This window comes from Salvia splendens, chromosome 15 (genome assembly GCF_004379255.2).
Source record: "Salvia splendens isolate huo1 chromosome 15, SspV2, whole genome shotgun sequence".
NCBI classification, from domain to species: Eukaryota; Viridiplantae; Streptophyta; class Magnoliopsida; order Lamiales; family Lamiaceae; genus Salvia; species Salvia splendens.
The window spans coordinates 11,040,918-11,112,188 of NC_056046.1; the positions used below are offsets into that span (position 1 = coordinate 11,040,918).

A 71,271-nucleotide genomic window follows, 5' to 3' on the forward strand; every position below is an offset into this window, starting at 1 on the left:
ACAATTGAATATCTACCTCGGAAAGCCATCAAGGGACAAGCCTTGGCGGATTTTCTTGCAGAAGCGAAGTTCGATCAAGCAATTCCTGTTATTGCCGAACAGAAGAATTCTGCCAATGCCGAACTAGCACAGCCCTTGGAATCCGAAGTAGAGCCGCCGGACTGCTGGAGCGGATTCGTAGATGGAGCTTCAAACAAGATGGGAAGTGGAGCTGGTATTTTACTTGTCGCTCCCGACGGACACGAGGTAACCTACTCACTTCGTTTCCTATTCCCCACTACTAATAATGAAGCCGAGTACGAAGCCCTCCTGGCCGGACTCCAGTTAGCGCAAAGTCTGCTCGTCAAATCTCTCAAAGTCCATTGTGATTCACAAGTCATAGTAAATCACATGTTGGGTACAAGTGAAGCTCGTGACGAGAGAATGAAGAAGTATTTGGACAAAGCGCAAAGCATCAGCCGAAGTTTCTCCTATTTTCGGATAATCCGCATTCCCAGAGCGGAAAATAGCCGAGCAGATGCCTTAAGTAAGTTGGCCTCAGATCCGAGCTCAAAGGCGGAAGAATTAATGCATCGAAGCATTGATGAAGCCGAGGTACATTCAGTATCCAGCTCGCCGAACTGGATGACGCCGATCTTGCAGTATCTGGATCAAGGACAATTGCCCGAGGATAAGAGAGAAGCTCGGAAGATCACGTGCCGAGCTCTTCGGTACGAACTTCATGAAGGAGTCCTCTTTAGAAAGTCTTACCTCCAGCCGTTATTGCGGTGCGTAGGACCAGAAGAGACGGACTACATCCTCAGAGAAGTTCATGAAGGATCGTGCGGTAGCCACATCGGAGCCAGAGCTTTAGCTAAAAAAGTTCTGAGATGGGGATATTATTGGCCAACCATGGTACAAGAGGCAGTGCAGCTCGTCAAGAAGTGTACGAAGTGCCAAATTCATGCAAATGTCCCAAGGATGCCGCAGACCGATCTATACACTATGCAAAGCCCTTGGCCTTTCATGCAATGGGGCATAGACATAGTGGGACCACTTCCTCAAGCTCCTCGGCAAATGAAATTCCTTATCGTTGCCGTGGACTACTTCACGAAGTGGGTGGAGGCTGAACCATTAGCTACGATAACGAGCTCAAAGGCATTGGACTTCGTCTGGAAGAACATAGTGTGCCGATTTGGCATACCCCACATCCTCATCTCGGATAATGGGACTCAGTTCACCGACAAGACGTTCAAGAATTGGTGCCAAGAGCTGAACATTCAACAGCGGTTCACTTCGGTCTCCCATCCCCAAGCAAACGGACAAACGGAAGTAACGAACCGGATTCTGGTGAAAGGGTTAAAAGCTCGGTTAGAACAAGCCAAAGGACAATGGGTAGAAAATCTCCCTCAAGTCCTATGGTCCTACCGAACTACACCCAAAACCTCCAACGGTGAAACTCCGTATAGCCTGGTGTACGGCACTGAAGCCGTAATTCCGGTGGAGATCGGCGTACCCAGTCCCCGAACTCTAAATTTCTCCTCAGAAATGAATGACGACGGACTGAGAGCAGAACTAGATCTCGCCGAAGAAAGAAGAGAATTGGCGTGCATAAAAGCAGCCAAGTATAAGGAGCAAGTAGCCCGGTATTATAACCAAAGGGTAAAAAAGCTTCAATTTCAAGTGGGAGATCTCGTCTTGAGAAACAACGAAGTAAGCCGAGCAGAAAAGCTGGGCAAACTCGAACCCACATGGGAGGGTCCATATCGGGTGTCAGAAGTCCTCGGCAAAGGGTCTTATAAATTGACTCACATGTCAGGAGAACAAGTACCCCGAACATGGCACGTCTCCAACCTCAAGAAGTTCCACTTGTAAGAGACAAAAGTCCGGTCAGTCCGTCTCGTGTCTAGTTCGGTCATAGGGGTATGTGTTTTTATTTGTTTGTTTTTTACTTGTACCTTTTACTTGTCGTTTTTTTAAAAAAAGGGTTTAAAGTTTTTTTCCTTCGTCCTTTTCATTTTTTCTCTATGTGTTTTGTCTCTATGTGCTTGTCGTCTCTTACAAATGGTACCAAGGTATATCGTTCTTTAAAGACTGATCTCCTTTTTAGATCGATTATTAAAGACTATTGTGAGTCCAAGCTTCTACGGAGGATATAGGACCACAATTCAGCTTAACAAGCAGTCCGTCTGAAACGAACTGCGATAAGCCAACGATTGTGAGTCCAAGCTTCCAAGGAGGATACAAGACCGCGATTCAGCTTAACAAGCACTTCGTCTGAAACGAACTGCAATAAGGGAAAGTCCGATCCACGCGATAAACCTCGCCGAATTAGGACGACCAAGTTCGGTCAAAGAAGTTTACCTCATAAGACCGGGGACGACCATGTCTAGTCAAAGAGGTTTACTGCATAAGACCACTTCGGTTAACAGGGAAAGTCCGATCCACGCGATAAAACTCGCCGAATTAGGACAAGGGAAAGTTCGATCCCGGCGACAAAAGTCGCCAAATTAGAACACAAACCAAGTCCGGTCAAAGATGTTTATTTCATCAGACCAAAGACGAGTCCGGTCAAAGATGTTTATTTCATCAGATCAAAGACGAGTCCGGTCAAAGATGTTTATTTCATCAGACCAAAGACGAGTCCGGTCAAAGATGTTTATTTCATCAGACCAAAGACGAGTCCGGTCAAAGATGTTTATTTCATCAGACCAAAGACGAGTCCGGTCAAAGATGTTTATTTCATCAGACCAAGGACCAAGTCCGGTCAAAGAAGTTTACTTCATAAGACCAAGGCCCAAGTCCGGTCAAAGAAGTTTACTTCATAAGACCGAGGACGAGTACGATGAAATTTTTTCGCTAAGCTGTAAATACAGTGTTAGAAGCGAAAACAAAATTTCATTTTTCAAATCTTGTTCGGCATACAACTTAGCTACCCTACAAAATGGCGTTACGCTATTACAAAGGACTATTCTACTGTCCAGGGTTGCTGAAGTTAAGCCACCTATCTGCAAAATCCTCTGGAAGCCGAGTTCGGTTGTTCCGAGCAGATGAAGAATAAGCAGGTCGACGAGATGCTATCCTCGACCCAACGCCTCTTCCCCGAGCCCGAGAAGTCCTAACACCTCGGCGATGAAGAGTCTCTGCAATAAGCATCTGCTGATCTTGCTCGCTCATAGTCACAACTCCTCGGCGAATTTCAGTCCGTCCCTGTCTTGACGATTCCGGTTGCTCCTGAGCCCGTTCTCGTCTTGACGTTTCCGGCTGTTCCGGAGTTCGTTGTTGGCTGGGAGTAGGATTTTGAACAAGGGAACCAGAGGTTTGATCTGGAGTGCGAGCATCTGTTGGCGCGATATGCCGAAGGAATCTTTCTATGGAGGGGCGCCGAGAAAGAACAATGTTGTACCGAGAAGCCCAACGCCGCAGTGATGTCACAACTTGTTGGCAAGCCGGGCTCTCCAGCACATTGTTCATACGGAGTACATGATATTCCTCCCACAGTTCGTCAACTCGACTCTGAACATCTGATATGGTCATTCCCCCGCGCACACGGATGTAATCCTCATACGCAGTCCTCTCAGCAATGGCCGTATTCAGCTCGGCCTCCAGATCTTTCTTATCGGACTCTAAGTCCTTGATATCGGCCTCCAGCTTCACTAAACGAGCCAGAAGCTCGTCATTCTTCGTCTGATCGGCTATAGCTCTTCTCTCAGCTTCGTCCAAAGCCGAAGAGTACAGCCGTTTCCAGTGAAGTATCTCCATCTCCTTGGGTACAAAGCAGCTATATTAGTTCGGCAGCTGTACCGAGCAGATAGTAAAATACAACAGGAATAAAGGCGAGTACGAAAAGCTATACGAAGACAAGTGTAGAGAATTTTTCATTCACAAGGAAAATTTTTTACACTAGGGCTTCAAGGCCATTTTACAAGGAAGAAACTAGACTAAGAGAAGGGAGACGAAATCATACTCCGCCAGCTTCGTCTCCGGCTCCTCGGTCTGGTACAGCTTCTTTCTCCTGGGCTACCTCAGCCTCAGCCTCGCCTCCTGCCGGCCTCGCCTCCGCCTCCTGATCGGCTTCCTTCTCCGGATGCCCGGCCTGATCGACTTCGGCCTCCCGCTCCAGCGGCTCGGCCTCACCCTCTCCGTTGTAAGTCGAAGCGGGTGAAACGGGTCCCACGGAGGCAAAGATAGCCTCCAGGTTCTCGTCCCGATCAGCTCGACAACTCCGGACTCGGTCTGCAGAAAGCAGGACCGAGGATGAAGCGAGCTCCTCAAGGAGCGGCAGATTCTGAAGCCGAGCTGCTATCTCTCGGCTGTACAGAGGCAGCACGACGTCGGCCCCCTGCTCGCCCTTATCGGTAATTAGCCTTACCAGACTACCGACAAAGGCCGAGAACTGGCTGCTCAAAAAGAGTTTCTCCGTGTAAACACGGAGAGCCTCCCCCTGGGCAGCCACATCGGCTGCCTCCTTCTGAGCCTCCCGGAGCTTCGTCTGCTCTCGCAGGATGATCAGCTGGTTTTTGGCTGACCGAGCTTCCTCCTGAGCCGAGATCCTAGCAGCTCGGGCCCTCTCAAATTTGGCCTCAGCCTGTTCGGCCAGACTACGAGCAAGATGCAACTCCTTCTGCATCTCCTCGTAGTCGTGGGATGCTTTGGAGAGCTCCACGGAGACGAGCTTGGCTCTCTGAAGATGAACAAGAAAAAAAAAAAAAAAAAAAAACTCAACAGAATGGCCATCAAAAAATGTGGAAAAGAAGCCGAGTCAGAAAGCTTACCTCCACAAAATTCGTCGGCCATTGAAAAGGCTCAGGGACGTGTTCCGGGATGTCTGCAACCACCTCGGAGATGACCAGCTCTTTCCCCGGCACTTTTGGGGACTCATGAAATTTCCCCTTCCCTTTAGCCGAAGACGGCTCCGGCTCTTTCGGATCCGAAGAAGAGGTTTTTTGCCTCTTCGGATTCTTCTCGGCTTCAGACGCCGAGCGAGGGGCTCTCTGCCTCTCCGGCTCCACAAGCTCGGAGGACTTTCGGATAGCTTTGTTCAGCATATACACTGCCAAAAAGCAAGAAAGCAAGGTTAGTTTTCTTCGTTAAAGCAGTAGAGCATAAAGATAAAGAAAAATCCTCACCCTCGGCCTCTTCGTCCGAAGACGAGATGTCGAACACGACGTCGCCCTTGACGAGCTCAGACTCCGTGTATTGTTTCCTAACTATGGGAATCTTGTTGAGCTCGCCATCGAGCTCGTCCAACGGTTCAGGCCGAGGATGACGGATAACGGACTTCGGCCCCCTCCAGGGAAAACTAGGAGCCGCGGTCCTATCATAGTAGAAGAAGCGGTTTTGCCACTTCGGCCACTTCGTTTTACAAAAGGCTCTAAAGGGCTGTACAGGGATCAAGTAAAACCAAGACCCCTTCCTCTTAAATTGAAAGAATTTAAGGATCGTCTTCAAAGACAAATCCCTTCCTAACCTACGGAGTTCGGCAGCGAAGGCCGACAAGTGCCTCCAAGAGTTCGGAGTCACCTGGCCTAAAGGAAGCTGAAAAAAATCTAGTAAATCTATAAAGGCAGAAGGGAGGGGGAAACGAAGCCCGCATTCTAAGCAGGCCTCGTACACGGTGGCGTAACCCTCCGGCGGGGAGTCAGCCCTATGATCACCGTCAGGTACCACCGCCTTCCCCCCAGGAAAAGAGTATTTTTCGTAAAGGGATATCACAGTATCCTTACTCAAGATACTGTGAAAATACTCTACGGTCTTCTCCCCGGATTCTTTCCGGCTAGAAGACCCCTTACCCCCTTTTCTACCGCTACCAGACTCAGACGAAGAAGAAGCAGACATGGTTCTTACTCTTTGAAAGTTTGAAGAAATCCTGAGGAAATTTTTGAAAGCGGAAGGAAATTTTTCACGCAAAAGATAGAGAGTGCAGAAGAAGCCAATAGCAAAGGTGTTCAAATGATGAAGAAAGGCGGTATTTATCAGATTTGGAAAAGATTTCAAATCATCGCACCGTTTCATATTCCACCTTTTCAGGATTCGACGGCCGGATTTTACTGTCGCATTTAATGCCGCATTTAATGCAGTCACGCGCAGGGCACGTCCCCTGACTTCAGCCTCCCCCGTACCCTTTTCCAGAATGCCGAAGTGACTCGCTTCGCCGAAGTGATTCACTTCGCTTTTCGGGGGGGGGGTAGTGATGGGGTGCGTACTAAACAAGCCCAACAGCAATGACGGCCCATCAGCCCAAAGCCCAAGGAAGAGTATGAGTTCGGCATTACCAAAGAGTTCGGCCTCAGCCTACAGCTCGGTAAAAGCCAACCTATCAAGCTCTGCTCTCAGGTCGGCATCAAGCTCTACTCTCAGATCGGCAACCAAAGCAGGAGTATGAGTTCGGCATTACCAAAGAGTTCGGCCTCAGCCTACAGCTCGGTAAAAGCCATCCAATCAAGCTCTGCTCTCAGGTCGGCATCAAGCTCTACTCTCAGATCGGCAACCAAAGCAGTTCGGTCTCAGTATTCGACCGAACAAGGAGTTAGTGGACCCATACAGGATGTCCAACACACCCACTACCACGTGGTGTCAACTCAGGCCACGATCGTAGGCCATGACCTACGCTACATCCACGATCTTAGGCCATGACCTACACGACATCCACGACTTAGGGTGGTGATGCAAGCCACGATCTTAGTTCAAGATATAAATAGAACTTAGATCAGATAGAAGAGGTGAAGCTCTCTAGAGATAAAATCATATAGCAAGTCTGTGTTGTAAGCTGTAATCCCAGATCAAGCAATACAATCTTGCCCTCCCTTCTTCCCGTGGACGTAGATTTACTTCAGTAAATCGAACCACGTAAATTCTGTGTGTTGTAGTTTTCATTCTCTACCAGCTTTTACTAACATCAGAAATTCGCGGATCCATCAATGTGGAAGATGTTATATCGAGTGTCATGTCACTTTTACGACTTTGCCATCATCACGTGTAATAAAATTATTAAGAAAATTGAATTAATATACTAGTATGAAATGATACTCTGTATAAATATTAATTTTGAAATTATTTCAAGTTTCATATAAATTACATAATCTAGTAATAATTTATGATTATAAACTGATTATGTAAGTAATGATTTATGAAATTAAACTGATTATGTAAAATGATGAAAGGTCAGTTTCGATGGAATGAATTACGAAAGACTACTCAAGCAGTCTTATTTGAAATAGAACTTTATGGCATTTGATTTTATGCAGTGTCGTTAGTATGTTAAGTTAGAGAGAAAATAAAATAGAGATATATGTTTTTATTTTTGGAAATGTATAATTTTAAGTGAGATATAAAAAACGAAAATGTGTCAAGTGGGAGGGAAAGAATATATTGCAGAAAAGTAGAAAATAAGACATAAAAAGGGAAGAAAAATTAGAGGATTAATTTGAGGAGCAGCTATCTTTGGGTCAAGTTTTGTATTTTATATAGTGGGTCAAGTTTTGTATTTTATATAGTGGGTCAAGTTTTGTATTTTATATAGTGGGTCAAGATTTTGGAAGATGCCTAATTTCTTATAGTCTTATCAATATCTCAATAAATTCAAATGTCGAGACATAATTTCTTTATTCGTACACGACAAACGCTTACAATTTTTGCAACTCAAAGACAAAATTTTATTATCTATATAAGTGCTAAAATATTCTATTAAAATGGTTGTTAAAAATACCCCTAACACACATTCATACATTCACTGCACAAAAATAAGCTACTGGGCCGCAACCTCATACTCAGCCTTTTGAAAGTAGAAAGGATAGTTGATGCTGCTAAATATATATTCCTTTCAACTTTGCATATTTAAAAGTTCAAGAAAAAAAAAAGTAGAGATAAAAAGATCGCAATCTTAATTACTTTATTATTTGGCAGTATTTGGCTAGAATTATTCCTATTGAAATAATTTCACCTATCAAAAAAAGGAACAATAATGAAAAGAAACTAGTTTTGACTTTTGAGTTGAACTTCAGATACCTAAGAAATTATGACCAATAAACTACATTCATGTTAAGAAATCAATTTCCATGCATCATATTACTTATTAAAGAAATTCATCCCTGCAAAAATTTATAATGAAATCACGAAAACACCATTCTGTTGTAGAAAACACAAGTTGGCGAGAGTGTTTTTATTTTACTATTTGGAGGAAAGAATTTACTCTCTTGGTCCCAATTATATAGGTTTGCTTCTTTTTTTAAAGTCTCAAATGTATAGATTTATTTCCATATTATACCACTATTTAATTCTTTTATTAAATTTTTAGCATTGATAGATAATCAACCCAAAAGACAAGTACTTTTATAGAAAAAAGGTCAAGTGATGGGATATCTATAGTTGGGTCAACCCAGTCTCCCCTATCTCTATATATTCCTTTTTTAATCTTTATTGAAAGTGCATATATATTGCAGGGTGGTGAAATATTGAATATTCAGTTTCTATATGATCTAACTAAGGATTTTCAAAAGCATGCAATCAGATGCAGACTAGGCCAAAAAAATAGACAAGTCTAAAATGAATAGTTTCAAATTATGAACCTCACAATCCACTAACATTACATCAACCACATTTTCTCTTTCTCTTCTTACTTTACTAATTGCACATAAAAATTCATGTCATTTATGACTTTATCTATTTTTTTTAATGGATAAAGTATTATCTATATTCTATTAATCTATTCATCGTATTTTATTCGAGTCTGGCATGTGTCAGTATGAATATAAGTTCAAGGGACCAGCTAATGATTGTTGTGTCGTGGATATAAACTCAAAATAAAATCTCAAGATTTTGTCTACTATAAAAAAGCACTAAACATAGTAGTTTCAGGAGAAATTACACAACTACTAGAATAAAACATCTTCAATGCAGAATAGGCCAATTACAACTTCGAATTCATACAGAAACACAATATAACAAATTTTACATTCCTCACAAAATACAATTTACAAACACACAAAGTATATCTTTTAAAACAACACAAAAAAAAAACAAATAACAGATGCATCAGTTGGTGTTATATCAACATGGTGAAGAAGACATCAATGTCGAAACCCGAGGGTGAGGTGAGGTGAGATGAGATGAGAGGGAAGGTCGACGTAAGTTATCAAGGCTGATGATCTTATAAATCTTTTGTTCGTCAAACATGGATTGTGCTGCTGAAAAAGAAAAAAATGTACTTGTATAACTAAACACCTGTTCATTTACTGAATGAAATACCAAATAAAAAGAAGATTACAGTTTTAAGCTACTCATCCATGGAAATGAATATTTACTTTTTCTTCTTAGATGCTTTCTCATCAGCCATTTTCTGGAAGAGGGATCCATCATAAGCAGCTCTTATTGTGTCTTTGTGCAGCATCCCGTGTTCGTCCTTGCAAAGGTAATGCAGTATCTTCCACTCTGTGTAACCAGCCAACCTGTACACACAAACCCATTGTTATTGCACATTACTCCATTGCTTGACAAATGAGAAAAGATTTGAAAAAATGTACCATCCACCATAGTCCTTTGGCTCCCTGTTGGATTTCATGAACTTTTGCAACTCTTCTGCAGTCAAGGCTTGTCGTTGCGTAAGGGCATGCTTTGCAAATATCTCCTCAAACTTTTCAGAAACAAACCTTCCAAGTGAAATCAAGAATACCAGCATAAGACACCCATATTTCTCTGTTTTCCATACAGATATATGTTTGATTGATATAGTGCAACACATGAAAAAGTTAAGGGTTTGAATACTTTATTGAGTACTAAAAAATTACTCCTACTAAATTATCATTGGAGAAAATACATAAAGATATGGAGTATAAAAAATGAGATTCTGACTTTATAGTAGTGATGATAAGGAAATCATATCCCAAGCGGAACTCCCTATAAACTATGATCAAGAAAGTATTGCATGTCACTAGTCATTGCATGCAAAGGAATCATGGTCATCAAGCACTATAAAATTTCTTTTGTTTGCCTCCTCAATTTGTCTTAAGCTTATAATAAAATATATTCCACTTGCATTATCAAACCATCATTTGATCAATACAAAATTATACTACTACTTCTTTGCTAAAGGCAGTAAATCTTGATTAGAAAAAAAAATGCTTGTAATGATTGTTAAAACATCCAAGCTAGAATTTAGAATAATATCCCATGTGAAGACTTATGAAATCATTAAAGTGTCTTGACTTATAGTATTCATGTAAAGAATAAGAAGGAGAAGTGTACCTTCCTTCTTTGTCATAGACACCAGAATCACTAGTATGCTTTGCCAGTTTGATGTTTTTCACCTCAATTGGAAAATGAAAAGAGAAGGGTTGCCCCTGCATCCAGTAAACCAACACAATACCATAATTTCATTTTCCATTTGTGGCTTCTAGATTATTCACTACCAAAAGAAAGTAACTAGTAAAACCCTCACAATATATCTATCCTTGCACCTTGAAGATCACAAACAGTAATACTAAAAGGTCCATTCATGACAAGGTTGAGATGACAATTTTTTTAGCAACGTATGATAATATAGAACTTGTGAACTAAGTGGATTTTGTCTTTCGCAATCATAAGCAGTTTAACTCGTCACAAAAGTGAAAATTCAAATAGCTCTCATATAATGAATATAACAAGTCATGATAAATGGAAGTTATGGTTATCAACTTATGCAATCACACATGTCTTAAATTAAAACTATTTAAAAAATGGTTATACACCTAAACTGTGTTTAAAAAATGTTCTTCCTAACTTCTTTAATAGCTTCTAGTAATACATTTTTTGTTATGGACATATGCACCCACGCTATATCTTGTTGCTTTCTGTGATATTCTGATACAGATATTTTATATTATATACTATTATATTTATTAGTATTCTATGATATTCTGATACAGATATTTTATACTTAAAAGTATTATATTTGCAATTTTATGCATGAAGTGGGCTGACAATCCGAATGATGGAGTATGATTTATTTCAATGTTTTGTTGGGATTTGATTTGATTTTGAGTGTATGGGGATATTTTCCCAGATTTTTATAGTGCATAAATATTTGTCTGGTGTTCGATAAGAAATTTAGCTAGAAGATCAAAATCACTTTTCTAATTGTCGCCATCTCTCATTCTATGGGTCCCTTCTCAGTATCTCTCACTTTTTCTACAATTATGTCTCCATTTCTTCTCTACAACTCTTGAATATCTCATAGCCAACTACAAACGCATGCCTAAGATATAAATTACTACTTAAAATATTTAGGAAAATGTATTATTCATAATTGATATTATAATTTACAACGCCTCAAAAAAATTATTACTATCATTTGCTATGATGGATAAGAAAATAAGGTTTCCTAAACACCTTAATTTGATTCGACAAACTTAAATGATATTGGCTAGGATTGAAGAAATCCTTAAAATCATAATAAAAATACTCAAGAGTGAACTGCACCAAATGACCCTAACTTTTGCACTTGTTACACCAGTGACCCCTAACAAAAAAAAAATAGCACCAGAGGGGCCTAACGTTAAATATAATCACGAATCATATTTTTTCGGACCAAAACACCCTCAGGCCCTAAAAGGGCATTTTTGTCACTCCATTATATTGCTGACATGTGATTTCTGCCACATTTTTGTCAACAACTTCTTATGTAATCTTCTAATAAGTTTTTGTACTTCATACGTAATTAAAATTTTATCATTATTTACACATTCTAATTTTTTTTATATTATACATATTTATCATTATCTGCATTAATTAATATGAACATAATAAAATGAGACCATTTCTTCCTTATAAAACTCATTTTCTGGTATTTTTCAGTATTTTTATTTCCCGTAATTTATTTTATTTACATTGATTTATGGATCAATTTTATTTATTATGAAAATATCCTAATTTTGCAGTATTAATTTATAAATTTACATTGTCTTATTTCAAATACTATTGTTAATAAAAAATCTTGAAGGATTAAATAGCTAATATCACATGCTTGAATTTTTTTACAAATATTACTCACGTTTCAATTTTATCATGAATGGCAAGAAACTATGCAAATTTATATCTAAAGATTGAATGTTATATGATGTTAAAAATTTCAGTTTGAGCTAAATTAAAACATCAATAAAATATCAATCATAAAAATCGTCTTAAAGTTAGGCTTAGAGTAACAAATTAGTTCGATGATATATAATGAAATAATATTTTAAATGTCAATGTTTTCAATAAAATAATTATCGTATCATTTAATTAAATGTGAAATATTTTTATTATGTGTATTATTGATTCGGATTTTATTGCATAAATAACTTCACTTTTCCATATTTTTGTTTCTCAATGAATTTCCTACATGATAAGTACTATATTGTTACCACTAACTAGAAATAGAGGGAAAAGAATTTTTTTTTGTACAAATATTGACAAAACTTTAATCATGTATGAAGTACCAGAACTTATTAGGAAATCACTTAAGAAGATACTGACAGAAATGTGACAGAATTCATATGTCAGCAAATTTAGGGATTGTCAAAAATGCCCTTCAAGCTATTTGGGCATTTTCGTCCGAAAAGTGGCTAAAAAACATGATTCGTGATTATATTTAACGTTAAGCCCCTCTGGTGTTATTTTTTTTGTTAGGGTAAATGCAAAAGTTAGGGTCATTTGGTGCAATTCACTCATTACTCAATCGTATGTATTGTCAATCATAAGAGTATACATCTCCATATAGCATACTCCGTACATAATATCTAAAAACATATTCAGATAAAAAATAAAAGGATGAGAGAAGGGCCAAGAAATATCGGCCTCGTATCATTTCTAATTGGCATGCGATTCTACTTTTGGCCTTCGCTTTAAACTTGAAGCGAGGTGTGTCGTTTCCATTTGTGTTGGAAGGTAAAAGTGGAATTTACTATGATTACTATATTTAATGATGGGTGTAATGTACCAGACTATTAGTTCTAACTTCTACCTAAAAAACTAATTTTATGTTCTCCTTTCACTTACGTATTTTCAAATTGGGGAAGTCTTTTAAATGATTCATACTACTAACTGTATTGTTTAAATATTTATGACAAATGGTAGGAAAGATCACGAATCTGGTTGATTTCTTATTAACACCATGTCTTTTAAAAATGACCGATTATATAATAATGTTAACATTCTTATTAATTGTCTCATAATCACAAATTTAGGAAAAATTATATGTGATGTAACAGTTATAAAATACTATATGAACACAATAACATTTAAATATAGCATTCGTGTGATGGAGCCCTACAAAACACAATGTAATTATTTAGAGCAAATTTTTAGAAAAATAACTAAATTTAGTTAATTTCTAGTCAATTCCACATCTTTTGAAGATAACCGATTATATAATAATGTTGACATTATTATCAATTGTCTCATAATTTCAAAGTTGAGGGAAATTATATATGATATGGCATTCAGAAAAATATTATATAGACAAAATGTCCAACTATTTAAACGATGCCACATCATTAACACATGCCATAGGACAACATTTAAAGTCCTGATATAACTTATGTATTTTTTAAAGTTGCAAGATTAACAAAATTTCCAATTTATTCCATTATTGAAATGATTACTCCTCCCCCGTCACATACTAAAAATGGAAACTTAATACTATCAATTTATTACTCACATCTAATTTAATACGGACTATTTTATCTCTCTCTTCTATTTCATATTTTCTTCTTTCTCTTTTTACTTGACTTATTTTATTTTTTTTCTTTTATATTTTATTAATTCCATACTCTTCTGTTTATAAAAAAAGTCTCTTTGATCAACGAGTTTTAATAATTTTTGGTAAAATAAGAAATGTAAGGAAAAAAAGTTGGTAAAGGAGAAAGGGGAGTTTCTACGTAAATTTGACTATTTTTCGCGGTGAGGAGCATTAAATAAGATTATTTCGCCGAACTATGTGTATCACACATGTTGATGGGTGTGGTTCCAAAACTAGACCGGGTAGACAGTATACTAATAAAACCAAATTTCTGACAAATATTGACCCCAAACATTTATGAAATTAAAAAAAAAAGTGTATTTTGGGCATTTAGGGTGTGATTTTAGGGTCCTGCATTTTAGGAAGAATGAAAATCCCTATTTTAAAATCGGTAAAAAAATCTTAGTAGAAAGTAGAAACGGTCCAATCGGCAACAAATCTACCGTGATTTAAATATTAAAGCCTCAACAAAAACACAGATTCACCGAAATATCAGTAAGGGATTTTACCGGTCTCGTTTTCCGGCTGAGGCCGACGTTTATGAAGAAAGCGGCGACGGAGGACAACGATATCCCCGCTCCAATTGCTCGAAATCCTGAACAAATCAACAACTCATCCCCATCAACACACCACTAATTTCACCATAAAACTCACAGATAGAGAGAATTAAGAGAGAGAGAGAGAGAAACCTTCAAAAGTTTCGGAGGGGTAAATAACGCCGTCGTTATTTCGATCGAAGAACATAACATGTTTCTGTAGAGCGCTAATCTGATTGTGATCTTCCATTCCTGTATAGCATGCAGATTCTGTCTCCAATTAGTGAATATATGGAAAAAATTATTGAAGAAATAAAATGGAATTGGGAAAGGGGAAGGAATAACTTGTTGCCTTTTGTTTACTTGTTGAAACAGAGTTAGAATCTGAAGCCACAAAAAAATGCTGCTTTTACAACGGAGATATACAAATTAAAGGAGAAGGAATCACTGCGGTTGGTTCATACAGAAATGGGGGTTGGTTTGCGGTATTTATAGAAACGGAATGATAGAGAGAGGGATTTCAGTGTCAAATCTCGAACTAATTTTAGTTTAATTGCAGAAGAGAAGATGGGAGAGAGTGAGAGAGGGCGCTGGCCGAGTGTGTGGAAATCTTTAGTCTTTTTTTGGCAAAGATAAATAAATCAAAATACCTAATCATTCCAAAATTGATAAATTATAAATTTGTACATATTGTTATACAGGTGTTATTAAACACGAGAAATAAATCAAAATACCTAATCATTCCAAAATTGATAAATTATAAATTTGTACATATTGTTATACAGGTGTTATTAAACACATTAATTATAGTACACCAAATTATCTTTAAAATTTCAAATATTATGGGAATATTATCTTTTATTTGCCTTTATATTATTTATTAATTTTGATTTGGCACGGTTACTGAAATTTACTAGTATATTTTTAAAAAAATATATTATTAGAAGATAAAGTACAACAACGATTAAAAGTTAAAACAATGGATGGTTACATCATCTCATTGGTCACGCAAATCGTGCTCTTTTTCTTTATCCCTACGTTATAATAATTGTTTTTGTTATCAATTAATGTACAATTATCTTTATTCTTATCATACAAATTAACAAATATAGACACAACTTCGACCGGCAAATGCAGTTTATTCCGTAAATATATAGCTTAAATAACTGCAAATTTATTTGGTAAAATAATCAGACGCGCTATCCAAATTAAAGCCAACCATATTTCATAATTAAACCTTATAAAACGATTTATTATTATTATAATAAATAAATAAATAAATAGTAAGATCCGTACGGTTGGGCGAATTAATCTTGCTGGACAAAAATTCTTTTATTTATAGTTTGACCAACATCTGGTAGTGGTACCAAGTTGCCAACTCTTAACAATGCCATGGGAAGAATGTTTGCGACTCATAGTCTAATGAATCCACATAAATAAATATATAATGTTGCGCATGTAGCCAGAGAAATAGATTACTAGTAAAATTAAACGTGGGCCCTTACCATGGGCGGATCCAGGATTTAAAAATCGTGGGGTCGGACGAGATAATTAATATAATAATATTATATATATTATAAAAATACATTACAAATAAAATTATCTTTGTTTTATCACGATAGTTGACTTTTACGAGTTCATATTTTTAACTTTTACGAATATTCATATTTTGAAGCTGGCCGAAATTTTATTATTGGAAATAATTGCAAACATATCTTCCAGTAGTTGATTGTGTTCAACATTAGCACCAGAAGAACAGATAAAACTCATGAGAACAGATACAAACTCAAGATATTTTTAAAATAAATTTATCCATTAATTTAATATGGATGGTAATAATAAAAAAACATAAGTATATAATTATTATATTCATAAAAATTAGGTCAAATAAACAAAATAAAAGTAAAAAAATAATAAAACATGATTAAAAGAATATCAATAACGCACCAATGTTTTTTGTGCAAAGCCTATGCCCCTCAAAAATCTTAATCTTAGTCTCCTACTATAACTTTCTATTTAATCAAAATAATAATTTGGTAGAAATATAGAATTTTTATTTATAAAGAAAGTTGTAACTCTTGTAATAAAGATAAAATTATTTAAAAAGGACAGTATTGACTGATTTTTTTAACTAATAAACTTAAATAAATTAGGAATTTATGTAAATTTGTGGGAAAATTAAGGAGAAAAAAAGTTAATACTACATGGCTTAGAAAATTATTGGCAGGCGAATTAAATGAAAAAGCAGTATTAACGGCGAGTGACCAGAGGCAATCAATTAGATTTTTTACTTATAGATTTTCTAACCCAACAATCAATAGGAGTATTAACCACTTATCAGCCCAAAAATCAATATTAACCTCTCTGTTCATCTTCTTCGTTGAGAATACATCAGCTTCTTCTGCAACCCCTCCCCTTATCTATCTCTACTCTATTCTTATTAGTATTGTTCCTTTCTCCTCTTAGTTTTTGGAAAAGGCGGAAGGCTTCGGGTAGAGTTGAAGCTGGCCGTGGGGTCGGAGACGGAACTGCACCAGGTCAAAGGTCGAAGATGATGTTTTCCGGCAGTGTTCGGTGGACCGCCGGTGGGGTCGGCCGACCACGCGCGACCCCACCTGGATCCGCCAATGGCCCTTACATTAAAATTAATTAATTGCTAACCTAATAATTGTGGCATGATAAAAATGATATAGATTGTTGCGGCGAAGGAATCACGTACAAACAAGCTACGCTTTGTCAGAATTATTTCTAGTAGTATTACCTTTAAAAGGGAAAAAAATAAGTATTTTAGTAGCAATATTATTTTAAAATATCAGTGGAGTAATTCTAAATATAAATGTAAATTTGCTTATTGTGGAAACATGAGAAATTATATTATTCCTCCGGGCTGTTATTTATTTTTGGATGTTTAGCTTTGGTTTTTATATGATTCCATTTTAGTTTTAGGTCAAAATGAAGAAGAGAGATGTATTGGATCACAGGTTGATGCTCGCTCAGTTGCGTCAAGTCACCATTTACCACTCTTGAATCCCTTACCCTATTTCTTTTGTTGAAAAAAATCACAACCTTCTAATCTCTGAATTACATGGCAGAAGATTTCATGTGTTTAATTTCCACAATCGTCGAGTCGAATTCACTCAATGTTACTTGGCTATTAATTAACCGTTTGAATTATATTTCAAGCACCATATGGGAAAAGTTGGTACTGCAATACTGTTTTGCGTTGTCTCCTTAAATCTGTATCCATTTCGGAGAGAAAAATCTTGAATAATTTTTAGTTAGAGCGAAATTTGCCACGGGATCTTCTTCCTAAAAGGCTAGCCCCCATCTCCCGACCACTCGGATACATATTAATAATATATTGAGTGAACTACATAAATGGTTTCTAGTTTATGAACAAATTTGTACGTTGCACTTCACATATTTTAGATGCGGAATATTTTTGTCAATATTTTTTAATATTAACTGTCGATAACCTAGAATAACTATTTTATACAGATACCAAAAGTAGAAAGGATAGTATTGTGGACAACAGCGCATAAATGAGCTCGGCCAATCAAAGCGGCAATTGTCCGAATAAACTGGATAGCCACTCACACTTTGGCTTTAGCCTATATTAAATCATCAATTCATCACCATATTATATACGTACTACTACGTTCGTCTCTTATTTAATTCACCTCTTTCTGTCGCGGCAAATTAAAAGTTAACCAACTTCAGTTTAACTTTAGACATGATATATATTTATATTTATTACTAGTAGTAAGGTATATTAAAAAGGAACTATTCCCTCCGTCTTTCACAGGTGACTCGTATTTCCACATAATGTTCCACTTAAGTTGAGTAATTTCTTCTTTTAGCTTGTATTAAAAGAAAAAAATACTACTTTAATACGAGTCTACCGATCGAATAATTATCTCCAATTCACAATGAAATCTTATTTCGTGACTACAAAAGTTGTCCCTCGAAGAAATCTAATATCAAGAATATTCAACATATATATATTACAAGTCTTATAAATTATAGTACTACTATGTTATCTTTGTATGGGCAATCAATTTCGATTCCAGTTAAGTGTCTCGTTAACTAAATATTAAATGAAATCCATTCTTAACTTAAGACTTAAGAAATACAAACCATTTGTATTTGGGTATTCTTTTCTTAAAGTCGTGATTATCTGTAAAGCCATGACCTGCTTGTATAAGCATAACTTCGGAATATTGCACATTATTAATTTTGATCTTTACATTTTTCGATTGTTATTTGTTAATCAATAGCTAATTGCTTAACGAATTGGTGTTGGTGTATGCTGCATCACTTGTCCACGTAAAGCATGCCTTCTAGACTGAGTTCACATTAAGGGCCTCACGCGGGGTCAGACTCGGGTCAGGCCGGGCCGAGTCTTAGTTCTTTTTCTTAATATATGTAGAAATTAATCATTTTTAATCAAAGAGTTGTCAATCCATATGTTGGTATTTTAAGCTAATATATATAGTTATAGCTTGGTTGAAATGGAGTACTAGAGTGTTTGTATTAGTGTTACGAATGATAAATATATATATATACACGCATCACAAATATAAATTCTCTTGTGCTTATTTTTCTTGTATTTGGATATAATTTATTATATAGATATAATATTTGTAATTATTTTGTTTGGTTTTATAATACTTTATTAATATACAACACTTAATCTCATTAAAGTTAATCAAAATAATTTCATGTCCGTTCGAAATAAAATAACTAATTAATTCAGAATCGGACAGTTACGAAAAACTATTTCCATCCATTCCCTGAAGATCAACTGTTTAATTTTTAGAACCCAAAAAACATGCAAGTGTTCAGAAAATAGTATTCTGGTTCAAATAACAATTTAACTTATTGTGGATATGACAGGTTGGATTTTGGGTATGAAATTAAACCCAAAAATCAAATAATCGAAAGACTACATTTTGGTCTCGACAACATTTAATTCATATAAACCCAATTCAAAATGTAACTATGCGCTACATATATAGGCCCAAAACGTCATTAATCATTTTTCTTCAACTTTTTTTTTTCATTGAAATGGAATAACAGCCAACTATTTGTCCACGTGTAAAAGCTAAAATGTGCACAATGTATACAATAACACAAATTATTGGATGGATAATGGAAGTGAGTATGTTACATTTGGATAATACATATTCCACAGACTACATGGCATTTTACAGTTTTTTATGTATAATAATGATAGTAATAATTGGCTAAATTAGAGAATGCAGCATCTGATGACTATCCCTTTTTCCAACCTAGCATCCTCGTTGCCTGTTAACAAGAAATATGAATTTTACATAAAACACGAGAAAGTAAAAGATAATAGAAAACCAAACATGAAATAGAGATTCTTGTTTCATATCAATAACAAAATTCAAATAAAATTCTTCGACTAAACAGCCAGTTCCATAAAAGGCATCTCGTAATCCGCAGTTCAGATCAATGAAGGAAAGCAAGCAAGAAGCTAGAGTGATGAAATGTGATTCATAAATTTCTAGTTTGTCTACAAAGAAGCAAATTAGAAGAGACTGACCGTCAGGAGGCTGAGACAGCTTACGATTTTGGGGAGACATCATTTCTTTTTTGAGCTGTATCAAGATATCCTCCATTGTGCACTCTCTTTTCCAGTTAGAAAGCATAGGGAAGCGATTGGGTTCGACCTGGAAATTGTTCGTTAAAGCACATCTGGAATAGCGCATAACAGGCCTCCTTAAGAGGAGTACTTACCACACCAGTTTCTAGGTTTACACAGCTCATATTTATCCGTGTCTGGAACCTCACGTTTGGCGGATTATCTGGATAGTCTTTCCCACAGAATAGTTTTAACGGGTATATGCGCCCTTCGTGTACAGTCTGTTCATACAATTACAGAGGTAACAAGCAAATTTTACCAATAATTTTTTCAAGATTTCGAGTCAATGAATATCTGGGAAAGTGCACGATCAAGGGAAATGGAATTTATAGTAGTACACAACTTTCGTGAGAGTTAAATGAGAAAAATAAAAATGTAAAGGGGAACTAACATTAGGAGGACCGATGATGGTTCCTGTCCATGACTGCATGTATACATCATCGGCATCATCCATCCCATAACTTACAGTTCCATCTCCTATTCCCTTCTCTCCTCTCTCGAGCTCTTCCAATAACCTGAAGCTCCTTGGTACTGAAAAGGGAGCATTGATGTCATCATGGATCAATATGGTTACAACATAATAAGTCCTCAAAGATGACGCATGGAAGCGCGGATGCATGAGTATTGAGTAACATGAGTTACATCACTGAAGTGATCTAAGAAATGGCTATATGAAACACAGAATTCATAACAACATCCAGGCCAAAGCTATAGTTGCAACTAAATAATTTAGGGTGGAAGCCCCAGTCTACTATTATCATGTAGATAGATATATCAACTTTTGGGATGACCATTAATAGGAGTTTTAAAAAATTAAATTGGCATGCTCAAAAATTAGTTGAGTAGCTATAGTAATTTTATCATTATTGTTTATTAGTAGAACAGCATAACATCCAGAGTTACAATTGTGAGTCTGACAACAAAGTGAAACATCAACATGGCAGTATATGGCATTCTCAAAACTATCAGAGAAAGATTAATCACTAAAGTGATAATGTTGTATGAACTATGACAAAAACAGACAGCATACTACAGGAGCAGAAACAAAGATGGAACCTTTAGCACGACAGTAAAATCCAGTTTTACGACACACCTGAGGCCTGACAGACAAATAAACCTAATCTCTAGTATGTAGCCAAGTAAGAAGCATTAATATTAGCTTCAAATATCACTACTCGTGAGCTATTAACTGAAATGCCCTTCGTTAACAATGTTTGAAACCCGATGCTACATAGCATCAATATTTGTATAACCTTTTGGATGAATTTCTTTCACATGTCATTTCACATTTTTCATTAAAAATGTATTCTCAACTGTTCCAGATTTCTTACCAGTACAAAGTATTAATGTTCTTACAAAGGAGGTTGGAGAAACAAAGGGCTAAATCGATTTAGGTAAACGGATGTCTGAAGAAGCCAGATTTACGGTAGGTCAAGTGTCAACATAAGATGTCTCACACCCTTCTTTACACTGAAGATGAAGGAAGAGACAGATCAAAAGAAGCTGGGCTGACCACAAGCATAAATTTCCACCTAATTCATTCTTAAACTCTCACTTCAAAACCTTTGAGCCAATCAAATATTCCTGTGTGATTCTGACAGGTTGTATATCAGATTAAGGTCTGAACTAAGTCGTGATCATTTAGTGAAGGGGGTTTTTTGTTGTGAAACTTCAGAAACAAACTGTAAATCCAAGAAGGTTATAAGGTTGAATTACAGCCAAGGAAACAGCTGATCACAAGAAGTGATCCATCTCAAAAGATGATGAATAACAGCTAAACTACTAGTTCTGTATAAATCACAAAAACCTAATAGTTCAGTATTCACCAGCAGCAGCCACTAAATACCGACCCAACTTAATCATGCTAGCTAACATTTTCATGAAAAAGTTCATCGGTATTCAGCTACAGTGAGCCGTGCAGCATATAAACCTCTTAACTAGTCAGACATGGACACGAACTAACGCCAACGTTGTGCAGCATATAAACCTCTTAACTAATCAGACATGCACACGAACTAACGCCAACGTGCTGAATCAAGATACTGCATTTCACCCATTACAACTTAGGTTGGGTTCTGCATTATTAACTTAGTATAAATAGGCTGCTTCAAGCCATAGCAGCAGCCATGCTCCTGTGACCTCATCAAGGAAAAGAAGCTACTCCCCTGCATCATACTTTCTATAAAATCTTAATAATCTTATTCTCAATCTACTCTCTCCAAAGAATTTTCTCCTTAGGAATCCAGTGCACCATTTATCCGATTCCTAAATTTCAATTGCCGCACGCCCCATTTATGTGAATCAACCGAAGAAATTGCTAAGCTTATCAGAACTAGGTTCAAATTTTGCATAAAATATGTAACATACAGCAAACAGAAGTTTGATAGCTGAAGATATTAAAGTAGAGTTCAGTTTCTTAGCAAATTCTACAGCATTTCACATCAAAAGACAAACCAAGGAAACTTAATCAATGGCCCCATCTCCCCAAAGTCGAAGTCTGTAACCATCTAGGAGACCCCAACAAAGAGGGACAAACATAAAATAAAAGAAACGAAAATAAGATTGATCTGAATGCGAAACTAATTAGGGGTTGGAAGCTCACCAACAACCTGCGAAGATCCTTCAGAACCCATATTTCACTGCACGCTGAGAGAGGGAGAGAGATCAAAGAAGTGAAAAAGTCAGAGTTGATATCCGCAGTGTATGTTATGACATTTGAGGACAGGATGGCTTTGCAATCTTCGAGGATAAATAGCAATAAAAGAATAAAGCTCCCAATTAGCATCTCCCAAAAGCAGAGGGCAAACTTGTATTTCTCCACTACGAAAAGGTGCTCAATTTTCTATGCTATTCTATATACTACAACTATGTGTCTATATGAATAGTTTTCATTATTCTTTCTCACCAGTATCATTATTTTGGTATGGTTAAATGTGGATATTTTAGACACTAAAGGCCAAAAGTGGTCCTTAACATATGACGATTTTATGATTTTGGTTCTAAATATTATCTTTTGAATTATTTAGTCTTCCACAATTGAAAACAGGCCGGATTTAGTCCTTTTTGGACAGCACCGTTAAAAATTGACGGTCAATGCATGTTTAAGCTATTTTGACTGGATTAGGAGTTTAAATTAGAATATTTAATTTATTTAAAACTAAATTACGCATAAAACTCTATATATTATAAGCATTACAAAAAATCCGGAAAAAAATAAGAAAGAAAATACAGTACATTACTGAGGGTGAATCTGCAGATGGGTCTGTTTTCACTTTTCGCCTTCTTCTTATTGTTCTTGAGCTGAAACAATCCCTTCAAAAATGATTCAACAATTTGTTTATGGGATTCCAGCATCATTTCGTTCTGCTCCATCTCCATCTACGCTGCCTCCGTCTCTCGCAATCTCTATCCTCGCAATCCTTCGCCAACGTTTTATCGACGCCACGATCTCCTCCACCACGCTCCTCAACTTAAATTAATTTGTTAATCATGACAATCCCATTAATTTCATTAATCAAAAAGCAATGAAATAATAATGAATTGATAAATGAGCATACGCTATGTGTGCAGCTAAATCACTGAAATTTCCGGCAATTGCTAGAACCCAAAAATTCAACTGGAAAGAACCCCAATTCAACTGGAAATCGTCACAGCCTTGAACTAGAATCAGCCCTAACAATCGAACCAAATCGAAGATGGAACAAAAAAAAATATCCAACAAAAATGGGCCGACTTCCTCTAAAATGGAACATAGAAATTCAACGAAAATGGCTCAGATTTACAACAAATTGAACTTGGAGAGGCAATGGTTGCAAAGAAGTTTCCTTCTGGGTTTGCCCAGCCAAGCAATGACCACCACCCAGCTGTTTTCATGAGATCGTGCTAGTGAGAGGTGTTTTCCTCTAGAATTTCTGAGTAATCGATCGGTATTTGAGCTCTGGAACTGAATCTCTTATGTTTGACACTGTCGGTGAATCCTAATTTGGTGTTGTTCTTTGATTTGAACTTCAATTTCACAATATTCTGATCCAGCAAAGACTTCAGTCGAGATCCGTCACCGGGACCCTCTTGCTTCTGCGCGATTGGCGGTGGTGCGGTGTCGTTCTCCATCGCGTCCATGTTCTTGAATAAGAACTACGACGAGAAGTACCTCCTGCCGCCAAGATGGTGCGGGAACGCGGCGGTGCGCTGCCTCTCTGCCACCGCGTGGAGCTTTTTTTTAAAATGATTAATTAATAATTTAGCAGGAGTACTGGTAGTTAACAAAACGTACTTAGTTACCTAATCCCATCAAAATAGCTTAAACATGCATTTACCGTCAATTTTTAACGGTGTCGTCCAAAAAGGACTAAATCCAGTCCGTTTTCAATTGTGGAGGACTAAATAATTCAAAAGATAATGTTTTGGACCAAAATTATAAAATCGTCATATGTTAAGGACCACTTTTGGCTTTTACTCTATTTTAGAATACAATTGGTATTATACTGATGCTCTTTAGCAAAAGAAAGCCTGGTATTATTGTATTAATATCATAGAATAGAATAGAAGTGAAAGTTAGAAATGACTTTGTTAAAGTAACAGAGAATTTTTCCATGTTGAGATGCTTTGAGGAAAACACTGATAAAAGTTTTAATACGCATTTAACTTCCCACAAAAGATTATAATATAAGATGAATATTAGTAATAAATATACAATAGCAGTACTAGTACTACTTTGAATGTAAAACTTGAAAAAATATTGAATTTCGGTATGAGAGGTATAGTAGTAGCAATAGCATTCTACAAAAATACTACTCATTTTCGTAGAATCTATTGTAAAATACTAAAATCGCATCATTTATATACTTTGTTAACAATATTTAATAGTGTTACGCAACCATGCAGATTTTCAAATCGGCAAGGATATCGCTCGATATTAAATTGATCAAATGGAATAAGCAAGCTTTAATAAGTACTAGAGCTTTTCATTTTGTCATTATAATATGGAAATACCAATGTTCTAAGAATAGGATAGATAAGCGAACCGATGAAGTTAGTTGTCTGTTCATACGTCAGACCGGTTTGACCAATGGTGAAACATAACATTTTGCAAAATGACTATTGCACTTGATCATTTTCAAGTAAATGCAATGTAGCGAACATAAACAAAAATAAAAACATTACATTATCCATAATGAACAACAGATTTTCTCCATGTGGAAACATAGTCACCAAGCTTGGAGATATGATCTGCCAATGTATCATGGAATTCACTTTCTAAAACCAAGCAAAATCACAGATAATCTTACTTTGTAGAGATTTGATGTTCATAATCATGAGCCCAGACCCTTACCAACCCATTCAGCCATGTCGTCATCAACGCCTGATGCAGGATCTTCCCTTCTTCCTTGAAATACGTATGCTTTGTGTCTGCCTGAATCTTCCGTTTCACGAATCACAGCTCTGCTCTTAACTGCCATTTCCCTTTTCCATGAGTCATGCTTTTGCACTTCGCGGGACAAGTCGCTCTTACCTCCAGCAACTGGAAAGTCCTTGAAGCCAGGTGATTGATATGAGCTTGACCCAATTTGATCTTCATTTTCACTCTCAACGAATTTGAAGGAATCGTCTCCCTTATATCTACTCGACCTCTCGTGCTCATGCCAAACCTGTGTCTGATTATTCTTGTTCACGGTTTGAGATGCAATCGGTCTCCTGTGGTCACATTTCAGACATACCATATTTCTTTTGAAGTTTATATAATTGCACCTACAAATATAGGTCCATGTGAATCTCCAAAATTCGACTGAGCATGTCCTCAAAATTATGAGTCGCATATATGAAGCCTTACGAGTCACACTCCCACTCGCCAGGATTCAATTGCCGCTTTGGAGGATTCTCCTTGCACTGCAAACACCTCGTATTTCTGGCAAAGTTGAGAAAGTAGCACCTGCAGGAAAAAATAACCATTTAAAAGACAAAAAGATAACAAGGAACGCTAACAATTTGAACGAATCAGTGAAATAGGAGTAAACTAGTTTCGACTTATTATACTTGTCACATTTCCAGTCGCCTTTCTTCAAAGGAAGATCCCCCTGTTCTTCTGATAACTTTTTTAACCTTTCCTGGAATAGGCCATTACACCTCAAGCACTTGACATTTCGAGCAAAATTAACGAAATTGCATCTAGACAAAATATAAGAAAATTATCATCAATATTATAAAACTGTGAATGGCTTACAGGTTATGCATATATGCTATAAGCTGGATATGCATCTTACTTGGGACAAATCCAATCACCTTGCTTTAGTGGAATATGAGTGTGACTCTGGTCTTGGTTGCCACCACTTTCTTGAGTAGATGGAGTCCGATTTTGAGTAGTTTCGTGTGTTGTGTCGTGATCATGGTCATCAACCTTGACGTCCACCATTTCTTTTAATAATGTTCTGACAGATTCTTTAACATTTTTGTTTAAAGATGGCTTATTTTCCACAGAACCAATCAGGGGATGAAGACCGTATGTCAACAAAAAGCGCATAACATCCACGGTTCTACCCCCTTCATCCTCACGTGCTGTCACATACGCTCTGTCACAATCACCTCTTAGAATACACGAGCTGCAAACCTACTAAAACAGAGCACATTATCTTAAAATATAGTAGTAGTACAACAAACACAACATGGTTCTCTTAATTAAAAGGCATACTCAATACATACATTTCCTTCATTTATCCCAACATGAGCCCTTAGACGCTTTCCCGAGTTTGCAACTTTCCTATCCGTGCTCGGACATCCAGATCCAGCAATTACCATAATGTCTTTTCGTGACAAGTATCTGCATATCAGAGTGTAGATTCATATAAAACGGGAACTGCTGCAAGTATTTAGCAACAAGCAAATTCTTGCAACATTTTGAGCGCTGCATACACACATAAGACAAGTACTGTATCTGATTTTACTCATTCCACAGCAACACAATCAATTCAAGTGTTTACCAACATAAACAAACATTGCTTATTTAAAACCACAGTCCAAACGAGAAACATTGACTATGTAAATGAAACAATTCAAACAGAAAATTAACAAATCATTTCTCAGTAAAGCATATAAGTTGGTAAAGAGATAGAGCAATAGATATAGCACCGTATAAGTTGGTACCGATCGCGAGCAAAATTCAAACAAGCAGTTCGTATCCAATTCGCCTCTTTACTGCCCACTTGTCCATTATTGGCGAAAGGGTTTCCAATTTCGTCAAAGTAGCCATTTTTCAACAGTTTCTCCATTAAGTCCATCCACTCGGGCCATGGATGTGAAATCTGGCTGCATGGAAGAGCTGGTTGCTGCGAAGACTCTTCTTCCTCTTCCTCGTGAACAGGATAATTGCGCTGGATTTTTGAGGATTGACATTCCTGAGCTTCATTCAGGACAAATTGAACTGCAAGATTATAAGCTGACCGGTTTGGGGAAGAAGAGTAGTGACTCACAGAAGCAGCCGAATAAATTCTAGGGTTTAAGAATTGGATCTTTACGGTTTTGATGCAGCTCTTTAGCATTGCAGCAAATAGCATTCGCAATTCGCAATTCGCAATGTTTTGACAGTGAAATCACTGAAATGAGAAAATTATCATATTCATGCTTGAAATTGCGTCAAGTTCCCAATAAAATTATAGTTTTATTAATAAATAAATTCAACTTTGCGTTTCCGTGAATTAAATTAATAAACGAATTCCAATTAGCTCAAATCTGGCTATTTGTCTGGAGTATATCAAATAGACATTTTTCACTAAAAAAACATACTAAACGCATTAAATTTCTAACATAAAATCCAGCCGATTATGAATCCTATTAGCTGCTATGTTCGGCAGCTCGAGAGATTTTGATTCAATCAATTTAAATTACATCCCAAATAGTTAAATCATAGGAGTAGTATATTTCAAATTGTCTCAAGTTAGTTAAACCATTTTCACAAAAATAAAATATTTAATCAATTCTTATTTTGCAAAAGAAATGTATGAATTGTCAATTTTCGCAAAGCCTGAAAAAAGTGAGGAAGAAGAGGAAAACTGGTAGTATATCTGTTAAAAAAGAACTCCCTTCAATAATCAGCCACGTGATTAAATTAATCTGGCCCTCGACCCTAGTGTGAAATTGTTTGAAGAATGTGAAATGCATTTGGTTTTCGAGTTTTAGGCAAAAACTATATCAACATTCAACATTCGACACCCAGCTTGGCTGTTTAGTTCCTAATTTTAAATATGCTAGCGTGGCACTAGTATCCTAATTATTTCCGAGAGCGGATAGCGATAGCCTATTCCAATAGCGCCACAATATCATAATTGTCAATTAATGGATTCGAAATAAATATTACTCACTCCGTTAGTCAAAACCTAATATGTTTTCCCATTTTAGAATGTCTGCGAATTAGAAATACATTTATCTTTTTCCTTTTTAGTAAATGAGGCTCATACTCTATAAAATCTTTACCGTCATATTCTATTATAAAATTAATATACAGAGTATAAAAGAGGACTCAAATTTTACTAACTTTTTCACTCATTTCTTTTACAAAGTCAAATAATTTTTTAAAACTCATGCCGAGTCAAAATGTAACAGACAAAGAAAACAATACCTTTTATATTAATAAAAATATACAGAGATTATGATATTATAAGATAATTAGAAAATAACATAAGTAAATACAAGTAATTAATGTATGCATATAATAATAAAGAATTATAAATAGAAGATAATAGTACGACATTTTATCACATAAAATGCAAAAATTTAAGGATTTTATAAAAGTACAAGAAACTTTTCAAGAATGAATAGAATTTTCAAAATAAAAATTTTCCTAGCCTTTTCGTGAGTTTACACTAAATCAATTGACAAATAATGTAGTAGAAAAAGTCTAAGACTAAAACCTTTGTGTAATACATTGGGGCAGTATTTTTGGCTTTTGTGCAAATTTAAAAAAAAAAAACCAAATCTAAAATAAAAGATGTGCGGTACTCCGTAACTAATTCTTCACTGGAAAAATGTACTCCATTTAATTGCGTATTAGGTAATGGAGAATAAACAATGTGCAAAACAACATTTTTATTTCCTTAGGGGTATTCAGTTTGCAAGATTGTATCCGGGATTAAACTTGTGGTGTGTTTGGTTAGTAATATTCAATCCCACAATTCAATCCTAGATGGATAATCATGGGATAATTAGTCATAGCTAACTCCCTATGACAAAAATAATCTCACAACTCAATCCTAGAGTGTACCTTGGTATTATTTTATCTTGGAAACCGAACATCACCTTAATATAGTACCACCATATGTAAAATATCTACCCATCTGAAGTGTTTTTGCCAAATTACACAAAATGCAAGTATTAAATTGAATTCATGTTATTAGTTGTTAAAACATAATATCCACTAAAATTGAAATTAATGAAAACGACATAATTTTTTTATATCTAAAATAAATGAACAAAATATTGACATTTTTCGCTAAAATACGTTATAAATGTATAGTTGTAATGCTCAACGGTATACAGATGAGTAAAATATAGACAAATCGCGAGTTCATTTTTTTTGTTAAGATAAACAAAAAATATTAAAAAGTGATACCAACATCACTATCTAATCCACATAAAAGAAAATAATGTAGATCTAGCGATGCATGTACACAAAGCTACCTTTTTAGCCCAAATACTAGTATAAATTAATGTGTAAGGAACTAAAAACAAATCATTTTAGTAACTATAGGAGCAACTATGAAATGGGGTGTAGAAGACGATTTCGATTTTCTGGGTATGAAATAGGTTTTTCGAGATAGATTTACTGAAGTAAATGAACAAAGAGTGGATTGAGATCAAGAAGAAAGAAAAGAAAAATAATCAGATCAAAGAAAGAAAAATAATCGAAGAGTTTGATTTTCAAATCATCACATTCTTTTCACGCTGATATGGAAGGGCGTTGATAGAAAATGGAGTATGTTTGTTTTATTTCTTTATTTTTATCATTGTATTATTATAAGTATGTTTAACTATTGTTTTATTATTCTTATGTTAAGTTTTATGAATACTGTATAAATGTGTTTTTTATTTGTTTGGTAATTCACCATTTTATTATTGTGATGTTTTTGTCCTCTTAATATTTTTTAGTTGTATGATAATTAATCTTTAACTATTATCGAAGTGTGTATATTCTTAAAAGCAATATTTTATTTGTCTTTAGTTGCTTAACAAATATTTCTACGTTCATTTTATTTAGTTCATATAATATGTTAATAATGAAAAAAGAATCAATTACAATAAATTTTAAAAATAAATTTAGCTTTTATACAGAGAAATTGACTAGAATAGAATCAATTAGCTAGGAGCACAAGAAATTTTCAAAAACAACGTAAATAATATAGGAAGTTCAGAGTGTCTAATAAGCAGTAACAAAGTATATCAAAACGAAGTCTAATAAGTAGTAGCAAAGTATATCAAAACGAAGCCAATAAATAAAAATATTTAAAATTGAGTGCTCGGCATTCATAAATACTCCGTGACCACAACATCAAAAAGATTTTCCAATTAAAAGATATTTCAAGATAATATACAATTAAGAAAATTCATGACAGAATAAACCAGAACTTACCTCCATCAACTTTCCAAGGTCAAATTTGGGGGACTTCAAGATCTTAAACTTTCTTATATACACATTCTGCAAGGGGTAGATGCTTGAAGTAGCCTTCTCAATCTCTTTCCCAATTGACTCTGGAATGAACTTCTGAACCAACTCCTTCAGGCTGCAGGACTGTGCTTGGTTAACCATGATCTCACGCATCTTCCGATGAATCTAGAAAATTACAAACAAAACATGTAAGCACATTTTTAATAACAATTAACAAATTGATGATTCATCGTATAAATTATGAAGTCCAATAGAAATGAAATAACAGTATATGAAAATTTTGAAGGTATTTTACCTAGCAAACTTGGCTGGCCTTTGCATAGCATGTAACCTTCTGTTGGTTCACATGCTTCTTAGTGAAGCCAATGCAAAACAACCTCAAAGTGTAGGCATCAGTTGTCTTGACATCAATATGTGCCTCAATAAGCGATTGTCTTTTCCTAACAAGTGATCTCAACTTATCCGTAGTGAAATCCATACCCTACGGACGACAAGTGAACAGCAAAATTTTAAGATAAAAAATGTAGTCAGAGGAAAATACAAGTATAAAACATGTTATGCATATCCAGAAGTTAGTGAGAACATTCTTTCCCTGAACATTCTCGACTCTGAGGCGGATCTTTCTGTAGGCGTGATCCTCGTCGCCTTGAAGATCAGCCAAAGATGCCTCAACAACACGGTGCTTAAGACCTTCTGAGGCGATCTGATAAGAAGAGAAATACCATTAACAAACAAACAACAACTAAGGTTGAGAAACTGGTCACTGCGAGTCTGCAACCATTTCTGGTAACAAACAAATCATAAAACTGCACAGAGTTCTTTTTATCAAAACATCATGCACCACAGCTATTTGTTTCAGAATATTCCTTTTTGAGTCGTTCGAGATAAACATTTCAACAAAAAATACTTCCCTTTACAAGACAGATATAAACATTTAATATGCTTCATCATTAATAAACGATCAGTTTATGTTAATTGAGGTCCATTGATTTCTAAAAGTGTACTACTTCCAAAACTGAATTATCCGAACGAGTATAAAACTCTCCATTGCTAGCGAGCAAGACTACTAGCAAATAAAAAGCAAAATATGGATATAACATGAGTGTCTGATTACTAGTGCTAATGTAACACATACATTGTCAAGTCCAGAAGGATAAGCATTTAAATCAAAAGAATAGGGTAACAATGGTAATCATCATCGTAGTAAAAATGCAAAATTAAAAGGAACAAAAACTGTACTTTTGTACCCTGAGTACGGGTAATTAGGGTTTGATATCATACCACTCCTTCTTTGCAAACGGATCGACACTACAAGAGCAACAAATAATTTTCAGCACAAGCGCTTCAGTTTGAGAACTTCAAAACGAAATAAATATTCTACTCAAACGGAATTTTAAAAAAATATGATTGGCTCCCAAAAATATAACGGATTTGTGGGCTTTGGTAATGCTAATGGTTTTGTGGGCTTTGGGAATTTAAAAAAAATATGATTGGCTCCCAAATATTCTACTTTGAAGAGGTTTTGTGTTTTTCATAATTGGCTCCCAAATATATAACGGATTTGTGGGCTTTGGGTAATGCTAATGGTTTTGTGGGCTTTGGGAATTTAAAAAAAATGATTGGCTCCCAAATATTCTACTTTGAAGAGGTTTTGTGTTTTTCATAATTGGCTCCCAAATATATAACGGATTTGTGGGCTTTGGGTAATGCTAATGGTCCACTTATAGTACTTTGTAACCTAATTACGGACAAATGGATGTTGATTGAAATTTATAAAAAAGAATAAAGATAATACTTCTAAATTTAAATTTTAATTGAATTATATTATAAATTAATTTATGACAAAATTTTATATGATTTTGAGCTTGATTCGAAATAATTATACAAGAATATTCAAAGGCACGTGTTTGAAATCTATTTTACTAAATGTAAATCGCGTTAGGCGTTAGCAAACCAAACGTATTTAGAATGTCAAGATACTATGGAAATACTGAGAATTTGTGTATGTTACCAACTTATAATCCATATATAATAAAAAATATATATATAGAATTGATTAATCTTTTAAAATACACAGACTCTAATTTGATTTCATTTGAAGAGTAAATTTGCCACGTTAGTTACAAATTGTCATGTGGGTGGACACATAATTTTTTTGGTAGGAGACTACTATTTTTTTGGTAGGAGACTGCACACTATACTATTTGGGTTGCAAGATTATTATCATGATTAAATATATATGTACTCCATATTTGGTTCACGAGATTAAGTTATGGACACTTTCTCCCAACTAAAATAATTTACCATTTAATCCTAGATGGATAATTAATGATAATGAGCCATGACAATCAAACTATACGTACGTATAGAGTATCGTTACTTTTAATGCAATCTCCATTCTCTTGTAAAATATATTAATTCAATTCAAATAAATTTGAAGTTATATTTTTTTCTATTGTAAATTTGAAAAGAAAAATCAAATGAACGAAAAAAGTTCGTCAATTTTTTAGGCCAGAAGTGGCTATAATTATTTGATTCGAAGTGAGTTTCTTTATTGTATTCACCTCACATATTGTATTTACTTGATTTATAATTACAGTTCACACAAATTTGAGGACACGAATGTAAATCATAGTTCACACGTGGTAGTGTTTTAATGAAGTATGCTCAAAATCTTAATAATATGACAAAAATGAGAAGCAAATGGAAATACTAATGGAAGCGAATATGCTATGCCAAGTTGGATTGCAAAGATACTACGCCACGTGTTCACTTCAGATATACATCGCGTGTCTCCTTACCGCTAACCAACACAACCGCCTTTACATCCGGCGCATTATTTCTGATTTATTACGGCATATATCAATATCAGTCATTTGATCATTTATTTTTGCGGCGCATTTGTCCGCGGAATTAAAATTTCGACGCGAATACGGAGAAAATGCAATCACTTTATTTTTTTTAAAAATCATACTTCATTAAAAAATATATATAATTACTAAAAAAAAGTACATTATTATAAAAATAAAAACCGGCTTCTCACTCCTTGGATTCCTCGTCGCCAGTCCTCTCGCCGTCGGCGCCGCCGCCCCCCTCGTCGTCATCGTCCAACATCCCGTCGAACCTCAAATCGCGGCGCATACTGTCGAGGAGGGGCTTAAGCTTCCGCTTGTAATGGGGGTCGGTCGCTTGGCGCCATTCAACCATCGCACGTAACAAGGTTTCATGTGCGGCGATGCGGGCGAATGAGGGGTTCTCGGGATCGTTTTGGGGGGTACTGTCGATTGAGCCTCGGCGGATCCGCTGGTGCTACCCCTCGACATCCGTGCCGCAGACTTTTGCCCAACCGGGCGACGGCGGCGGCCCAACGATGTGGGTGTGAGGAACTCTGCCTCGGTGGGGGAGTTCCACGGAACCAGCACTGCTACTGTACTCTCCGGAGGCGCTGATCTTCGTCCGCTTCGGCCAGCCAGATTCATCACCCGCAGTGAACTTGGGCGAAGACTGCACCACAAGAAACACCGGCCAATACTTGAATTCCCCGAAGCCCTTCTCAGCGTCGGGGAACTCATGATGAGCCAAGAGCTTCACATCCTTGGCAGACATGCCGCTGGTTGCCGAGCTGAGGTTGTTTGTGTAAATGCCGGCAAATCGGCTGAGTTGTCTCTGCAACCGTTCCTACTGTTTCCGGCATTGCACCGCGTTGTGCGCCTTCCCCCTTGCAGTTTGAACTGGAGGTAGCTTTGGCTAATGCGCCACCACATCCGGTCGATGTGCTGGTTCGCCCCGACGTATGAATCCTCCACTACATTGATCCACGTCTTCGCCAGCGCGACGCACTCGTCCATGCTCCAGACGGTCCTCTTGTTCCCGCTGGATCCCTCCCCCACCTCGCCTCCGTACACCGGGACGCCCCATCCCCTGCCCCTCATTCGCCCTGTCCTCCCTGCCCTCCCCGTCTCCGGTGGTGCGCTGGCGGGAGTATCCCAGATCGGAGAAAGCCCCAACTCCTCGAACGAGAACGTGTCGACGCCAGTGAACTGAGTCTCGAGAGGAGAGCTCGCCGGGTTGTCCGTCGACAGTAAATCCATAAAGGGCCGATAGACGTTGTCCACCGGCGATTGGGGGACCCCCTGCCTACTCCCCCCGCAGCGACAGGCAACCCATGCATCTGGGGCATCATCCCCGGCATCTGGGGCATCAACCCTGGCATTTGGGGCATCATCCCATACCACTGCGGGTACATGTTGTAGTACTCGGGCATCATTCCTGGTGGCATCTGAGACTGGGGCATCATCCCCGGCATTTGAGGCATCGCAGCGGACATCGGAGTACTCCCGCCGATGGAAAAATTGGGCGTCGGTGACTCGCTCGAGGTGGGAGAATCGCTCTCGTGGTGCTCCATTGTTGATTCGAAAGAAAGGTATTTTTAGAGAGAGGGAGAACCTTGTTAATACAAGTGGTGCAAATGAAATGAAGTTCAACGGGATGTATATATAGGAACCGGAAAAAAAACATTTAGGCCATGTTTGGTTGGCGGGAAAGTAAAGTTGGCAAGGAATATGATTCCTAGGAAAATGAATCTCTAGAATATGATTCTTAATAACTTTACTTTCCTGTGTTTGGAAAATACCAAGATTTTAAATTTTGTATTTCATTTAAACACCAAACTAAAGATAAACTTATTATTATTTTATTTTTAAAAAGAATAATAATTTTTTTAATAAATTATTAATTACAAATGACGACAATTATATTATTATTATATATATTATTATGATGGATAGTTTAAATATGAATCATTCATCACAATATATAATAATACAAGTATAATTATAGTTACATGGAGTATTATAATCATAAATGATTATAATAATAATAATATAATAATAATTATTATTATTTTTATTATTATTACTACTACTATTACTATTATAATATTTAAGGATATTATAATTAAATAAATTTTATAATTTAGAATTTCACTACGATTTTATTAATTATTAATTTCTAAAATAATAATTAGTATTTATTACAATATAATTTATATTATATAATTATATTTTAATTATTTAATAAGTTATTAATTATTATTATGATAATAAAAATTATATATAAATATTATAATACAAAGTTATAATTATGATCATTTTAATTATAGTTATTTATTATTCTTAAATTAAGTATGGTTTGTAATTTAAAATTATTTGTAAAACAATGTAATAATAATAATAATAATAATAATAATTAAATATGTAAGAATCCTAAAACTAGGAAAAAGAATACCTAAAAAAAGTTAGGATTTAGAATCCTGGAAAGTTGTACTAACTTTCCTTGTTCTTGGGATTTTGATTACTTTCCCAATTTGATTAAAAATCGAAACAAACACAGAAATTTAAAATTTAAGGAATCAGATTACTTTCCCAGGCAGAATCCTGGCAACCAAACATGGCCTTAATGAAAAAAACGGAATTCCGCGGGCGTCAACGCAATGGCGGACGTCTGCACGGAATTCCCCGCGGAACACCGCGGAACTGCGAATTACTTCGCGGAATTCCTTATCCGTGGAAGGGACGCACAATGGCGGACGTCCGCCACGAAATTCCCACACGCCGGTGGGAATTCTGCGTGGATGTCCGCCATTGCTGATGCTCTTAGTGCATCCATGATAGATTGATAGTAATATCTTTTTTTCTCTTGCAAACGAGCATTTGATTCAATTTATAATGTTTATTAATTTGAAATATTTTATCCATCGAGTGATCAAAATAATTGAAAAGGCACGTCGACTCATAACCAGATTCTTTTATGGATTGTTTAGGATGACTTAAGTTTTTGTATTATGCTAATTTTTAATTTCATTGGTCATCTACCCTTCAATTATTTGGAAAGGATATACCTTCATGCTAATTTTTAATTTCATTGGTCATCTACCTTCATTTTCTGAAAAGGATTTACCTTCACATCTTGGATCAATTGAATTCGATAATAGTCATAAAATTATAACACAACAAAAAATAAATAAAACATCCCCAACTTTTTTATTGTATCAGTACTGGATAAATAAGTAAAGTGAACGAAAATTGGCTTACCATTTTCTTATCAAATGTTCTATATGATAGACAATATATAATCTCAACATAATAAGCAAGAATGGGTTGTTAGGGTTTTGTTTTCATATTGCTTGAGAAGAAACATTAACCACGCAGAACATGTGAAAATAGAAGAAAATTAGTAAAAATATATAGCTATAAATTTATGAAAATTAAAGTGTTGAAACTTTGACTAAGCCGGAATACAACTAGAAACCATCTGCTGCTCACAGACTAACATCATCAAGCTTATGTTTTTTTTCAAAATAGTTTACTATTCAATGTATTGAATTGGCCACAAGCAATTGAAGCATTAGTATTCTCTGTTAAATGTTACATGTTACTTCCTCCATCTATCATTTAAATAACTCTTTTGTCATTTTAGTTTATCAACAATTTATAGAATAATTTTGGTTTATCATTTAAATAACTATTTTGTCAAAAATTGGAATCGTGTAGAATCACGTTAGGGTGTCCACTATAAGGTGGACACGCCCAATAGCCCCGCCCCAGTTTTTTGTCCATAGCCCCGGATTTTTGTCCATAGCCCCAAAATTCTATTTCCGCCACTATAGTGGACACCTCCAATAGCCCCTAAATTTTATAATCAATTTTCATTTTAAAAATAAAAAATTTTGCACGCGTCGACCGCCGCGCCGGAAGCTGCGGTCACTATGACCGCCGCGCCTATAGGCGCGCCTCACCCCCACCAGCCGCGTCCTCGCCCCGCACGCGGCGAAGCCGTTTCCGCCCCCCCCCCCCGTCCTCAGGCGCGGCGGCCACCCCAGCCACTATGACCGCCGCGCCTCCCGCCTCGCCCCACACCCCTCTTCGGCGACCGCCGAGCCGCTCCCATAGTGGACACTCTTAGACCAACCGCCCACCCATCTACGCTTGACATATGCCAAATTCTCTAATGTGAAAACATATAATCGCATTTTTGCACTAACTATCCCCACCAATCACCTCCTTCCACGTCTCCCATTTCTCGGTCAAGGTTAGATCTCGCGTCAAAGGATAATCACAAATACATGTCTCCATTTCTGACAAATATAGATCGAGTAAAAGGGCATTTTGGGAAATTCGGCGTCTCCCGAGATAGATATAAAATTCTTCCAGCACAACCAACACGTCCGAATCTCGTGACACATTGTTTGGCCTCCTTTCTATAGTAGTTACTTCAACCTCACCTATACAGCCACATTTTCACGACCCAAATTTCCTAATCATTTCTTTCCCCAATCTCTCTATATATATAGTTAAGGTTAGGCCTCAAATCACAAGTTAGAATCATTCTATAATTCTATTCAGCTCTGAGGCGCCAAGGTGTGTGTAATCATAATTTCCAATTCCTCGATGGATCACAACACGATCATCAACAACAACAACGACGAAAACAACAGCTTCGACGAGGATGCGTATAGAGGGGTAGGGATTCACAGCCAAGTCACGAAAGTGAAGCTGGAGATGGAGAAGATCAATCGGCTCGCGATGCAGCAGCCGGAGGCGCGGCCGGCCCTTCGCGGGACGAACCGCCAGCACCACCGCTCCCGCTCGCCACTTGGTTTAGCCCAGAGGCCGATTTCTGTCGGCAATTAGTAGTATATTTATATAGGACTATGTATTTTCATGTCTCTCTATATAGATGGTTTAGTTATATTCTATATGTGGCATATCTCTGGTTCAGACATAACTAGTTTTCTTGTTTAGGTACCCCTTTTGTGTCTTCACATGTACATACATACTTCTTGTACAAAATACAGCAATAGAGCCTTTACTTTCTTCCCTTTTGTTCTTTTTGTTTGTTCTTGATTTCTCTCTCTCTCACCATCTTGAGGTTGGGGTGAATTAGGCGGAGCTTGTGTGTTAGGAATCAGAACTAATTTTTGAAAAGTTTTCTAGTTGGAGCTTTTTGTGTTAGGAATCATACCTAACTTTCAAAAGTCTCTTATCTTTTTTAAAATACTGTATCATCTTTTTGTTAAATTCCAATTAAGATTAAGTTTGAAAATAATATTCCATACATATGAAGACGACGATTTTAAGATAATTTTAGGTATCTTATTACTTTTCAAATCAAAGTTCTTTTTACAAACTCCACACGAAGAATTTGGAATCTATCGATTATTGAGAGGCGACTGTTTCCTGCGACGAAAGCTGCCTCACTTTGTTGGTGAAATTCCTCATGGCGTCAATGATGAGAGACTTCTTCTGGATTCTGTACCGGACGGCTAGCTCTGTCGTCAGAGAGACTGTCTGTTCGAGCAGGGGCTCGTCTTCCATGATCTTCGTGGGGAAATGCTGCAGAGCGATTACACAGAGAGCGATGATGGTGCGGAAAACGGCTGCCTCATTTGATATCCCTAGAGGAGCCTCTGCTGTTACAGATTTCAGCGTCTTCATATCCACCGCTTCTACTGCTTCTCTGTCGTTGCAGAGGAGGACTCTCAACGCGCCCAGGAGTCTGTCCTCAGCAAGCTCTGATCCTCCGATCCTCACCTTCCAAGAACAAACGACTAATAACGTCAAAAATGAAGCTTACCTGGTTAAACCTGCACATGAGTTCTCCAAAAATTAGGTTTTAACAAGGCCTAGCCCCTATGATATTCCACGCATACCTTGAGGTCCGGATTTTCGCCATCTAAGTTTAGTTGGCGAAGAACTTGTTGCTGCCATGGCGCTGGAGAGGAGAAGTTTGTAGACGAAACTACAGCAGCCATGCTTGCAGCATCAAGAAGTTCTGGGTCGTATTTGAGTTCAATACAATCATACGGGTTAGAGGGAATGACAAACCCGTAATCTAGAAGAAACAAATCATTGTTCAAGCAGCCGTAGTTCAGCTCTAATGGTTCATTTTGTTTAATCTGTGTTCCAGCAATTACCTGGTAAACACAAAGCACGGCTATAAACAGTGTCGCATATCCTTTGTAGTCACCAAGTTTAAAGAATCAGAAATACAGTGTACCTTTACGAGCATGTTCTCGTTGCTTGCTTCTTTTTCTTGAACAATTTTAGCATTTGCCTTGAAGCTGTGGTTGCACATGTCTATCAGTGGAAGCAACATGGGAGCATCGTCATGGGTCCCATCTGGACGTTTACTGCCATACAGCCGGAAAGCTCTGGATGAAACAGCTGACATCGCCCATCCAAGAGCCGATGCATCTATCTCTTGGCCTCCAAAAGGGTGGTCATCCAATTTGACATTTTCAAGTGCATCTCTTACTAATTTATCAAATTCAAGAAGGAAACGGCACCTCTTATTTACCTATTCAAAAACTAAAAGATGCATGAGATATTATGACTGCGGACACATAATAAATTGTTGGAATATCACTTCTTTGGAAGTAATCCGATTCAATGGAATATCGCTGTAAGGGAACATTTACCTGTTGAAGGAGAGGTGCATACTGTAAGTTCTTGATATCCTCCCCAGGGAAGAAGATGGGCACGCTAGAAGTTTCGGGGAGATTGCTGATGTACGGCCACCAAAATGAACCCTTTTTCGCTCTTTCTTGCAGAAGCCTTAAACCCAATTTCATAGCCCACAGTTCCTCTGTGAAATGCTCCAAATGTCCAATTTATTGCGTATACAAAATTCAATTAGCCTAATATTTAATAAACCACGTTACAAACCCCATTTAGCGTTGTACTAGAGCAAACAGTAGACAAAATGAATATTCTTATTTCAACTTGGGACTCAGTTTCCTTGAATTATACAGGGATATCAATATTGTAAAACTCAAACTTGAGAGTAACTAAACTAAGTGAGATTAACTAAACTAAGATTACTAATCAGCACCAAGCCTAAGACTTCTCTATTACACTGAGAATCTCGCAATATCATTGCTCTATCTCGACAAATCATTCAAAGCACAACAGAAGATATGAGGACAACTGTTCATTGGTTAGTTTTCTAACCGAATAATGAAGGAATACCACCATCCTCAACAAATAAGATACTCCAAGTTATCTCAAGCCTCGAGGAGATTATGTACACTCATGAAGATGCAACACCATTCAAGAATTTTGGCACCCTTTGTTACCGGTTTCTAACCTCTATTTTGAAACAAACATTTAGGACAGATTAATAGAGAATTGAGTATTTGAAGGATAAGATGATCTAACAAGTTCAAAATTAATCAATCCATGCATTGGTTTGAATTATTTTATCTTTTATCTATCTCTCCTATCAATTAAAGTGGACGCTCTTACTGGATTCTCATACTGATAAATACTCATTATAGCTCTGCATATGTTTTCATTTTGAAAGTAGTGAAACACAGTTTCATCTAAGATGTAATTTTATCCAGCATATGTATTAGAGGCCACATTCTTACAACTAGGATGTGATTAGTTCCCAAATCCCAGCTTCAAATAAACTAAACATTAAACGGAATTAGCAGAACAGCACAGAAACTAGATGTAACAAAGCTCATTGAGTCATCAAATATAGCAAAATATATCAAACATCACAGTGACACAGCATCATCATTTTCACTCATGTCTTCACCAGATAAATTTACCAAAAAATTAACTACTCCGCCGCACTCAGCAATTCATTCTTAATACAATGACCCCCAATTAAACCCTAAAACCTGCCAAAATCAATGGACTAAAAACCAAGATGCACAAACCCAATTCATGGAAACATACCGGGAACATGTCGAGCTAAATGAGTAAGAGCAGAGGATTCGCCGTCTTTTGCTTCGAATCGGAGAGGAATGTGTTCGGGAAGAACAATGAGGTCAGACCCTTTAGGGATGTCGTCGGAGGCGATGAGCCCTAGCCCAAGGCCATTGGGCTTCTCCTCCTCCAAAAATGCAATCTTTACTGATTGGTGCACAAACCCGCCTTCTCGACGGACCCACTTTAGGAGGTCCGGCGGCTGGGGAACCAGGCGAGAAGGGCGGAGAAAAGCTGACGCGGCGGCGGACGCTAGCGGCCGCACGTGGATCAGTGAGCTCGCCATTAGCTTCATCGAGTTTGTCTCTCGCTTTTCCTCAGGGGATAATTTCTTCAACACGGGTGCCTTTGGGCCTGCTGGGAGTAGGCCAAGAACTTGGGCCGGAACCCATCAGAGATACATTCAACTCAGTTAAGGGTTCGTTCGCATCACGGAATTGGAATTAGAATTCTACGAAATTGAATTATAATTCAATTCCAAATTCTTTGTTCGGTAAAAATGATAGGAAATTGAATTTATAGAAATTATACACACACACACACGAGCGTGTAATATGTGTAGTGTGTGTGTGTCTACGTGTGTTACTGTGTGTGTGACAATGTGTGTTTGTGTGTGTAACTATGTGTGTGTGAGAGAGAGTCTGTGTGTGTGAGAGAGAGTCTGTGTGTGTGTGACTATGTGTGCATGTGATTGTGTGTGTGACTATGTGTGCATGTGATTGTGTGTGAGTATGTGTGTTGTGTTTATGTAGTAGAGTGGGTGAAAGTATTCAATTTTATAATTATTCAGAATTTCAATTTTCTCCTTTTGATATAGAATTCAAATTGTGGTATTGAGAAGAATTCAATTCCAAATCCATATAATTTGCGATACTGAACATCCGATTTGAAATTAAAGGCTCCAATTTCAATCCCACCGTCCCAATTCTATGGTACTAACGGGGCCTATATCTAAAGCGAGCCGAATAAGTAAAATTCATGGCCCAATTCCATGTAAACTTAGTACAGTATTTTAGAGTGATGTCCAATATTTATTTCTGAAAAATTAAATTAATACTAAATGTCAACTTTTTGATAATATAACTGCTTCAATAAGATTTATTTTAAAATAAAAACTTTAAAAACTACTCCATGTAAGTTAAAAGCACAAAACGTATTAGTTGGTGTCACAAACCATATTAGCAGCTAATATCAATTGACAACACAAAATATGTTAATTGGAGCAACTACTGATATGTTTTGTGCTATCAACAGATAGTTCTCAAAGTTCTATTTTAAGATAATCATATAAGATGATCAATCTTCTTTTTATCTTACTATTACCAACATCTTTTTATACCACTCTTCTCTTTAGTCCATATTAGAAGTCATATTTTACTATTTTTGTTCGGTTTTCATTAGAAATTTCATTTAAATATACTAAAATAGCAAATAATATTTAAATTTACTAAAAATTACTGTACAATTGTAATATCCGAAAATGTTGTTTTTTTTAAGGAATGAAATTTTTGTGTATATCTTGTTTAAGATATGGTGTGGTATGTTTTATTTGTTTTATATTATTTATGGGTGTGAATATTTAGTTTTATGGTTATTTGAAAAGCAAATTAATATCTTAATTAATAAATTAAACCCCCCCCTCTCTCTCGGTTTTTCTCTCCCTCTCCCTCTCTCTTTTTCGAAAACCCTCCCTCTCTCCCCACTAATTTCTCAACCTCCCCCACTCCCTCTTAACCGATTCATCCCCCTCTTTTCCATACTTTTTCTCTTCTCGGTCTCTCTCTCAAGCGCTCATCTCTCTCTTTCGCGAAGTTGCTCTCTCACCGGTAAGTTCTCTCGCCCTCCTCCCTCTCGGTTTACCTTTCCCCTTTCACTCCCTCTCATCATCGTCTTGGATTCCTCAAGGTGATACCCCCCTTCGTCGTGAATCGGAGTCGTAAGAGGAAGTAAAGCTTTTTCACTACGTTGAACTATCCGGGAAAGGTAACACAAGGCCTCAACTCTCGTTTAATTCGAATTCATGCATGTAGGACGTTTTGGAGGGGTTAGATGCTGAATAAGTTGTGGGATTATGTGTTTGTGTGAAGCATGTTTTTGATGGTAACTGACAGTGGGTTCCGACCCCTTTTTGACTGAGCAAACGATCTTCTTTTGGTACGAATTTTTAACTGTATGAACTTGGATGTGTCTTCGGTGTGGTGTGTAAATTTCAGCTTCATTGGATGTCGTATGATTTTATTATGATTTTTGCAAGTAGACTGCGCAGATTCGCGAGTTGTATGTTTTTGGGAGATGTTTTCATGTGCTTTGGGTGTGTTTCTGAGTGTTGTGTTTTGTGAAGTATGTGGGTGTGTTTGGCCAAGAGATGGCTCGGGAAAATCAGTGTTTGGTTTGAGAGTTTTCGTGTGTGTTGGCCGAGAGTTTTAGGGTTCAGCCTAGGGCAGTTTTGTGGAGAGTCTGGAAGGGATGATCCCAGGTGTTTGGGTGTGTTTTGGGATGTAGAATGCGTGGTGTGTTTGTCGTATAGGGTTTGAGAATCGGGGGTCAGAGGAAAAGGGGTGTAAACTAGGTGCCGAGCAGACGGCCGAGATGGTCGGCCGAGGTGCCGAGCAGGCGGCCGAGATGGTCGGCCGAGGTGCCGAGCCGGACGGCCGAGATGGTCGGCCGAGGTGCCGAACAGGCGGCCGAGACGGTCGGCCGAGGTGCCGAGCCGGACGGCCGAGATGGTCGGCCGAGGTGCCGAGCAGACGGCCGAGATGGTCGGCCGAGGTGCCGAGCCGGACGGCCGAGATGGTCGGCCGAGGTGCCGAGCCGGACGGCCGAGATGGTCGGCCGAGGTGCCGAACAGGCGGCCGAGACGGTCGGCCGAGGTGCCGAGCCGGACGGCCGAGACGGTCGGCCGAGGTGCCGAGCAGGCGGCCGAGACGGTCGGCCGAGGTGCCGAGACACAGGCGGCCGAGACAGCCGGCCGAGGTACCGAGCCAGGCCGAGACGCCGAGCCTTTTTCCCGAACCTGTTCCGAGCCAGGTGAGCCGTTTGTGCAGTGTGGGTGTTCCGGGAGTTTGAGTGTTGTGTTTGTGTCGTGTGCGCGTCTTGGGTACGTCGTATGCGTGTCGGGTGCGTGCGTGGTGTGTTTCGGACGTGTTTTTTTTGTGTGTTTGTTATAACATGTTGTTAAGTGTGTATACGTGTAACGTGCTAGATGTTGAAGTCATCCAAGTAGGAATCATGCATTGTCGTTAAACATCGTCTACCCTGACTCTAATTATGATATTTATTTATCTTTCAAAAGGGTGATCTTTTACGAGGAAAGTGTGGTTGAAGGGAACTATTTTAAAGGCTAAGCAATCGAGGTGGGCTTTTCTACCCTACTTTTATGTGGGTTATCTTTAAATACGGACTTTGTTCCGGAAATGTTTATGGAGGTGAACTGTTTGTCTTGCCAATTGTTTTGATTTGAAACCTATCTGAAGTGGTTTACCACATATGTTTAATCGAATTCGGGTCTGTTGGGCTGCGAACCCTCAGGCTAGTGTACACGAGACTGGGAGCCATCTGAGAGCAAGTTGGCCGGTCTAGTGACCTGGGGTGTGGCCACGCCCCTTGTCACCGTTGGATCAGATAGTGTATGATGGTGGGAATAAGGGTGGCAATATCTGAAAATGACTGCGCAATCGAATTTATGAAATATATTTTGTGTACTTGGGTTATTTTTCTTACACTTAAAACCCCAAGGTTACACTGATGTGGCATGACAAACTATGATTTTGGCGTGTGTCCACTGAGTGCAATAAGTACTCAGCCCTGCATGTTGTTTTCTTAATGTGCAGGTTGAGCGGCGATGGGGATGACGGATGTTGAGCAGTGAAAGCCAAATGAGTGTTTTACTTGGTCTTTTGGATGGTGTCGTGTCGTCATACCCGGCATCATCTGTCTTTTGGTCTTTTCCGCTGCTTTGTAATCCGATACATTGTTTTTATTTAGCTCTGTTTATATTAACTTTAGTAATGCCTTCTTAGTACAATGTTTGAAGTGAACTTCTTTTTAATAAATGTTTTTGGGTCAAATATTCCTGTTCTCCCCTTTCTTCCCCGCTTCTTTATTCCTCCCCTAGTCGCGGTCCACCGTACTTCCTATCCTTAGGAAATGCGGGCGTGACAGAGTGGTATCAGAGCCTAGGTTTTCTTTCTGCTCTGGACCCAAAAGTCTTTTTCTGTTTTGACTAAGTTTTCAAAAGTGTCATTGGCTCAACATCCGACTCATCGCACTCAACCTGAAATGAGGTAATGAAAATTTTGAATTTTTGGAAAGTATATGGAAGTGGAGGAAATTATGAATGGGTTTGGAAATAAATTTTGTAAAGTTTAAGAAAAGGTTGATGCATGTAAAAGGGTACAAATTGATGTGAAAAGTTGGGAATTATTTGAGTTATGAACTGTTATAGTATGTTATGAACTGTTTTTGTGTGTCGAATGTACTTGAAAGCATGTAGCTGATGTATGATGATTTGATGACGTGATTGTTGATGTGAGCTTTTATGGGAGAATGTGTTGGCCTTTTGAATGTTTGAACTTAGACGTGATAGGATTTCACTAGTGCTTCTTGGACCTATAGTAGATAAGAACGTTTGGCCTTTGAACACCAGCGGGTTGGGAGTTAGAACATCGATACGTCTGCATACACATATCTCTCTCTTCTTCGGTTATGCACTCTGTTTTTATACGCGAGGCGGTTGTTTCTGTTTTTCTATAGATGGCGCGTATGTTCCGAACCCCGCGACGGAGTGATCGCGATAGACTTAGGGCACAGAGGGTGCTCAGAGATTATAGAGTGTACCGGAAGAAGGATCACGTACCGTTGATCGAGTTCGTGGCACACTTCGATACCCTCTGGAGGGCAGCTCAGGAGTTCGGAGTGACAGAGCATGACGGCATTGAGAAGCTAATAGAATTGCTCCCCGACAGCTGGAAAGAGTGGGCCGAAAGAACGGCGAGGAGGTACACGTGGCATGAGCCCGCTACCGATGACATGGTGGGTGACATGGCTGGCTTTCGGAAGGCCGTGTATTGTGCACTGGTAGACTCTCGAGAGGAACAGCCCCCACAGGATGTGCAAGAGAGGATTGTGTATCAGGACAAGTATGTGAGCATGTACGAGGATGAGCAAGGGTTTGAAGGCGACTACGGGGAAGAACCCGAGGAGGCTCCGCAAGGGAATCCCGAGGTGGCTCTGCAAGAGAACCCCGAGGAGGACGATGACGAAGACCCAGAGGAAGGGCCTATGGATGAGGATGATAGAGTCGCAGTCGAGAATTAGAATAGTTCGTTGTCTTTTCAGTTTTTGTTTTCAGTACGATCTGCTCTTGAGAACAACGTTTGACCTCCTTTCTTTTAATGAGAATTTGGATTTTGATATATATATCCTATGTGTTGCATCTTATACTACATGAAGATTTTATAAGAAAATTTTGAGAAAGTGGTAATTTTGGATGAGAATTGTAGTAACACTTTTTGGATATTGAATCAGAATGCCGCCAAGACGTGCACGCCAACCACGACAAGGACCCAACGTGGAGGCACCACCTCCACCACCACCGCCACCACCACCTCCACCCCCGCCTCAACAAGAAAGATTCATAGTTACGTTCTCCAGGCAGAATCCTCCTAAATTCGATGGACAAGGAGATCCATCAAAAGCGGAAGAGTGGATACGCGGCCTCGAGCGTATCTTCAGGGTCATGGAATGCACAGATAGGGAGCGCATTGCTGGCGCTACCTTTCAATTATCAGGTGCTGCCGATTACTGGTGGGAGACTCGGCAGAGAACTATGAATCCTGCACGCCTAGAAGCGCTAACATGGGAGGAGTTTAAAGTGGAAATCGACAACAAGTATGTCCCAAAGACGTACAGACGGGCCAAGGTGGTAGAATTCCACACGCTAAGCCAAGGTCGAATGACTGTAACCGAGTATGACCGAGCCCTCGCGCAGATGGCACGATATGCGCCCGAGTTGATGGACACCGACGAGAAATGGGCGGTGAAGTTCCGGGCCGGGCTCAGAGATGAGATAAAGGCCGCATTGGCCTGTCGAGGAGAACTCTCCTACTCGGAGATCTTGACTTGTGCACTGGACGTGGAAGATGCACTCCCTAAGCCAAGAGTTGTGGCAACAACAAACGCGACACCCCTACAAGCTCAGTCAGGCCACCAAGAGAAGAGGAGGTGGGATGGTGACCAGGCTCAGTATGGTGGTAAGAGGCCACAACACATGAGGAACCCACCCTACAATGGCGGGAGACAGAATACTTTCCAACCGAGGGCAAACTTTCCGCCGAGGAACCCTCAATGTGGAAGGTGCTTCAAGTACCACGCCGGAGAGTGTCGAGACCCTAGGTGCTTCAACTGTGGTGGAAGTGGCCATTACTTCCGAAGCTGCCCAAATAAGAACATGGGAACGGGAACGAGACAGAACCAGCTAGGTTTCCGTCCACAATCCCAGGCACTACCTGCACCTCCACCGCAACAACGCCGCCAAGGATTACCATCGCAAGCAAGGGCCTACGCCTTGAAGGGGAAGCAGCCGGCAAACGGGAAAGAAACCTTTGGGCAAGGAAACTTGGCAGGTATGGGCACACTTCTCAATATGCCTATAGTTGTCTTGTTTGATACGGGTGCGTCGCATTCCTTTATATCAACGTCTTGTGTGGATACTTTGGAATTACCTACTGTTAAGACCGAACCCACTATGAGTGTGACCTCACCGGTAGGCGGGACTATAGATATATCCCGATCTTGTGCATGTGTGAACTTTGGAATAGGTGAACTCAGTTTAGTGGCTCATAATTTGCAAATAATGACGATGGGTAGCGTAGACAAAATCTTGGGTATGGATTGGTTAGCGGAGAACCACGTTACCCTTCATTGTAGAGAAAGGGAAATTTCGTTTGAAACCCCAGGAAAAGAGCCGACGAAGTTTTACGGAATCTCAATGAACCGACGCAAGTCCATTGTCTCCGCGCTGCAAGCCACTACAATGATGAGGAAGGGATGTCCAGCGTACCTTGTTTATTTGAATGGGGAGGAGAAGAAAGACAGGAAGATAGAAGATGTGGCGATAGTGAGTGAATATCCCGATGTCTTCCCCGATGCATTGCCGGGACCCCCACCCGACAGGCAGGTAGAATTCACGATCGATCTGGAGCCCGGATCGGCACCAATATCCAAAGCACCTTATAGGATGGCGCCAAAAGAGTTGGAGGAGCTTAAGGTGCAACTACAAGAGCTACTGGAATTGGGATTCATTAGACCTAGCGTGTCGCCATGGGGAGCACCAGTGTTGTTTGTAAAGAAAACGGATGGAACGATGAGGATGTGCATCGACTATCGAGAGCTAAACAAACTGACGCTGAAGAACAAGTATCCGCTACCAAGGATAGACGACTTGTTTGACCAACTTCGAGGGGCAGGAGTCTTCTCTAAGATGGATTTGAGGTCTGGGTACCATCAGCTGAGGGTTCGGCGAGAAGATGTACCCAAGACAGCTTTTCGAACAAGATATGGTCATTATGAGTTCGTCGTGATGCCTTTTGGACTGACGAACGCCCCGGCAGTGTTCATGGACCTTATGAACCGCGTGTTCCATCCATTTCTGGATCGGTTTGTCCTAGTTTTCATCGATGATGTGCTTGTTTACTCAAAGAACGAGGAGGAGCACAAAGAGCACTTGAGAACCGTCCTAGCAACTCTAAGGGACGAGAAACTATATGCCAAGTTCAGTAAATGCGAGTTTTGGCTCAAGGAAGTGAATTTTCTGGGACATGTAGTAACCTCAGATGGAATTCGTGTGGACCCGGCCAAGGTGGAAGCGGTGCAGGAGTGGAAGTCACCTTCTACACAAAACGAAATCCGAAGCTTTTTAGGACTGGCGGGCTATTATCGAAGATTCATCGAGGGATTCTCGAAGATAGCAAGGCCAATGACGCAACAACTGAAAAAGGGAGTCAAGATGATTTGGACACCAGAATGTGAGGCGAGCTTTCAGTTGTTGAAGGAGAAATTGACCACCGCACCAATCCTAGCCGTGCCAGAGCCAGAGACTGACTATGCGGTGTATACGGATGCGTCGAAGGTGGGACTTGGATGTGTGCTTATGCAGAAGGGGAAAGTGATTGCATATGCATCGAGACAATTGAAGCCCCATGAGCTGAATTATCCGACGCATGACTTGGAACTGGCAGCCGTGGTACATGCTTTGAAGATCTGGAGACACCATCTCTATGGAGTCCGTTGTGAGATATACACGGACCATAAGAGCCTAAAGTACTTCTTTGAGCAAAAGGAGTTGAACATGCGCCAACGTAGGTGGCTCGAGTTGGTAAAGGACTACGATTGTGGTATAAATTACCATCCGGGAAAAGCAAACGTAGTGGCCGATGCTCTTAGTAGGAAGTCTCAATCTCAGCTGGCCACCTTTCTTACTATCGAGGAGAGTTTAATCCAAGAGTTCAGTAAGATGCGGTTGGAAGTAGTGAGAATACCCGAGACTGTGGAAGGAATAGTAGCCACGTTGGTAATGGAACCCGACTTAAGAGCCAGAATTGTAGAAGCTCAACGGCGAGATACGTTACTAGAAAAGATTCGCTCAGAAGTGAGGACGGGTGAACCCGGAAGTTTCCGTGAGGCAGCGGATAACGGTCTCACCTACAAGGGAAGGTTGTGTGTGCCTAAGGATGAAGGCCTGAGGATGGAAATCATGAGAGAAGCACATGAAACCCCATACGCTGCTCATCCAGGGAGCACCAAAATGTATCAAGACTTGAAAAGACAGTTTTGGTGGAACGGTATGAAAAAGCATGTTGCGGCATTTGTGGAGAGATGCCTAGCATGTCAACAAGTAAAGGCGCTACACCAACGGCCCTATGGGAAATTGCAACCCCTCGAGATTCCGGAATGGAAGTGGGAACATATTGCAATGGACTTTGTGGTAGGACTGCCAAAATCCCAGCGAGGGAACACGGTGATTTGGGTGATTATAGATCGCCTCACCAAATCTGCCCATTTTGTGCCGGTTCGTGCCACTTATGGATCCGATCAGTTGGCTAAGGTATACGTACGGGAAATTATACGCTTGCATGGAGTTCCAGCGACAATCACATCTGATCGTGATGCTAAATTCACTTCTAGATTTTGGACAAGCCTGCAGCGCGAGTTGGGGACTAAGTTGAGTTTCAGTACAGCTTTCCACCCACAAACCGACGGGCAGTCGGAGAGAACAATACAAGCCTTAGAGGATATGCTACGAGCCGTGGTGCTTGATCGAGGCTGGGGTTGGGAAGAAGTGTTGCCATTGGTTGAGTTTGCGTACAATAATAGTTACCAGGCGACGATCAAGATGGCTCCATACGAGGCATTGTATGGAAGGAAGTGTAGATCGCCACTTTATTGGGATGAAGTGGGTGAGAGAAGAATTCTCGGACCAGACTCTGTAGAAGAGATGATAGAGATTGTCCGACAAATCCGTGGGAGGATCAAGGAGGCACAGGATCGACAGAAATCTTATGCGGATGTTCGAAGGACCGATTTACAGTTCGAGGTCGGGGAAAAGGTCTTTCTGAAAGTTTCCCCTTCTAAGGGAATAACCCGTTTTGGAGTGAAAGGAAAGCTGAGACCTCGATTTATCGGCCCATACGAGATTTTGGATAGAGTCGGCGTGGTGGCATACAGATTGGCCTTACCACCAAGCTTTGGGAATGTGCACAACGTCTTCCATGTGTCACAATTGAGGAAGTACGTGTTTGACCCCACACACATAGTTCACCAGGAAGAGATGATGATCCTAAACCCCGATCTAAGCTATGAGGAGAAGCCCGAGGCCATTTTGGATCGAAGAGTGCAAGAATTGAGGAATAAGTCAACTGCTTCGGTGAAAGTACGGTGGAGGAATCATGGAATCGAAGAAGCAACATGGGAATCAGAAGATAGGATGAGAGAGAAGTTTCCAGAGCTGTTTGAGTGATCTAGGAAATTTCGGGACGAAATTTCTTTTAAGGTGGGAGGATTGTAATATCCGAAAATGTTGTTTTTTTTAAGGAATGAAATTTTTGTGTATATCTTGTTTAAGATATGGTGTGGTATGTTTTATTTGTTTTATATTATTTATGGGTGTGAATATTTAGTTTTATGGTTATTTGAAAAGCAAATTAATATCTTAATTAATAAATTAAACCCCCCCCCCTCTCTCTCGGTTTTTCTCTCCCTCTCCCTCTCTCTTTTTCGAAAACCCTCCCTCTCTCCCCACTAATTTCTCAACCTCCCCCACTCCCTCTTAACCGATTCATCCCCCTCTTTTCCATACTTTTTCTCTTCTCGGTCTCTCTCTCAAGCGCTCATCTCTCTCTTTCGCGAAGTTGCTCTCTCACCGGTAAGTTCTCTCGCCCTCCTCCCTCTCGGTTTACCTTTCCCCTTTCACTCCCTCTCATCATCGTCTTGGATTCCTCAAGGTGATACCCCCCTTCGTCGTGAATCGGAGTCGTAAGAGGAAGTAAAGCTTTTTCACTACGTTGAACTATCCGGGAAAGGTAACACAAGGCCTCAACTCTCGTTTAATTCGAATTCATGCATGTAGGACGTTTTGGAGGGGATAAGTTGTGGGATTATGTGTTTGTGTGAAGCATGTTTTTGATGGTAACTGACAGTGGGTTCCGACCCCTTTTTGACTGAGTAAACGATCTTCTTTTGGTACGAATTTTTAACTGTATGAACTTGGATGTGTCTTCGGTGTGGTGTGTAAATTTCAGCTTCATTGGATGTCGTATGATTTTATTATGATTTTTGCAAGTAGACTGCGCAGATTCGCGAGTTGTATGTTTTTGGGAGATGTTTTCATGTGCTTTGGGTGTGTTTCTGAGTGTTGTGTTTTGTGAAGTATGTGGGTGTGTTTGGCCAAGAGATGGCTCGGGAAAATCAGTGTTTGGTTCGAGAGTTTTCGTGTGTGTTGGCCGAGAGTTTTAGGGTTCAGCCTAGGGCAGTTTTGTGGAGAGTCTGGAATGGATGATCCCAGGTGTTTGGGTGTGTTTTGGGATGTAGAATGCGTGGTGTGTTTGTCGTATAGGGTTTGAGAATCGGGGGTCAGAGGAAAAGGGGTGTAAACTAGGTGCCGAGCAGACGGCCGAGATGGTCGGCCGAGGTGCCGAGCAGGCGGCCGAGATGGTCGGCCGAGGTGCCGAGACACAGGCGGCCGAGACAGCCGGCCGAGGTACCGAGCCAGGCCGAGACGCCGAGCCTTTTTCCCGAACCTGTTCCGAGCCAGGTGAGCCGTTTGTGCAGTGTGGGTGTTCCGGGAGTTTGAGTGTTGTGTTTGTGTCGTGTGCGCGTCTTGGGTACGTCGTATGCGTGTCGGGTGCGTGCGTGGTGTGTTTCGGACGTGTTTTTTTTGTGTGTTTGTTATAACATGTTGTTAAGTGTGTATACGTGTAACGTGCTAGATGTTGAAGTCATCCAAGTAGGAATCATGCATTGTCGTTAAACATCGTCTACCCTGACTCTAATTATGATATTTATTTATCTTTCAAAAGGGTGATCTTTTACGAGGAAAGTGTGGTTGAAGGGAACTATTTTAAAGGCTAAGCAATCGAGGTGGGCTTTTCTACCCTACTTTTATGTGGGTTATCTTTAAATACGGACTTTGTTCCGGAAATGTTTATGGAGGTGAACTGTTTGTCTTGCCAATTGTTTTGATTTGAAACCTATCTGAAGTGGTTTACCACATATGTTTAATCGAATTCGGGTATGTTGGGCTGCGAACCCTCAGGCTAGTGTACACGAGACTGGGAGCCATCTGAGAGCAAGTTGGCCGGTCTAGTGACCTGGGGTGTGGCCACGCCCCTTGTCACCGTTGGATCAGATAGTGTATGATGGTGGGAATAAGGGTGGCAATATCTGAAAATGACTGCGCAGTCGAATTTATGAAATATATTTTGTGTACTTGGGTTATTTTTCTTACACTTAAAACCCCAAGGTTACACTGATGTGGCATGACAAACTATGATTTTGGCGTGTGTCCACTGAGTGCAATAAGTACTCAGCCCTGCATGTTGTTTTCTTAATGTGCAGGTTGAGCGGCGATGGGGATGACGGATGTTGAGCAGTGAAAGCCAAATGAGTGTTTTACTTGGTCTTTTGGATGGTGTCGTGTCGTCATACCCGGCATCATCTGTCTTTTGGTCTTTTCCGCTGCTTTGTAATCCGATACATTGTTTTTATTTAGCTCTGTTTACATTAACTTTAGTAATGCCTTCTTAGTACAATGTTTGAAGTGAACTTCTTTTTAATAAATGTTTTTGGGTCAAATATTCCTGTTCTCCCCTTTCTTCCCCGCTTCTTTATTCCTCCCCTAGTCGCAGTCCACCGTACTTCCTATCCTTAGGAAATGAGGGCGTGACAACAATAAACTTGATCCTTACTTCTCATCTTTATTACATTAAATGTCGTTATAAAAACATTAAAATTAAGTGAAATAATTAAATAACACAAGTCATAAACTAGACTTTTAATGGGGCCGAAGGAAGTAGTAGTATTAGTCATGATTTATAAATCCGTAAATTCTACCAGTATGCAATCTGCTCTTCCCTAGCTCATATGCTGTGTCAAAAATACAATTAAAATTCCTTTATTTTGACCGTGTTTTACAGTTGTTAAATACAAAATAAAATTTCATTATCTGCGTCAATATTGGTTGGATCTGAAACGAATAGAATAGACAAACATGCAAAATCATCTTCATTCAGTTGGTCCCCAACTTTTGAATCGAATGACGAACAAATAATCTAACTCCAACCAACATTTCTACAATCATTAACAACATAAATTCAAAACCAATCCATCACAGAGTTAACCGTATCATATATTACCCCGACAAAAAAGTTTCAACAAAATAAAAACTAAAACTGAAAAAGACAAAAAAAAATTAAACTAAATACCCATTACCAGAGAGAATCAGCACCAAAACATAAAAATAACAAAAAAAATATAAACAAATAAAAAAAATGTAAAATCTTCGAGATCCGATCAGCAAAACATTAATCATCTCCGAATATCATAAATGATCATTCCGATTTGGAATGGTCAAAGCGGGCGCCCTTGGTCATCATGACCTTAAACTCATGAAAATCAATGGTGCCGCTGCCGTCGATGTCGACGCCGCTGATCATCCTCTTGCAGTCGTCGAGCGAGCACTCCTCGCCGATGCTGCGGAGGACGTTGTGGAGCTCGTCGGCGGAGATGGTGCCGTTGTTGTCGGCGTCGAAGATCTGGAAGGCGTGGCAGAGCGTCTCGTGCACCTCGTCGACGTTGGTGTTGTTGAGCTCGATGAACTCGCGGAGGTCGATGAAGCCGTCGCCGTCGCCGTCGGCCTCGCGGATCATCCCCCGAAGCTCCTCCTCCGACGCCGGGTGCCCCAGGCTGCTCATGATCGCCCCCAGCTCCTCCGCGCAGATGCGCCCGTCGCCGTTCGCGTCGAATTTCTTGAACACCTTCTCCAGCTCGTCCTCCATTCTCGATGCCATTGCGATTGGGAGGCTGTCGTTGTCAGGCTCCGGCTCCTTCTTCTTCTTGAATAGAGATCTGAGTCCCATGAATTTGAGGATGGAGGAGAGAGAGAGAGAAAGAGGGGGATTGGATTACGTGGTGGCAGGAACGTGAAGGGAGGCTATTTTTGTTACTCTGTTGGGAATGGAACCAACTATTTGTTGAGTTGATTTTGCGATGTATTGTTGGGATATTATTACTAAACTAGACTCGATGTGATTATTTATTGTTATTCTACGGATTTGGTGTTAATCTCTCGGTTATTTCTGTGATTGTAACGGTTACTTTTTAATTAATTAATTGCTGCAATTGCATTAGTGGGGAGGGATAGTGTGCGTTGATTTGGGTATTCTAAGAGGCTATGATTGGTAATTAAATCCTTTTTTTTACTTATTCTGATATGATTCTCATTTTGACTATGAAATCAGTTTGGAATGTGGTGAAAATCTTGATACGAAAGGAATGAATGATGCCGTTATTTAGTGCGAAATTCTTTTGACAAAACTCACAATAAAAAAAGTAAACAAAAGCGATAAAATTCATAGTAATACTCAGTATTAATATTCAAAGATGTCTATTTAGTGTAACAATATGATGCCTTTATGCATACAAAAAAATTTATAACAATAAAAAAATGAAATAATCTCGAAAGCAAATCCTAATTGATAAAGAAAAGAATATTAAAATCAATAATTTCTTATTATAATTAACGAGAATAGTATATAAATATTAAAATAATTTTAAGAATTTAGGAAATTCTAATTTATGGAAGGAATGAAAATCAAAACTAATTAACTTCACCCATATATACATCATTTAATATTAGGAATATCTAGTATTGTTATATTTCTTAAACGTGTACAGATAAATGTATATATTTACTACTCCCTCAGTATTCAAAAAATTGAAACATTTGAAACGGTCCGGTTTTAATACACAATTGGTAAAGTAAGTTAGAAGAATTGATAAAGTAAGAAAGATGAAAAAATGAGTAAAGTAAGAGAGGGGAAAGGAAAAAGTAGTAAAAGTTGAGTTAGTGGATTGTGGGGTCCTGATGCGAATCAAATTGTACGTTTTTATTCCCCTAACTTTACATGATTTATATAGTTTGATGCTTGCAAAAGTATATTTTATGGTGTAGGAATGAAGCCCGGATGGTGAAAAAGTTGTGCAAAAATTCGCCAAACTGCCCAGAAAGGTCTAAAAGGGAGGCACCCGGTCGGTGCATTTTTGTGCCTGCGAATTCCACCCGGCCGGGTGCAATTTTTAATGAAGGCGGAGTCCAGAGGCATGTCACCCGGTCGGGTGAGTTGTGCGCAAAAATTCCACCCGACCGGGTGAGATTCGCGACGTCCAGAGGCATGCCACCCGACCCCGATTATATTTACAGCTGCAAATACCCACCCGGCCGGGTGGATCAATTTGAACTGCATTTCAGCAGTTTTCTCAGCAGTTTTAAGAGGGGATTAGATGGAAAAAAATGGGGGACGTTTTTGGAGACAAAAGGGGAGAAAAGAAGAGAGAATAGGAAGAATAAGGGAGGAGGATCCGACATCCAATCTTCATCATCTCGGAGACGGACTACCACCGATTATCGGAGATCACCATTTGTCTTACGGTTTTTCTTCTTTAGCATGTGTGGCTAGTTTTTCTTCATTGCTCCTAACACTAGTAGGATGAATTGTTTGTAGAGATTCTATATTTAATCATTTGCTTTGGTTTTCGTCTATGGTTCGAATTTTATTTATGCTATGTTTTGATGCATCAAATGTAGTATTTTAGTTGCCTCTTTCCAACGTCTCTTTAACTTGGAAATTGGATGAAAACTTAGATGAAAAACTTGTTAATTTTATCTTGTTCAGAGATAAATGTATAAGTGAATATTGATGTAAAAAAGTCTTCAAAGTTGAATTAATACTTACTATGCTTCTGTAGGAGTTTAGTTTGATGAGAAGATGTTTATATGTTAAGTGTTCAACTAACCATAATATTTGTCGGCTTTGAGAAGTTAGTCTAGTATTTACTGGGCTTCCGCGGGAATGATAGTCTAATGAGTAGGTACTTTTGGCTTGTGTTCAGCTAGTACTAGTACTATAATTCTTTAAGTATGTTCAGTACTTTTAGAGTGTAAAATTGATCATCGTTCTCAATTGTTTATGAACTTAAATATAGAATCAGTACAATAGTGATTCATCCGAATGTTGTTGGGAGCAATGTTCTTTATCTCTTGAGTTTCTCCATTTTCGTACTTTAGTTCTTAAATTTAGTTTATTAATCTTGTCAATTCTTGTTAAATAATCAAACGCATCCATGTGGTTCGACACTCTTTTACTATAACTATATATGTACTCTTGCAGAAAGGTTATAATTTTAGAGTTAATTTATTAAGCTTGTGTGTTATTAGTTCATTGATATAAAAGCTCGAAAAATACACATCAGGTTCATGTCCTAAAATAGAAAAATTATAAAGTTTCTATTTTTAAGAAACGGCCTAAAATAAAAATAGTTGCTATTTTTAAAAAACGGATGGAATATTAAAAATGTGCCATAAATAATCAAACAGACCATCCCATTGTCAGGTTCATGTCGGCGTTCGTAGCTCTCGGCCAATTTGTTGGATCGAATATTTTAATTTTATGGTTGTCGATATTGTGGTATAAGAAGAAAAAATTGTTGTTAAAGACTTGTTTGACGCTATTTTTAATAATTGAATTAATATTAAATATATATATATATATATATTAAAATATTATACTATTTTTCTAAAAATATACCAATATTAATAATAATCCCTCCGTCCATGAATAAATGTCCCATTTTTTATCGGCTCGGATATTAAGAAATTGTTTGACTATGTAAAAGAAGTGATTGAAAACGTGAGTTCTACTTTTATATACTATTATTTTTATAATAAAATGTGAGTAAAGCAAGTTGGTGGAATGTGGGGTCCACTTGCTATAGTATAGTAAAAGTGAAATAAACATTTATTGACGGACAGACTAAAAAGGAGAAATAAGACATTTAATGACGAATGGAGAAAATATATATTTTAAACTAGTACCACCATATATAAGGGCATCCATATTATCATCCACAACACCTGCAATATGTCGACCTTAAATCAGCTACTTCTTATTTTTCTATTTTTCATAATTTTAATTTTAATTTTAATTTTTTATTTAAAAAATAAATAATATAGATTAAAATACTATAATAATAGAAGAAGAATGAATGTGTTTAAAGATAAATTAATATATTAAAAGTTAAATAAAAAAAAACAATTTGCCAGACACAAAACGGCCCACAATAGGGACGGAAAACCCGCCGCACTGGACTCCCTCCGATATCTCCACGCACATTAGAGTAAAAAAATTCCACTGCTTTTAGCTGGTTGATTTTAGGGCTCTATTATGAGTACCTTAAGAGTGTCCACAATGGTGGCCTTCAAAGGCCACCAAATGTGGCACGGCCACCATTCGTGGCTCTCTTGTGGCCTTCACAATGGTAAAAGTCAAAATTATAACAAAAATAACAAGGGCCACCAAATGTGGCCCTTTAAAAAAAATTTAATTTATTTTCTTTTTTAATGTTATTTTTAATTTAACTATATTAAATTTTTGTAGACTAATAATTTGAGATCTAACATAATTTAATAAAGTTACGAATTATAGATAAATTTTCATCGTATTTTTTATAGGGGAAAATTCTACAACGAAAATTTTTAAAAAACACAACATAAAAAGATAAAAAAACGTCACCGCTAACTACTCGGTGGCGTCATCGGAATCCGGCACATCTTCTTCACCTCCTCCACCGCCGCCGACACCGGCCCCACTGCCGCTTGCTTCGCCCGTCGCCGACCCATCGGAGAAGCCCAACTCCGACCTCAACCTAAGAATGAGGTCGTAGTACATCATCTTGGTGATAGGGTTCGTCGACTTCTCGTACAAGGACAAGTTATCCTGGAGTTGCTTCATCATCTGCACCTCCAGTGTTTGAGTCAACGCCGCGGTCGGTGGTGAAGGGTGCGGTGTCGCCGCGCTCGCCCGAGAGACTTGGGAAGCGGATCTAGCTTCCCGGATGGCAGATTGTTGGCCCTGCGGGCGCTGGCGCCTCGACATTGTCGAGGGGGGCTCATCCCTCACATCGTCATTCAGGTCGAATGCACGTGAGTCGGTACCACTGCTGTAGGTGCCGTCGGCCCCGATTTTTGTCCGCTTCCCAGTAGGACCGGTCTCATCGACGCAGATCGCCTTGAATTGAGGGGAGTCTCGGAGAAGCATGTATTCATTCCAGTAGGTGAACTTGGGCCAGCTTTCAGTATTAAACAACTGATACGATAACGCCCGTACGTCGGCTTCGCTGCGGCCGCTTTCGGCATTCTAGAGTTGTCTCTCGTGAATGTTCCTGAACCTCTTCACAGCTCTACTGATCCGGCCGAACTTCTTCCGGATCTGGCCTTCATCACGTCCGGCACTGCCTTCTGGTTTGAAGCTGTTGTACACCGTCAGGATGCGCCTCCAGAAGCAAATGTCGGTCTGATCCGTGCCGATGACCAGATTCGTCGTGACCGCCTCCCAAGCTCGCGCAACAGTGAGGGATTCGTCGTCGTTGTACTTCTCGCCCCGCCGATCACCACTGCCTCGGCCACCGTCAGTGGCCGGCTCTCTGTCTCCGCCTCGCCCGCCGCCGGTGGGCCCATGCTCTCTGCCGCCTCGCCCCCCACCGCCACCGCCTCGCCTTCCACCGCCGCCGCCGCCTCGCCTCCCACTCCCACAGCCGCCGCCTCGCCCCCCACCACCGCCGGTTCGGCGACCCCCGGTGGGGGCCTCCATCTCCACACTACCGGATGTCGGGGTCTCCGGTGTACCCATCAACTGTTCCCATGTGAATCTATCAGATTCAGACAGAGGAGACGGAGAGTATTGGAATTGGGAGGATTGGAATTGATGGGACGGGTTGTTGATCGCGTCCATATTCGGTCGGTAGTCCCCGAACCCCGATGGTTGGCGAACCAAGTTCCTCTGCTGGGATGGCTGGACCCGGAATTGGGGCGAGTGCGGACTCCACGTCTGATTGGGGAAGTTGCCGTATCCCGAGTCTCCATACCCCGGGGAATTACCATCTCCACCTTGCATTTTTTGTAGTGTTTGAGAGTGTAAAATGAAGGGATTGGAAGTGTAGAATGAAGTGAAAAAATGGAAATGAGAGTGTATATTTATAAAAAAAATTCGATATTAAAAAAAAAAATTATTTGCCGCGGCCCAGCCACAAAACGCGGCTCGATGCAATGGAGGGCCGCGGCTCACACGGCTCAGCCGCGTGAAGGCCGCGGCCGCGGCTCAGCCACGTCTCTCGCCCTAGGGCCCCGGCTCTCGGCCTCTGCAATGGGGGGCCGCGCACCGAGCCGCGGGCCGCGGCTCCCCCATTGTGGACACTCTCTTAAACTTTGGTTCAGGCACTTCATTTGTATTGAGGTAATAAAAAAAATGTACTATATGGCAATAAATTTAATAAAATACTCCTACTTAAAAACAGTAAATTTGATAACATATGAATCCATCTTTCTTTAATTGGGCCCAAATAAGCCCAACTACGTCGTCAGAGAGCACGAAATGAATAGTACTACTGTAATAAACATGACAGAAAATTAACGTCAAAACATGATATTTGAGATTTGTATCAAGGGAAAAAAATATTTATGACAATAAAATAAATAATATATTAAAAACAACAAAATTGATAGTAATACATATGATTCTAGGATGTGTTGACACTGTATTAACATTTTCTGGTTCATGCATAATTAAAATTTTCTCAATATTTGCACAGAAAAAAAAAATTATTATATCCCTCTATTTCTATTTAGTGGTAATAATATTTCACGTAGGAAATTATTTGAGAAATAAAAAAATGGAAAAGTGAAGTTATTTATGCAATAAAATCTGAGTCAATAATACACATAATAAAAAAATATTTTGCATTTAATAAATAATAGAGTAATTATTTTCTTGAAAACACTAACATTTAAAATATTATATCATTGAATCAATTTGTTACTCCAAGACTAACTTTAAGACAATTTTTATAATTGATATTTTATTAAGAATTTTAATTTAACTCAAGCTGAAATTTTTAACATCATATGAACATTCAATCTTTAGATATAAATTTGCATAGTTTTCTTGTCATTCATGATAAAATTGAAACATGAGTAATATTTTGAAAATATTCAAGCATGTGATATTAGGATTTAGGGATATTTAATTATTGGAGATTTTATTTATTAATAATAGTATTTGAAATTAAGAGAATGTAAATTTATAAATTAATATTGCAAAATTAGGATATCTTCATAATACATAGTCCATATTAAAACTTTTTCATCCGTCCCATAGAAATAGTCCATATTCATGTATAGTAAATTTTTTCTCCTTCTCTCTTACATTATCAATTTAATCTACTTTTTCTCCCCTCTTATTTTACCAATTACACATTAAAACTCGTGTCAAACCCAAATGGCCTATGTCTATGGGACAGAGGGAGTAAAATTTATCCATATATCAAGGTAAAAAACAAAAAAAATTATGGAAATAGAAACACGTAAAATTACCAAAAAATGAGTTTTATAAGGAAGAAATGGTCTCATTTTATTTTTTTCATATTAATTAATGCAGATATTGATAAATTATCTGTACATTATAAAAAAAATAAAAAGTGTAAATGACAAAATTTTAATTACGTATGAGTACCAGAACTTATTAGAAAATTATATAAGAAATTGCTGACAAAAATGTTGCATAAATCATATGTAAGCAATATAATGGAATGACAAAAATGCCCTTATAGGACCTGAAGGTGTTTTAGTCCGTAAAAACATCATTCGTGATTGTATTAAACGGTATGGTCCTCTGACGCTATTTTTTTTATTAGGAATTTATGGTGTCACAACCTAAAAAGTTAGAGACTATTGATATAGTTCACTATATATTATAAAACTAATATATAAAAGTATACTCATATTTTATTAACTTTTTTCAATGCACTTTCTATTAAATTTCTAAAAACCTTTATGCACTCGATAAAAACCTTTATGCACTATATCAACTTGTGCCATTATCGCCCGAAGTAATTCTCTTCGAGAAAAAGAGAGATATTTGTCTCCGTTTTCTCTGCTCTTCTGTTTTGCAATAGCCAGCCCAATAGCACATCATCTATTAGTGGACGAAATATGGCTTGCACAACTTTTAACAATTAGAGCATCTCCAATGGCGTCGTCGTCACCGGCACGCCGATTTTTCATGGACGCCGGTGCTGACGCCGAACCATTGCGAGCGGCGTCGGCGAAATCGGCGTGCCCTCGCCGATTATTGGGCTGACGCCGATTCTCACGCCGATCCTCACCGCGCCATTGTAGGCCTCGGATCGGCGTCACACTGGCGTCAGATTTTTAATTTTTTTTAATTTTTCGAAACACTATATATACCCGCTTTGGACATCATTTTCATTCCCAGGAGGTCCAGTCGGCATCCCCCCTCGGCAGGTCCACCGAGGAGCTCAAATTCTTCGCGCGTCAACAAACGCGCGCTCAAATGGTGAAGACGTTAGCCGACTTCCGGACGGCGGTGGACCCCGAGGAGAAGGCTTATCTTCGCGTATTGCTCCGGAGCATGCGTGAAGAATTGAAGGGGTTGCAGAGGGATACCGGCGGGAGTAGCCGCGGCGGCGGCGACAACGACGAAGGGCTGGGCGACGACGGAGGCGAGGACGGCGGCGAGGAGTGATTTTTTATGTAATTTTTTATTGTACATTTTAATTTTTGTACTTTTTTTAAATTAATGTACTTTTTTTAAATTATTGTACTTTTTAAAATTTTAATAGTATTATTCAATTTTCCTGTATTTGTCTGGTAAATTAAATTCCGTATGTTGCTACGATTGTAAATTAAATTATATAGTAATTGTTATTAGTGATGTGGATAGGCTATGAGAGGGCTATTGCATGTCCAGTTGCTTGTCCAGTTGATGTGGCAGGAGGATTTTAGTGCTGATGATGAGGCAGTGGCAAGGCTATGGGAGGACTATTGCATGTACAGAACCACTGGAGATGCTCTTAGTGGATTGTGTTTTTTTTTTTATCGAAATAGGCCTTGCACTACTTTTAACAATTTTAAAAAGTCTTTTTGTTAAAAAAAACACTTATTATGAAAAAGACTTATATTAGTGTGAATGGAGTACTAGGTACTACAATTCACACTCAATGTGAATGGATCTCAGTGTGATTTTTCATTTATTCTTGATTATTTTTGCATTTCATGATAATTGCCCTGTATTTCTATGATACAGAAGCACTTGTGCCATTGAAGACAACGCGACTTAGATCTCATTTTTTTATTCGAGCAAATAATTAATTGGTTAAAACGAGCTTTCAAGTCAAAGACTATTTTTAATGGTACACTAAAATCGAAAATGAAGTGGTTAATTAGCTTCAATGGTATTCCAAAAGAATAAAGCTATGCGGTCACATTATGGCCAGCTATAAATTAATTAAATAACAAAAAAAATGATTTTTTTTCAAATTTTTGGTTTAATACTACTTGATTTTACTTTTATATCATATTCATTATATGTTGCTCAACATGTTAGTGTTGCTCTTTCGTAGTTTTTGCTCAACTTATTACTACTGTCATTTCTTGATTGTTGCTCAACGTATACAGTAATTCGTGATATTAATGTGTTTTACGTAATGGAATTCAAAGATAAGTATCAACTCACAAGTCCATTCACACACATATAAATTTATATCAGTAATTCTAATTTTTTTATACATGTAAATGAACTAAATTAACTCTTTATGGCCGACCACATTATGGTCATTTAGCATCACCCATTCCAAAACCAATCTCATTTTTTTTAGAGTAAAAAATACGTATTTTTAGGTTTAAACTTAAACAAAATAAAAAACTTTTTCAAATTTATGAGTAAAAAAAGCATAATGAGGCATTAGTTATAGTTAGTCATTGTATTTATGGAATTTAGTTTTTATAATTCACCTTTCAATATTTGCTCTTTCTGGCCTCTTTGCGGTTTGTTCTCTTAGAGCATCCATAACGGTGGTGGGAGTGAAGGCCGCCGTCTGTGCCAGCGGCGAGGACGAGGACCGCCGCCGCTGGCACGGCGCTGCTCGATGCATCGAGCAACGCCGTGCCAGCGAGCAGGCGACATGGCGGCTTATGATTGGGCAACGACTGCCGTTGCCTTTGAATTATTATTTTTATTTTAAAAATCATTTTTAAATTATATAAAATGATTAAAAAAAATTCCAAATCCCAAAAATATGGCCGTTTTTTCCCATTTTTTCTGAATTTTTTTTATTTTTTTAATTTGTTTCCCCAAAAATCATCTATAAATACACACATTCACCATCCATTTATCACATCAATTCATCTCCCATTCATCATTCCTTTATCACAATGTGTGATACCCGAATCCACAATCAACTACAAGAAGACCTAATCAAACACATGTGGGCGAAATTCGGCAACGCGTAGTAGTTTTTTTAATTTTTAGTATTTTAATTATGTAATTTTTAATTTTTTAGGATTTTAATTATGTCGTTTTTATTTTATTTGTCAGTTGTAATATTATTTAGGTTTTTTTAATGAATTTTAGTATTATTGAAATGTTATTGTTTAATTGAATTTTAAATTAATTGTGCTCGTCTTTGCGGAAGAGCACAACTGTGGGTGTTGTGCTCTTGCCAGAGAGCAGGCAGAAAAAGTGGGGCCGGGTCCACAACCGTGCCGCTGGAAAGAGCACGGTTGTGGATGCTCTTAGATCCATCCCCATAAATTCCAATGCAGAAAAAAGAAAGAAAAGAAAATGAGAAATTTATTTTTGAATAAAGAATCCGAATATATTGAGAGATCTTTTACTAAAATCGTTTTCATAAATGCTCGTGAGTTTTGAATTGTTGTCGGCCAATTTTCATTGGCTCTACTTTTAGTTACTTAGAATATTATTCTTAGGTTGATTAAATTATTGTAGATCCAGAATAATGTGATATGAAATAGATGTGCAAACGATTCTGCCGGTGCACGCACAATCAATTATATGACAGCATGACTTCAATTTCTAATAATTTAAATACAGTTCTGTAAGTAGACAACAGTTGGTGTGATTTCCCAACTTTGGTCATCGTAGCTTCTCACCAATCCATAAAAAGTAACTAAAAATAACAAATTCATCAACTCCAAGATACTAATCAATAAGAAAAGGGTTAACAACTACTCCAGTGCAGTTAGTAATTTGCAGCTACTTTACTTATTTTGTAAAAGTGACTTCATAGGAGTATATTCTATATTTGTAGGTAAAAGTTAAATAGGGGTGTCCAACGGTTATTTCTACTATGTTTTACTAGTAAAATCCATGGCATAGTGGCGTCCAAACGGTTAGTTTGTAGCCAGTAAAAAATTCAACAAAAATAATAATTTCAATTCACATTGAATAGACAAGAGAGGCCAAACAGTGAAACAACACAGAGCTTGTTGCACAAACCAGTCGTAAGAGTATTTAGAATAGAAGACCTGGAGTTCATGACTTGTCCATCACATCTTCTCCTATTTTAGCATAGCCAAGTGCTAAATGCACGTATTTACGAAGGTAGCAAATTAATTTGTATATGTGCAAAGATGAACAAAATGATAAGGCGTTGAGAATAAAGAAATAGTGCAGCACGAATCATGCCGAAAAAACACTACTAATAAATCCAACTAAATTCATCCTTCCATTGGAAAACACCAATCACGACCGTGGCTAAACGCGCACAATTCCCAAAAGGGCTCTCACATGGATCACCCACCCAATACAAGTTGCATAAGCAAATTATTTATATACGAATTTCACCCTTCTTCTTCTTTTTCTTTAAAATATATTGTAAGGCTATTCGCAATAGGGCTGCAACCCAGGCCGCCACAGCCCTATTGCAGCACACATTTGGGAGTGGAAAATTCATCCATCAATATGGAGATTGAATTATACCAGTAGTCGTGGCACCCATTTGGCCACTTTCTTAGAAGCAGTCGTCAAACTTCAAGCTTGTGAATTTGGCATGCGTTTTTAACAATGTGTTTGATAGTTTCACTTATGTTGCAAGCTTCACGGCCAATGAGCGTCAATATGAAAGGAGCTAATACCTCGGAGACGACATCTATACCAAGTTGTTGACTTTCATCAAGACCTTTTTGTTTTCTGTTATCTAATAGAGCGAGCTCGCTCGCTCATAATGAGAAATTGACAAAAACACGTCAAAATGAGCTTTTGGTATGGCGTGGATTTATGGTGCCCATGGTGCAAATTATGAACGCACTATTAATATTATTGTGACAAAAAATCCAGGAAGCACGGTCAACCACCCATGTGCATGCGTGTCTCTGCTTTTTTTGTCCATGTGTGTCATATATTTTTATATTGCAGCAGTTGCTTTACATATTTATATGATCGAAAGTTTAAAAGATATTGACATCAGGATCACTCTTTAATTAATTACACATATTAATCGATTCGTTTCATAAGTAACTAAACACTACCCAAACAAACACCGACATTTGCCTTTGGCTTGACTTCGCTTTATTGTTCCTAGTTGAAACGTTGCATTCGATCAATTTCTGATTGCTATTCTGGAAATTAATTGTCTGTTTTGTACCACTAGTTGATAGAGTGGAACTCAAATTAGTTATTGGTCATGACAAGGCATCATTTGTCATAATTCAGAAATTTGAATTTGTAAAATACTCTACATACGTAGCCATATTCATGTAAATACATTAAAAAAAGAAATTATGTAGCCATCCCATGCACCTAACTTTTATTAAATACAGTATATACCAATGCGTTTGCCCATCTTTGTCTACAATTTCTCGATCTAAAAATTAATGATGGAGGAAGTCCCATGCTTCCGGCAGACCGATCAGCCGCCGGAGTTCAGCCGCTACATCACCGTTCTCAGCATTGATGGCGGCGGAATCAAAGGAATCCTCCCTGCCGTCATCCTCGATTTCCTCGAATCGCAACTACAGGTCTTCATTAATTTATATTATATATATATAGACTAGTGTTGATTAAAACTTGAGATTTGACATTATAATAATAATGGGGACAGGAGGTAGATGGGGAGCAAGCGAGAATCGCCGACTACTTCGACGTGATTGCCGGAACGAGCACCGGCGGCCTCGTGACGGCGATGCTCACCGCTCCAAATCAAAGCAACCGCCCCCTCTACTCCGGAAAGGGAATCAAGCCTTTTTACCTAGAAAACTGCCCCAAGATTTTCCCCCAAACACAGTTACGTTTTTCATCTAGACTAGTAATTAATTCAATACAAATAATCAATGATTCATCTAAATTTGAAATCCATGTCATTTAATTTGTGCAGCTCTGTCATTCCCTACGGAAGACTAGTGAAGTCGTTGCTCGGGCCGCTGTACGACGGAAAGCACCTCCACAGCGTTCTGAAAGACGAGCTGCAGAGCATCAAGCTCAGCCAAGCCATCACAGATGTCATCATTCCAGCTTTCGACATTAAACGGATGCAGCCGGTCATTTTCTCCACTTACGAGGTACCTAATTTGAAGTTCACTCTCCAATTTTCGGGTTCTAGATTATAACTACTTAAATTGGTCAGGCGAAGAGAAATCCGTTACTGGATGCTAATTTCGCAGACATCTGCATCAGTACTTCGGCTGCTCCAACGTTTCTCCCCGGGCACGAGTTCGCCACCACGGACGGGCAGGGGAAGTCGAGAGAGTATAATCTGATCGACGGTGGCGTCGCTGCAAATAATCCCGTAAGTGTGTATATATAATACGTAGTATTTTTTTTGAATTAATTTGAGTTGGAATTGATTGGAACGAATGATGCTGCAGACTCTGATCGCGATAACGGAAGTGATAAGGCAAATGTTCGACAGCAGCGTTGACTACTTCCGAATGAAGCCGGTTGACTACCCTCGGCTTCTGACGATATCGATCGGCACCGGAGCTGCGAGAGTCGACGAGAAATTCGACATAAAGCGTGCTTCAAAATGGGGGATCTTGGACTGGCTGCTGGAGGGCGGCACGACGCCGTTAATTGAAATATTTAGCCAAGCAAGTGCGGATATGGTTGATATTCACACTTCTCTGTTGTTCCAAGCCCTTCAGTCCCAAGACAATTACCTCAGGATCCAGGTCACATTTATTACTATTATTTATTTAAATACCTTGATTAATTAGGTGTTTATAATTAATTATGTGTGAGATTAATTGGTAATTATTGTAGGATGATGAACTGACTGGAATTGAGAATTCGGTTGATATTGCGACCAAGGAGAACTTGGAAAGGCTTGTGGCAATAGGAGAAAGGCTGCTGAAAGGTCCAGTTTCAAGAGTCGATTTGCTTTCTGGCTTAACTGAGCCTGTCAACAATGGAGGCACTAATGCACAAGCTCTCAAGAGGTCAATTATTTATCCCAATATTATTTACACATATTTTGATGGTGTCTTTTATATTTTAGTAGTTGGGGAATGGGAAGATTGAAATTTGTTATGCACTCTCAACCAGCGCTGACAAATTGTCTCAGTCAATCCAACCATATTGAAAAATTCGAGATTAAGGTAAATACTAAAGGGCAGACAAAATATTGGACCATTAATAAAGTCCACCTAACATAGTAGTATATAACAAAATTATACACGTGTTAGCATATTTTGTGTTCCAAATTTCAAATTTTATAGACAATGTTCCCAATTTACTGACTTGCCTTGGAAATCTCAAGTTTGGGCAAGTTTGGATTTATATTACACTAGACATAATTTGGAGACAAAAATGTGCAGATTTGCTCATATATTGTCGAGTGAAAGGAAACTTCGTTTGGGTTCGAAGAGAAGTGAAATGCGGAGCGCAGTTCCACAGATGAGGATGAGGCATGCCAAATTTGGGAAGAGCTTCAAGATTACCAATACTCACACCAACACTTTGCGTTCCTATCCAATGTGTTCCTTCAAAGCAACCACACCACGTCTTCAAGTCTTACTATGAAACATTGATTTTAGTGTTATGTCACTTCCCTTCCCTTCCCTGTTCATCTTTATATGTGTGTAACAACGTGCGGTATTAATTGTCAACAAATTATGAAATTGGATGGTTGAAGTTTCATGGTAGTAGGGTGCCTGATGTGATCATCAAGTGAGTGTGAGAAGTCGTATTTTTATGATGGATGTGTGCTTTGATGGCAATATGAGAGGGACCGCGATAGAAATGGAGTAGTGGTCATACATCTTTATAAATTATGGCTATGGTCACAAATTTCCGTGTAGTCTATTGTTACTTTTGACACTACGTAAATCCATAATGATTGTTTGTTGAAATCATGGCTTGTTTCAAGTCTTCATTGGCTTCGGGATTGATTAGTCCGAGGTGCATATATTATTAATCTATAAGGGCATCCGCAACGCGTCTCGTTGTGGTCCCTGTCTCGTCTCGGAGAGACGAGACGGCAGCGAGACATATCCCGTCCCGTAACTCGTCTCCGAGCTGTCTCGCCACGCGCGTTGGCGACGTGGCGAGCTGCGGTTCGTCCGTGACGCCCACTCGCCGGCCCGCGAGTGGGCGTCGTTTATTTTACGTTGAAAATGTATTTTTATTGTTTTTTAAATAAAAAAAAATCGAAAAATAAAAAAAAATCCCAAAATTATACTAGCAGTTTATAGCCGTTTTTACAGTTTTTTTTTTTTTTTTTTTGAATTTTTTTAAAGCCCCCAATCACTTCTATAAATATCAAATCATTCCCACAAATTGATCCATAAAAAAAACTCGCTATTCTCACTCAAACACTCTACATTTTTCATCTCAAAACATTATTCTTCTCCCAAATTTAAATCATTTATGGATCCATTTGAGCAAATGCGTCGCATAATGGAAGAATCGCTAGCGGAAGATCGACGTCGGGAGGAGGAGGAAGCCATGCCGCCTCCAAGGCGATCCCGGACTTACATCCATCGTAACCGGAAGGAAGCCTCCGCAAGGTTGGTACGCGACTACTTTTGTGACAACCCAGTATAGGGAGAGACCTACTTCCGTCGCCGTTTCCGCATGCGGAAACGACTATTTATGCACATCGCAAATACGTTGGCAGCCCAGGAAGAGTTCTTTCAAGAAGGGTTCGACGCTGTTGGCCGTCCCAGTCACACGATTAGGGTTTTTGTTGATATTGATTTGAGTTTAAATCTTTTTGAATAGAGAGAGATGTCGTATCCGAAACGGCGGCGTATCGCCAACGCCAATGATACAATTCATCGCTATGACCCTAACTCCTTTAAATTGCTAAGAGCATCTCCAGTGGGCGGATGTCCCACTCGGACATCCACTAGGACATCCCGAAAATACCTCCAGCCACGTCACTAGGACTTCTCATCCCACTGCCACGTCACTAGGACATCCCCTTCACAATCCGCCCTTCCCATCGCCCTTCCCACTAGGACTTCCCGCAATAAAAAAAATCACAAATTCACAAATAAAGCAATTTACGTTTACGGAAATAAAATTTCAACACGAATATGAACGGAAAAATTAACAACTTCATTTTAAAAAAACATACATGATTTGAAAAAAAATTACATAGTAATAAAACAAAAAAAGTACTAACATCAACGTCAACCCTTCCGCGTCCAAACCTCTTCGATAATATCGTTCTGAAGTCGAACATGGGCATCTGTTTGCCGCATGACGGCAAATGCACGCATCCGCTCGACCTCTCCATGAGGTACCCCCATATTCACATTCGCGGTGGCCACGCCGTGACTTGGATCTGCACCCGTATCATCTTTATTGGTCCACTGAGTCAGTTCCGCAGCTTCATTTTCGACAATCATGTTGTGCATTATGATACATGCGTACATGACATCGCCGATGTTGGGAATATACCACTGCCGTGCAGGACCCTTGACTACCACCCATCGACTCTGGAGCACACCAAATGCCCGCTCCACATCCTTGCGCGCTGCTTCCTGACGGCTCGCAAAGTATGACTTCTTTTGTCCGAGCGGATGCTTGATTGTCTTCACAAAGACGGCCCAGTTTGGGTATATCACATCCGCCAAATAGTATCCCATATTGTGCTGGTTGCCGTTGGCGACGAAGCTGATGGCGGGACCAACGCCATTGCACTGAGCATTGAACAGGGGCGACGACTGGAGAACGTTGATGTCGTTGTTCGACCCGGCGACTCCAAAATAAGCATGCCATATCCACAGCCGGTAGTCAGCTACAGCTTCTAGGATCATCGTGGGA

At 38.8% G+C, this 71,271-nt stretch overlaps 6 protein-coding genes and 2 pseudogenes across 12 annotated transcripts; 2 read left to right on the plus strand and 6 right to left on the minus strand.

Annotated features, from left to right (window-relative positions):
* Window positions 1–8,853: 8,853 nt before the first annotated feature.
* LOC121766324 (probable peroxygenase 4) lies at window positions 8,854–14,884 on the minus strand. 6 transcript variants are annotated; one of them, XM_042162587.1, is made up of 7 exons: window positions 14,632–14,884; window positions 14,422–14,520; window positions 14,242–14,327; window positions 10,222–10,316; window positions 9,501–9,626; window positions 9,282–9,425; window positions 8,854–9,164 (listed from the first exon to the last, which is right to left on the minus strand). In XM_042162587.1, the coding sequence occupies exons 2-7, from the start codon at window positions 14,516–14,518 to the stop codon at window positions 9,146–9,148; spliced, it is 567 nt and encodes a 188-aa protein (XP_042018521.1). In that variant the 5' UTR covers window positions 14,519–14,520; window positions 14,632–14,884; the 3' UTR covers window positions 8,854–9,145. The 6 variants fall into 6 exon arrangements, with proteins under 6 accessions (XP_042018521.1, XP_042018522.1, XP_042018519.1 ...); XM_042162588.1 differs by having other exon boundaries at window positions 8,854–9,161; window positions 14,621–14,884; XM_042162585.1 differs by having other exon boundaries at window positions 14,422–14,538; window positions 14,621–14,884.
* Window positions 14,885–19,391: 4,507 nt separating this feature from the next.
* On the minus strand, window positions 19,392–27,522 carry LOC121766694. The gene is made up of 12 exons (XM_042162961.1): window positions 27,059–27,522; window positions 26,633–26,750; window positions 26,197–26,540; window positions 25,970–26,101; window positions 25,767–25,865; window positions 25,252–25,684; window positions 25,100–25,165; window positions 22,539–22,572; window positions 20,328–20,467; window positions 20,032–20,157; window positions 19,838–19,964; window positions 19,392–19,575 (listed from the first exon to the last, which is right to left on the minus strand). Exons 1-12 carry the CDS (start codon window positions 27,481–27,483, stop codon window positions 19,520–19,522), a joined length of 2,100 nt encoding a protein of 699 aa, XP_042018895.1. The 5' UTR covers window positions 27,484–27,522; the 3' UTR covers window positions 19,392–19,519.
* Window positions 27,523–30,329: 2,807 nt separating this feature from the next.
* Window positions 30,330–33,794, minus strand: LOC121766695 (annotated as a pseudogene).
* Window positions 33,795–38,718: 4,924 nt separating this feature from the next.
* On the minus strand, window positions 38,719–41,687 carry LOC121767238 (actin-histidine N-methyltransferase-like). Of its 2 annotated transcripts, none has more exons than XM_042163463.1 (5): window positions 41,333–41,467; window positions 40,066–40,284; window positions 39,645–39,944; window positions 39,298–39,561; window positions 38,719–39,178 (listed from the first exon to the last, which is right to left on the minus strand). In XM_042163463.1, the coding sequence occupies exons 2-5, from the start codon at window positions 40,216–40,218 to the stop codon at window positions 38,804–38,806; spliced, it is 1,092 nt and encodes a 363-aa protein (XP_042019397.1). In that variant the 5' UTR covers window positions 40,219–40,284; window positions 41,333–41,467; the 3' UTR covers window positions 38,719–38,803. The 2 variants fall into 2 exon arrangements, with proteins under 2 accessions (XP_042019397.1, XP_042019398.1); XM_042163464.1 differs by having other exon boundaries at window positions 39,099–39,231; window positions 40,066–40,232; window positions 41,333–41,687.
* A 12,573-nt stretch (window positions 41,688–54,260) lies between these two features.
* Window positions 54,261–55,117, minus strand: LOC121767917 (probable calcium-binding protein CML25). Its single transcript, XM_042164247.1, has one exon. It carries the CDS (start codon window positions 54,991–54,993, stop codon window positions 54,466–54,468), a length of 528 nt encoding a protein of 175 aa, XP_042020181.1. The 5' UTR covers window positions 54,994–55,117; the 3' UTR covers window positions 54,261–54,465.
* Window positions 55,118–59,328: 4,211 nt separating this feature from the next.
* LOC121766696 (translation initiation factor IF-2-like) lies at window positions 59,329–60,084 on the minus strand. Its single transcript, XM_042162963.1, has one exon. It carries the CDS (start codon window positions 60,082–60,084, stop codon window positions 59,329–59,331), a length of 756 nt encoding a protein of 251 aa, XP_042018897.1.
* Window positions 60,085–66,791: 6,707 nt separating this feature from the next.
* Window positions 66,792–69,143, plus strand: LOC121769460 (patatin-like protein 2). The gene is made up of 7 exons (XM_042166264.1): window positions 66,792–67,022; window positions 67,106–67,287; window positions 67,379–67,562; window positions 67,628–67,789; window positions 67,869–68,171; window positions 68,263–68,438; window positions 68,817–69,143. Exons 1-7 carry the CDS (start codon window positions 66,879–66,881, stop codon window positions 69,019–69,021), a joined length of 1,356 nt encoding a protein of 451 aa, XP_042022198.1. The 5' UTR covers window positions 66,792–66,878; the 3' UTR covers window positions 69,022–69,143.
* Window positions 69,144–69,945: 802 nt separating this feature from the next.
* Window positions 69,946–71,271, plus strand: part of LOC121766697 — a 16,975-nt pseudogene continuing 15,649 nt past the window's right edge.

Bases quoted from the DNA above. Each gene is read 5' to 3' on its own strand.
- LOC121766696 (XM_042162963.1), bottom strand. From the start codon at position 60,084: ATGCAAGGTGGAGATGGTAATTCCCCGGGGTATGGAGACTCGGGATAC.
- LOC121766324 (XM_042162587.1), bottom strand. From the start codon at position 14,518: ATGGAAGATCACAATCAGATTAGCGCTCTACAGAAACATGTTATGTTC. The intron at 14,328-14,421 runs GTTTCTCTCTCT...TGATTTGTTCAG, and splicing joins CCCCTCCGAAACTTTTGAAG to GATTTCGAGCAATTGGAGCG. The intron at 9,426-9,500 runs GTACATTTTTTC...TTGTGTGTACAG, and splicing joins CCAAAGGACTATGGTGGATG to GTTGGCTGGTTACACAGAGT.
- LOC121766694 (XM_042162961.1), bottom strand. From the start codon at position 27,483: ATGCTATTTGCTGCAATGCTAAAGAGCTGCATCAAAACCGTAAAGATC. The intron at 26,751-27,058 runs GTGCTATATCTA...TCTGATATGCAG, and splicing joins GATCGGTACCAACTTATACG to ATACTTGTCACGAAAAGACA. The intron at 20,468-22,538 runs GTGAGCTTCCAA...CTCCCTTTTCAG, and splicing joins AGGATCTTCGCAGGTTGTTG to TACCAAGGAGCTTCAGGTTA.
- LOC121769460 (XM_042166264.1), top strand. From the start codon at position 66,879: ATGATGGAGGAAGTCCCATGCTTCCGGCAGACCGATCAGCCGCCGGAG. The intron at 67,023-67,105 runs GTCTTCATTAAT...TAATGGGGACAG, and splicing joins TCCTCGAATCGCAACTACAG to GAGGTAGATGGGGAGCAAGC. The intron at 68,439-68,816 runs GTCAATTATTTA...AAAAATGTGCAG, and splicing joins AATGCACAAGCTCTCAAGAG to ATTTGCTCATATATTGTCGA.
- LOC121767238 (XM_042163463.1), bottom strand. From the start codon at position 40,218: ATGAAATTGGGTTTAAGGCTTCTGCAAGAAAGAGCGAAAAAGGGTTCA. The intron at 39,945-40,065 runs GTAAATGTTCCC...GTTTTTGAATAG, and splicing joins ATGCACCTCTCCTTCAACAG to GTAAATAAGAGGTGCCGTTT. The intron at 39,179-39,297 runs GTATGCGTGGAA...TGTTCTTGGAAG, and splicing joins GCGAAAATCCGGACCTCAAG to GTGAGGATCGGAGGATCAGA.
- LOC121767917 (XM_042164247.1), bottom strand. From the start codon at position 54,993: ATGGGACTCAGATCTCTATTCAAGAAGAAGAAGGAGCCGGAGCCTGAC.